General features: G+C 41.4%; 1 protein-coding gene across 3 annotated transcripts; it reads right to left on the reverse strand.

The window, feature by feature from the left end:
• Window positions 1-30,748: 30,748 nt before the first annotated feature.
• Window positions 30,749-35,763, reverse strand: LOC123728724 (uncharacterized). 3 transcript variants are annotated; one of them, XM_045701276.1, is made up of 4 exons: window positions 35,185-35,763; window positions 34,700-34,831; window positions 33,750-33,984; window positions 30,749-32,749 (listed from the first exon to the last, which is right to left on the reverse strand). In XM_045701276.1, the coding sequence occupies exons 2-4, from the start codon at window positions 34,770-34,772 to the stop codon at window positions 32,743-32,745; spliced, it is 315 nt and encodes a 104-aa protein (XP_045557232.1). In that variant the 5' UTR covers window positions 34,773-34,831; window positions 35,185-35,763; the 3' UTR covers window positions 30,749-32,742. The 3 variants fall into 3 exon arrangements, 2 of the variants coding, with proteins under 2 accessions (XP_045557232.1, XP_045557231.1); XR_006760460.1 differs by lacking the exon at window positions 33,750-33,984 and having other exon boundaries at window positions 35,185-35,762; XM_045701275.1 differs by lacking the exon at window positions 30,749-32,749 and having other exon boundaries at window positions 33,453-33,984.
• Between the last annotated feature and the right edge of the window lie 36,326 nt (window positions 35,764-72,089).

The raw sequence follows: 72,089 nt of genomic DNA on the forward strand, positions 1-72,089 counted from the left end.
TTCACCAATTTGGACTATTTTATGTATGTCCATTACATGGAATCAAAATAAAAATCAATTTAAATTATAGGTTGTAATGCACCATAATAGGAAAAACGCCAAGGGGATGAATACTTTTGCAAGGCACTGTATCCAATGGATTATAATAATTGGAAGTGCAAAAAATGTTCTCCCCCTTTTTTTATTTGCTCCATGTGTCAGGTGGCCAAGTAAACACAATGCTGTTTGGCTCATCTCAGTTAAGAAGAGGAATCATTTTGCAGCTGTTTTAAAGCTATGCTACCCGACCCTTGCCCGACGGGCCCTGACATTATACATCGGGTTAGGGCCGGGTAGGGCCTGTTTTTTCATCAACAACTAAGCAGCCCAGATGGAACCGTTGCTATGGATACTCAGACTCCATAAGTCTGAGCACAGTGCATGCAGAGTGAGCTATGTTCAGGGAGCGAGTGAAAGACAGAGAGGAGCAGCTAATGGATTTACTAATGGAGGAAGTTATTTCTGATTTCGGGCTTCGGGCAGGGCCTTAAATTTGCCAGAAGCATTCAGGCTTGGTTAGAGCAGAGCCTGAAAGTTGTGAGAATGGGTAGGACTCGGTCTTAAAATTAATGTCTGTGTAGGGCTCTAATCTGTTTCTGATTTAAAAAAGAAAGCCATGCTGGTGGGTGGTGACATTCAAACAAAACCCAGCACTGAAATGAAACATTGGCTGAAAATAATTTCTATGTCACATCACAGGAAAAACTCCACATTCACATGGGTTTGCACGATGTGGACAGTCAGATTTTTTCACTTCAAGACCAAATATATCACACTTTGACTAAAATTATGAGTTATCTGGCCATCGTATTTCAGCTCGAAAAAGTGGATTTCTACTGGTGTGGGTGTTTAACCTGTTGGGTCTAGGGGGCAGCATTTGCACGTCTGGATAAAAAAAATGTACCCGATTTAATCTGGTTACTAATCCTACCCAGTAACTAGAATATGCATATACTTATTATATATGGATAGAAAACACTCTAAAGTTTCCAAAACTGTTTGAATGGTGTCTGTGAGTATAACAGAACTCATTTGGCAGGCAAAACCCTGAGACATTTTCTGACAGGAAGTGGATACCTGATGTGTTGTATTGACTTTAAACCTCTCCCATTGAAAAACACAGGGGTTTAGGAATATTTTGGCACTTCCTATTGCTTCCACTAGATGTCACCAGCCTTTACAAAGTGTTTTGAGTCTTCTGGAGGGAGATCTGACCGAACAAGAGCCATGGAACGGTGATGTCCCATTAGACACCTGGCGCGCTACTTCATGTTGGGTACCCTCGTTCCAATACGTTATAAAAGGCTATGCATTCGTCCACCTTGAATATTATTCATGTTCTGGTTAAAAAAGGCCCTAATGATTTATGCTATACAACGTTTGACATGTTTGAACGAACGGAAATATATTTTTTCCCCTCGTTCATGACGAGAAGTCCGGCTGGCTTACATCATGTGCTAACGAGACGGAGATTTTTGGACATAAATGATGAGCTTTTTTGAACAAAACTACATTCGTTATGGACCTGTGATACCTGGAAGTGACATCTGATGAAGAGAATCAAAGGTAATGGATTATTTACATAGTATTTTCGATTTTAGATCTCCCCAACATGACGTCTAGTCTGTATCGCAACGCGTATTTTTCTGGGCACAGTGCTCAGATTATTGCAAAGTGTGATTTCCCAGTAAGGTTATTTTTAAATCTGGCAAGTTGATTGCGTTCAAAAGATGTAAATCTATAATTCTTTAAATGACAATATAATATTTTACCAATGTTTTCTAATTTTAATTATTTAATTTGTGACGCTGACTTGACTGCCGGTTATTGGAGGGAAACGATTTCCTCAACATCAATGCCATAGTAAAACGCTGTTTTTGTATATAAATATCAACTTGATAGAACTAAAAATGCATGCATTGTCTAACATAATGTCCTAGGAGTGTCATCTGATGGAGATTGTAAAAGGTTAGTGTATCATTTTAGCTGGTTTTATGGTTTTGGTGACCCTGTCTTTGACTTGACAAAACATTACACACAACTCTTGTAAATGTACTGTCCTAACATACTCTAAATTTATGCTTTCGCCGTAAAACCTTTTTGAAATCGTAAAACGTGGTTAGATTAAGGAGATGTTTATCTTTCAAATGGTGTAACATAGTTGTATTTTTGAAAAATTTGAATTTTGACATTTATTTGGATTCAAATTTGCCGCTCTTGAAATGCACCTGCTGTTGATGGAGTGCACCACAGGTGGCACGCTAGCGTCCCACCTAGCCCCAAGAGGTTAAAGGGCATTGTGACAGTATACACAGGATGTAGCGTTTAAATGAAGGATTATGGCCCTTTGCTTTGATAGAAAGAGCCACCTTATAGCCATTGGAACAATGGTTTGTTCTCCAGGAGCGATTTCAAAGGTGGCATCCAGCTGTTACTGTTGGATGCTGGTCAGAAGATGGATGCTAAATCAATTCCACCAAGAAATTCCACCCAGATTTGTCATGCTTACCTCTCTAGAAATCATACTGTGTGGGGCCATGTAGGCATGCACAAAGATACAAAAAACACAATCAAAAACACACACACACACACACACACACACACACACACACACACACACACACACACACACACACACACACACACACACACACACAGTCTTGTGTAACTAACCTTGTGGGGAAACACAATTCAGTCTCTTCAAAATCCTATTTTCTCTAACCTCTAACCCTTAACCCTAACCCTAACTCTTACCCTGACCCTAAGCCTAACCCTAACCTTAACCTTAACCCCAAAACCTAACCTTAACCCTAACCCCAAACCTAACCATAGCTCCTAACCCTAACCCTAAAAAATCCTAACACTAATTCTAACTTTAACCCTAAACTCACTGGAAATAGCATTTGACCTTGTGTAGACTAACAAAATCACATCATTTGGTCAAATTTTTGTTTGTTTACTATTCTTGTGGGGACTTCCCCACAAGTATAGTTAAACAAGTCCACACGAAGACACACACAAAAACAGACACACACAAACGTATTTCCCCCACAGGCACTACCTGTATGTTCATTGTCGATGTGCCAGAAAGGTACCCTATAATTTTGTTAGCTCGATGATATCTCCCACACCATTATTATGTGCAGCTTCACGCCTCAGACCTCCCTTTCAGAGGCTGGAGTAGGCCCATTTTCTGGAGTGAATTAGCCTAGATACCACATAGCGCACCCTGCCCTGTGGTGTCTGAAAAGCCTTAAACAGAGTTTATATTGTGGAGCCAAAAGTGACAAGCGTAGGTAGTTACAGTACATTAAGCAAGGGGCCATTGATGGCTAGTGTCATGTGAATTGGGAACAGTAGCCTTTCAAAAATGTGACGGCCTCTTGTCCAATTTCTGAGCTTTTCCTATATGGAGGTGTTTCCATGCTGTCAGTACTTGACTCTTGGAAGCTGGAAAGAGTGTCCTGGAATTGATATGGATGATGCAACACTGACCAAGTCATCCCTATGACTCAGATGCATGTTAGCTGCTAGGGTTTAATAGCAGGAACCAGGTTACGGAAATTTACAGAGATTTCCTAACCAAAACAAAATAACTGAGAAATCTGTAAATTTGAATAAATTATTTATATGAACAGCACAGTGGCGACCCATCAATCAGGGCAGGTGGGGCTCGAAAACTCAGGCCCCTTGGTTGTTGCCATAGAGTTACATTAGAAGTGCCTATCCAAGAAGGCTCAAGGTCATTGGCCACAAATAAAATGAAGTCAAATCACGTTATATTTACAGCAGCTTTGATTGGACAGATCATGTCAACATCATAATTTCAAAATCTTAGCTAGCAGTCATCATCATGAATCAACTCGACAATCTACTGGCATATCCTTTTCAAGCCTTGTCATATGAAGAGAAATAATGAAGAGGAAGTATAGATAAAACATATCTGTCACACCCTGATCTGGTTCACCTGTCCTTGTGATTGTCTCCATCCCCTCCAGGTGTTGCTTATATTCCCTGGTGTATATATCCTTGTGTTTCCTGTCTCTCTGTGCCAGTTCATCTTGTTTGCCAAGTCAACCAGCATTTTTCCTTGATCCTATTCTTCCCAGTCTCTGTGTGTTTCTAGTCCTCCTGGTTTCGACCCTTGCCTGTCCAGACTCCGAACCCACCTGCCTGACCACTCTGCCTGTTCTGACTACCAGCCTGCCTATCCCCTTGTACTGTTTTGGATTCGGATCTGTCTTATGAACTCTCGCCTGTCCCCGACCTGCCTTTGCCTACTCCCTTTTGTTATAATAAATATCGGAGCTCAACCATCTGCCTCCTTTGTCTGCATTTGGGTCTCACCTTGTGCCCTTATAATATCGGTGCTCATCGGCTATGGACATGAACATTACACAACAAGTTGGAAATCGCAAATTCAACAAGGAGTGGTTTGGAAGGAATCAGTGGATAACTGCAAGCATTGCAAAGCAATCATTAGCCTGCAGTGGAGTGGCTGGTTGGCCATCAGTGGAGTGGCTGTTTGGTCCCAAGTCTAACGTTAAGGGACTCTTTTCCGAGTTTAAAATGATACAAATTTCAACATTGGCCACGCTGTCAATGAAGCATGATTTGTGCCGCACTGAAAACAACTGTTAACTCGGACTGCAAAATCTGACTTTAGTGAGTTCAAGACAACTGGGAACTCGGGAAAAACGAGCTACGACTGGGAAAATATGTTTTGAACTTTCATCCAACTCGGAATTGTAAAACCGGATCTCGGGCCTCTTTCTAGATCTATGACCTGAAGATCACTGACGTCATCATGATTCAACCTTATTCATTTTTGAGGTCCCAGTTGTCTTAAAAGCACCATAAATCCAGAGAATGTCAGAATTTGATGACAAAATTTGTCCTTGAAGGACCACCGTGCCACCTTCCTGCATGTTCAAGTGAGTACAGCACAACAAAGTGAGACAAAAAATGTTGCGTATGCTGCTGCAGAAATTATGTAATATGTATACTGTAGCGAAGAAAGTAATACTAAGTGTATGTCGTGTAGTAAGCTGAAAGTAGCCCATGTGCCTCAGTATGCAAAAGTATTCATCCCCCTTGGTGTTTTTCCTATTTTGTTGCATTACAACCTGTAATATAAATAGATTTTTCTTTGGATTTCATGTAATGGACATACACAAAATAGTCCAAATTTGTGAAGAGAAATTTAAAAAATGTAGTTGTTTCAGAAAATTCTAAAAAAGAAAAAACAGAAAAGTTGTGTGTGCATATGTATTCACCCGCTTTGCTATGAAGCCCCTAAATAACATCTGGTGCAACCAATTACCTTCAGAAGTCACATAATTAGTTAAATAAAGTCCACCTGGGTGCAATCTAAGTGTCACATGATCTCAGTACATATACACCTGTTCTGAAAGGGCCCAGGGTCTGCAACACAAATAAGCAAGGGGCACCACCAAGCAAGCGGCACCATGAAGACCAAGCAGCAGCTCTCCAAACAGGTCAGGGGCAAAGTTGTGGAGAAGTACAGATCAGGGTTGGGTTATAAAAATAAAAAACCGTTGAACATCCCACGGAGCACCATTAAATCCATTATTAAAAATGGAAAGAATATGGCACCACAGCAAACCTGCCAAGAGAGTGCCGCCCACCAAAACTCACGGACCAGGCAAGGAGGGCATTAATCAGAGAGGCAACAAAGAGACCAAAGATAACCCTGAAGGAGCTGCAAAGCTCCATAGCGGAGATTGGAGTATCTGTACATAGGACCACTTTAAGCCATACACTCCACAGAACTGGGCTTTAGGGAAGAATAGCCAGAAAAAAGCCATTGCTTATTAAAGAAACAAATAAGCAAACACGTTTGGTGTTTGCCAAAAGGCATGTGGGAGAATACCCAAACATATGAAAAAAGGTATTCTGGTCAGATGAGTCTAAAATGTTTTTTTTTTTGGCCATCAAGGAAAACGCTATGTCTGTTGCAAACCCAACACCTCTCATCACCCCGAGAATACTATCCCCACAGTGAAGCATGGTGGTGGCAGCATCATGCTGGGGGGGGATGTTTATCATCGGCAGGGACTGGGAAACTGGTCAGAATTGAAGGAATGATGAATGGCACTAAAAACAGGGAAATTCTTGAGGGATTTGAGACTGGGACGGAGGTTCACCTTCCAGCAGGACAATGACCGTAAGCATACTGCTGAATCAACACTCGAGTGGTTTAATGGGAAACATTTAAATGTCTTGGAATGGCCTAGTCAAAGCCCAGACCTCAATCCAATTGAGAATCTGTGGTATGACTTAACCTGTTAGGGCTAGGGGGCAGTATTGACACGGCTGGATAAAAAAACATACCCGATTTAATCTGGTTACCACTCCTACCCAGTAACTAGAATATGCATATACTTATTACATATGGATAGAAAACACCCTAAATTTTCTAAAACTGTTTGAATTGTGTCTGTGAGTATAACAGAACTCATTTGGCAGGCAAAACCCTGAGACATTTTCTGACAGGAAGTGGATACCTGATGTGTTGTATTACCTTTAAACCTATCCCATTGAAAAACACAGGGGCTGAGGAATATTTTGGCACTTCCTATTGCTTCCACTAGATGTCCCCAGCCTTTACAAAGTGTTTTGAGTCTTCTGGAGGGAGATCTGACCGAACAAGAGCCATGGAACGATGATGGCCCATTAGACACCTGGCGCGAGTTCATGTTGGGTACCCTCGTTCCAATACGTTATAAAAGAGTATGCATTCGTCCACCTTGAATATTATTCATGTTCTGGTTAAAAAAGGCCCTAATGATTTATGTTATACAACGTTTGACATGTTTGAAGGAACGTAAATATATTTTTTCCCCTCGTTCATGACGAGAAGTCCGGCTGGCTTAGATCATGTGCTAACAAGACGGAGATTTTTGGACATAAATGATGAGCTTTTTTGAACAAAACTACATTCGTTATGGACCTGTGATACCTGGAAGTGACATCTGATGAAGAGAATCAAAGGTAATGGATTATTTACATAGTATTTTCGATTTTAGATCTCCCCAACATGACGTCTAGTCTGTATCGCAAGCGCGTATTTTTCTGGGCGCAGTGCTCAGATTATTGCAAAGTGTGATTTCCCAGTAAGGTTATTTTTAAATCTGGCAAGTTGATTGCGTTCAAGAGATGTAAATCTATAATTCTTTAAATGACAATATAATATTTTACCAATGTTTTCTAATTTTAATTATTTAATTAGTGGTGCTGACTTGACTGCCGGTTATTGGAGGGAAACGATTTCCTCAACATCAATGCCATAGTAAAACGCTGTTTTTGGATATAAATATGAACTTGATAGAACTAAAAATGCATGCATTGTCTAACATAATGTCCTAGGAGTGTCATCTGATGGAGATTGTAAAAGGTTAGTGCATCATTTTAGCTGGTTTTATGGTTTTGGTGACCCTGTCTTTGAATTGACAAAACATTACACACAACTCTTGTAAATGTACTGTCCTAACATACTCTAAATTTATGCTTTCGCCGTAAAACCTTTTTGAAATCGTAAAACGTGGTTAGATTAAGGAGATGTTTATCTTTCAAAGGGTGTAAAATAGTTGTATGTTTGAAAATTTTGACATTTATTTGGATTCAAATTTGCCGCTCTTGAAATGCACCTGCTGTTGATGGAGTGCACCACGGGTGGCACGCTAGCGTCCCACCTAGCCCATAGAGGTTAAAGAAAGCTGTACACCAGCGGAACCATCCTACTGTTTCATTTTTATTTTTATTAAAAACATTTATTTCACCTTTATTTAACCAGGTAGGCTGTTGAGAACAAGTTCTCATTTACAACTACGACCTGGCCAAGATAAAGCAAAGCAGTGCGACACAAACAACAACACAGAGTTACACATGGAATAATCAAACATACAGTCAATAACACAATGGGAAAAAAGCTATATACAGTATGTGCAAATAAGGTAAGAATATGGAGGTAAGGCAATAAGTAGGCCGTAGTGGCAAAGTAATTACAATTTAGCAATTAAACACTGGAGTGATAGATGTGCAAAGGATGAATATGCAAGTAGAGATACTGGGGTGCAAGGGAGCAAAAAAATAACTAACAATACGGGGATGAGGTAGTTGGATGGGCTATTTACAGATGGGCTATGTACATGTGCAATGATCTGTGAGCTGCTCTAACAGCTCATGCTTAGTGAGGGAGATATGAGTCTCCAGCTTCAGTGATTTTTGCAATTCGTTCCAGTCATTTGCAGCAGAGAACTGGATGGAAAGGCGGCCAAAGAGGAATTGGCTTTGGTGGTGACCAGTGAAATACACCTGCTGGAGCACGTGCTATGGGTGGGTGCTGCGATGGTGACCAGTGAGCTGAGATGAGGCGTGGCTTTACCTAGCAAAGACTTATAGATGACCTGGAGCCAGTGGGTTTGGTGACGAATATGAAGCGAGGGCCAGCCAACGAGAGCGTACAGGTCGCAGTGGTGGGTAGTATATGGGGCTTTTGTGACAAAACAGATGGCACTGTGATAGACTGCATCCAATTTGCTGAGTAGAGTGTTGGAGGCTATTTTGCAAATGACATTGCCGAAGTCAAGAATCAGTAGGATAGTCAGTTTTACGACGGTATGTTTGTCAGCATGAGTGAAGGATACTTTGTTGCGAAATAGGAAGCCGATTCTAGATTTAATTTTAGATTGGAGATGCTTAATGTGAGTCTGGAAGGAGAGTTTACAGTCTAACCAGACACCTAGGTATTTGTAGTTCTCCACATATTCTAAGTCAGAACCGTCCAGAGTAGTGATGCTGGACGGGCGGGCAGGTGCAGGCAGCGATCGGTTGAAGAGCATGCATTTAGTTTTACTTGCATTTCAGAGCAGTTGGAGGCCACGGAAGGAGAGTTGTATGGCATTGAAGCACGTCTGGAGGTTTGTTAACACATTGTCCAAGAAGGGCCAGATGTAACGGGTTTCGTCGGAAGGAGTGGACCAAAGCGCAGCATGGTAAGTGTTCATGATTTTTATTATCAAAAAACACTCAAACAAAATAATGTAAGGGAAAAACGAAAGCACACAGTTCTGTCAGGTACAGAATAACAAAACAGAAAACAACTACCCACAAACACAGGTGGGAAAAGGCTGCCTAAGTATGATTCCCAATCAGAGACAATGATAGACAGCTGCCTCTGAATGGGAACCCTATTCGGCCAAAACAAAGAAATAGATAACATAGAATGCCCACCCCACATCACAGGGCGTGACACCAGAAGTATACAGAATTGTGTCGTCTGCGTAGAGGTGGATCAGAGAATCACCAGCAGCAAGAGCGACGTCTTTGATGTATACAGAGAAAAGAGTCGGCCCGAGAATTGAAACCTGTGACACCCCCATATAGACTGCCAGAGGTCCGGACAACAGGCCCTCCGATTTGACACACTGAACTCTGTCTGAGAAGCAGTTGGTGAACAAGGCGAGGCAGTCATTTGAGAAACCAAGGCTGTTGATTCTGCCGATAAGAATGTGGTGATTGACAGAGTCGAAAGCCTTGGCCAGGTCGATGAATACGGCTGCATAGTATTGTCTTTTATCGATGGTGGTTATGATATCGTTTAGGACCTTGAGCGTGGCTAAGGTGCACCCATGACCAGCTCGGAAACCAGATTGCATAACAGAGAAGGTACGGTAGGATTCGAAATGGACGGTGATCTGTTTGTTAACTTGGCTTTTGAAGACCTTAGAAAGGCAGGGTAGGATAGATATATGTCTGTATCAGTTTGGGTCTAGAGTGTCTCCCCCTATGGCTAGGGGGCAGTATTTTCACGGACGGATAAAAAACGTACCCGATTTAATCTGATTAGTACTCCTGCCCAGAACCTAGAATATGCATATAATTATTAGCTTTGGATAGAAAACACTTCAAAGTTTCTAAAACTGTTTGAATGGTGTCTGTGAGTATAACAGAACTCATTTGGCAGGCCAAAACCTGAGAAGATTCTGTACAGGAAGTACCCTGTCTGACCATTTCTTGGCCTTGTTGATTATCTCTATCTATTACAGGGGATCTCTGCTCTTACGTGACACTTTCTACGGCTCACATGGACTCTCAGAAGGCGGCAAAATGCTGAATCGTGGCTTTGCAGGCTCTGGCTGAAACAAAGTAGCGCGTTTGGATAGTGGCTGGTTACAGTACTGTGAGACTCAGGCTCGTGCCCGCGTCGACCGAAAGCTTTGTTTTCTTTCCTCTGTTTAGCTAAACGGAGATTCCCGGTCGGAATATTATCGCTTTTTTACGAGAAAAATGGCATAAAAATGGATTTTAAACAGCGGTTGACATGCTTCGAAGTACGGTAATGGAATATTTAGAAATCTTTTGTCATGAATTGCGCCATGCTCGCGACCCTGATTTACCATTTCGGATAGTGTCTTGGAACGCACAAACAAAACGCCGCAATTTGGATATAACGATGGATTATTTTGGACCAAACCAACATTTGTTATTGAAGTAGAAGTCCTGGGAGTGCATTCTGACGAAGACAACAAAGGTAATGAAACTTTTGTAATAGTACATCGGAGTTTGATCAGGGCTAAACTTGGTCGGTGTCTAAATGGCTAGCCGTGATGGCTGGGCTATCTACTGAGAATATTGCAAAATGTGCTTTCACCGAAAAGCTATTTTAAAATCGGACATATCGAGTGCATAGAGGAGTTCTGTATCTATAATTCTTAAAATAATTGTTATGTTTTTTTGTGAACGTTTATCGTGAGTAATTTAGTAAATTCACCGGATGTTTGCGGGGGGTATGCTAGTTCTGAACGTCACATGCTAATGTAAAAAAGCTGGTTTTTGATATAAATATGAACTTGATTGAACAAAACATGCATCCATTGTATAACATAATGTCCTAGCGTTGTCATCTGATGAAGATCATCAAAGGTTAGTGCTGCATTTAGCTGTGGTTTTGTTTTTTGTGACATTATATGCTAGCTTGAAAAATGGGTGTCTGATTATTTCTGGCTGGGTACTCTGCTGACATAATGTAATGTTTTGCTTTCGTTGTAAAGCCTTTTTGAAATCGGACAGTGTGGTTAGATTAACGAGAGTCTTGTCTTTAAAATGCCGTAAAATAGTCATATGTTTGAAAAATGGAAGTTTTCGGATTTTAGAGGAATTTGTATTTCGCGCCACGCCCATCATTGGATATTGGAGCAGGTGTTCCGCTAGCGGAACGTCTAGATGTAAGACGTTAACGAGAGTCTTATCTTTAAAATGGTGTAAAATAGTTGATTGTTTGAGAAAATTGAATTGTGGTATTTTAGTTGGTTTTGTATTTCGCGCCGTGCGATGCCATTGGCTGTTGGCTAGGGGTTCTGCAGGCGGATCGGGGTTCCGCTAGAGGAACGTCTGTCCTCAACAGGATAACAAGCGGCCATGGTGAGAGACTCGTTTCTGGTAAGGTGGATTTTTATAAGTAGAAGCTCGAATTGTTTGGGCACAGACCTAGATAGGATGACAGAACTCTGCAGTCTATCTCTGCAGTAGATTGCAACTCCGCCCCCTTTGGCAGTTCTATCTTGTCGGAAAATGTTATAGTTAGGGATGGAAATTTCAGGATTTTTGATGGTCTTCCTAAGCCAGGATTCAGACACGGCTAGAACATCCGGGTTGGCAGAGTTTGCTAAAGAAGTGAATGAAACAAACTTAGGAAGGAGGCTTCTAATGTTAACATGCATGAAACCAAGGCTTTTACGTTTACAGAAGTCAACAAATGAGAGCGCCTGGGGAATGGGAGTGGAGCTAGGCGCTGCAGGGCCTGGATTAACCTCTACATCACCAGAAGAACAGAGGAGGAGTAGGATAAGGGTACGGCTAAAGACTATAAGAATTGCTCATCTAGTGCGTTCGGAACAGAGAGTTAAAGGAGCAGGTTTCTGGGTGTGGAAGAATAGATTCACGGCATAATGTACAGACAAGGGTATGGTAGGATGTGAATACAGTGGAAGTAAACCTAGGCATTGGGTAACGATGAGAGAGGTTTTGTCTCTAGAGACACCATTTAAACCAGGTGAGGTCACCGCATGTGTGGGAGGTGGAACAAAGGGCTAGCTAAGGCATATTGAGCAGGGCTGAAGGCTCTATAGTGAAATAAGACAATAATCCCTAACCAAAACAGCAATGGACGAGGCATATTGACATTAGGGAGAGGCATGCGTAGCCGAGTGATCATAGGGACCAGTGAGTGGCTAGGCCAGCTGGAGAAGGAGCTGGAGCAGTTTTGCCTTGAAGAAAATCTCAGTGGCTAGATGTGCATGCTTATAGAGACATACCCCAAGAGACTTGCAGCTGTAATTGCTGCAAAAGGAGGCTCTACAAAGTATTGCATCGTTATAGTGCAATTAATGTATTGTTTAGTGTTGTGTTGTGAATTGGCTTTGCTGGTATGCATCCCACATAATTTTTTTGTTTGCCCCACCAAGATTTATATGCTACATTTCACGACCCTGGAACAGCATGATGCGAAATGGATCTTTTAAATTCTCTAAGGCCATCTCTGCTCTGCTATTTGCATGATCAATCATCAACTCTCAGGGTGGGAACAGACAACAATCTCATATGGAGTGTAGTTCACAATGCATGTATAATTTCAACAGCTGGTCATTTTTTCTTGTGAAAGGTACATTTGCTGCAGCATAGCCTATCCTACAGTAATATTAAGACTAATTTAAATGTGCGTCTAATTTACACATCTCCATCTGGATTTCGCGGGTCACCTTATTTTTTTATTGTAAAGATTTTTGTTTTAAATTGCAGGTGCAGACTTTTAAAACAGCTCATCATTCGAATATTGTTGCTTTAACCTCATTGAGCATTCTGCGCTGTGCTCTTGCAGTCATCTTTGCAGTATAGCCATTCCTAGGGAGAGTAGCAGCAGTGCTGAATTTTCTCCATTTATAGACAATTTGTCTTACCGTGGACTGATGAACATCAACTCATTGATTGGACTCCAGGTTAGCTGACTCCTGACTCCAATTAGCTTTTGTGAGCCTGGGGGTTCACATAATTTTTCCAACCTACATTGTGAATATTTAAATTATGTATTCAATATAGATGATAAAAATACAATAATTTGTGTGTTATTAGTTTAAGCACACTGTGTTTGTCTATTGTTGTGACTTAGATGAAGGTCAGATCAAATTTCATGATCAATTTCAAAGTCAAAACCCTGAGACAAATCCTGACAGGAAACTGAAATCTGATGTGTGGATATCACTTCAAACATTTGCCATTGAAACACACAGGGGCTGCTTGTGAATCATTTAGCACTTCCTATGGCTTCCACTAGATGTCCCCAGTCTTTACAAAGTGGTTTGAGTCTCCTATGGTAGTAACTGACCCAAAGAGAGGCTGTGGCACTTGGTCACAGGGGATGGGCTATTACCATTGTGACGTCGGCGCCCATGACTACTCTCCCTTTTCGAAACGTTTTGAAAAACAATGCAACCATCCCAATGGAATATTATTGAAGCCCTGGTTGAAAAAGCCCCTAAAGAGTTATGTTATACAACGTTTGACATGTTTGAACGAACTTAAATCATTTTTTTTTGCTCATTCCTGACGACAAGTCAGACGCACACGGTACATTTTCACTAGCCTTCGGAGCGCGCTAACACTATTGGGACATAAATTATTCACTTTTTTGAACAAAACTACATTTGTTATGGACCTGGGATTCCTAGAAGTGCCTTCTGATAAAGATAATCAAAGGTAAGGTATTATTTACAATAGTATTTTTGATGGTTGATCGTTCCAAGTTGGCTCCAACATGTATAGCCTAGACTTTTTTTCTGGGAATACCACGTCGTTTATTGCAAAGTGGGATTTCCCAGTAAAGTTATTTTTAAATCTGGCAAACCGATGGCATTCAAGACATGTTAACATGAGAGAAAACACAGCACTAAGCACATACAAAGTTAACAGAACAATCTAAGATATGTATCTATCACAAAGCCAACCACTAATTTTAAATGAGCTACAACTTCAAATAAAAGCGTTACTAAAAAATAATACAAACATAGCAAGAATCACCAATTAAATAGTCCAACAGCAGATCAGTAAAAAGTCTGATGTAGGTGTATGATGTAGGCAAGCAAAGCTCCAGGGAGAGAGAGAGAGTGGCGGGGGCACCTGTACCAGACTGAGAGAGACAGACCAGGGCAGGCGGGGAACAGTGCAGAAGGTAACAGGAGGAAGACGAAGAGAGGCCCTCAACTAGGCAGACATCCAGGGCGACAATAACCGTCGGTTGAAAACAAAACCATGGCGCTTATACAATCACTAACCAGAACGCTAATAAACTCACTAAAATCCAGACCAGATTTATTTAGAATTCAAGGCACACTTAACCAGCATGGCTACCACAGCATTCTGCAGTGATACGCCATCCCATCTGGTTTGACCTTAGTTGGACTATTATTTGTTTTTCAACAGGACAATAACCCAAAACACACCTCCAGGCTGTGTAAGGGCTATTTGACCAAGGAGAGTGATGGAGTCATTGTTCTGGGAACTTTCAAATAACTAATTTGCTGGGATAGTGTTGGCTCAACTAGACAATTATTTTTACACTGCCCTGCTTAGAGGGGGTTAACTGACGGCTAGTGTTCTGTGCTAACTCCGGAGTTAGCAGTCGAGATGTGACAAGTTTGCAAGTTTACATTGCAATATATGTGTAGCCGAGGGTATTTTTACCTCCCTCTCCTCTTTCCATCCCTCTCTCTATCTCTCAGCTCAGCAGCACCAGCAACAAAAGCATCTCAATGTCTGAAAGATAGAAAATTAGAAGAGATTCATGAGAGAGGCTCAGTGCTGTTTGTATCCCACAGGCTCTGGATGGTGGGTTCTGCCCCAAAAAGAATATAATAAAAATAATAAAACAGGACAAAGAGGTACGAATCCGTGTCGCTAGCTAACAAAAAATAAACTACAAGGTTTATGCTATAGTTGTTTCTTTGACGAGGTGAATTGCTTCAATTCAACGGTAACTCATCTAAATAAAACTTTAAGTAAGCACCTTATGCTCATATTTAACTGTTTCTCTCATGTTTAGAAGGGCATTTGAGCCATAGCCATAGACATTAGTGCAAGCATTGTCTACATACTAATTTATTTACACCGCACACAGATGGTAAATCACATACAAGAGACCCTTTGGAAAAAGTTTACTGGAGCTTGTTTAATTTATTTACCCAAGAGAGCATACATCTATGGGCTTTTATGTTTTTCTGTCGTGCGTAGAAAACACTGCTCTCCACTCTGTGCTGGAGAGGCAATTACAGGATGCAATTCTTGATGGGGTGATGAAATCAATATGAATGGCTTTTATCAGTGACCTCTAGTATGCTTCTCTCAAGCACCCCCACCCCAACCCCCATCTTTTAAGACGAAAGACAGAAGAAAAAGTGAAGGAGAGATTGAGGGGAAGAAAGAGCAAAGGACAGTGTCACTGAAAGGGAGAAAGTACAAAAAGAGAATAGTGAAGAAAGAAGTGCATAGAGGAAAGGGAGGGAGATATTGAAAATGGAGAGATAGAAAAGAGAGTAGACAATAAGTGGAGAAATGAAAGGGAAGGAGCTTTTTGGAGGTATACAGACAGAGAAAAAGAGAAGAGAGGTGAGAGAGTTTAAGAGAGGAGAGCATAAGAGAGGGTAAAAAATAAGTATCTTGTGATTTATACGGTTATTATCTGCTGCACTCATGGGGGTGAATAGACCCTGTCATGCATGCACCCTGGAAGAGGTACTCTGTTCTTTTTGGGGAACGAAGACACTCCCTGGGGCCCAAACTTTTGCATTAACATTCTGTACTGTAATGGGCCCCCATTTGCTGCTTGTCACCATAAGATAGGTGGCTCTATCCATGCCAGTGCCTCCCAGCTGAGAAGGGCCTCTGCTCACTGTGCGCATGGCAACCTTTTTCCCACTCTCACTCTATCCCTCCCTCCCTTTTTCTGTCTGGTCTCTCTCTCATCTCTCCCTTTTGCTTTTTCGTCCTTTTTCTGTCTCTCTCTTTCTCAGCTCCAGTGCTTCAAGGATGACAAGGGCACTAAAAACAGAGACAGGGCTGGAACATTACTCAGACAATTGTGTCAATGCAGTCTCAACCTGAAAGCTACACTTATTGTTAATAGCAGTTCATTTCAATGCATTCATTCACATTTTATTCCATCTCTAACGTGTGTGGTCAGTGGTCAGAACGATGTCTACCCACCCCGGTCCGGGTCACAAACTTAGAGCTGCTCTTCCCTCTATCCAGGGTATGCTTCTGTGTGTAGCGGGGTTAATGAAGGAGCAGGAAGGGTCAGAGCTACCTCCCGCCCGCCAACTGCTGAGACATGACTCCGTTTTGGGCTAGCCACCGCTGAACATCATCCCCAGCAGCCCAGATGAGAGATCACAGCAGTCTCGGCAGCCGAGAATATTAATGGACTTAAAGTTGTTAGAGTGAAGGATACGGTCGGTCTGATTGCGGTTTATTTATATAAGATGTTTTTCCAGCGATTTGTCTATCATAAAACAGCTTGAGACTGTTAGTGTACACATATACATGCATGCACGTGTGCACACTCATGCAACTTAGTCTATAAAATACAGTTGCATAATTTTCAGCAAATTGACCACATGGCTCCTAATTGCCTCACTGTGCAAGCATCTCCCTCATCCAGTCCTCTCATTTCACACCTCTCTCTCTCTCTCGTTCCATCTTTCCCTGACCTCTTGGTACACTCTGTATATGTTAGCCAGGTGAAGAGTAGATGTCACTCAACACAGCCTTGTGGAATGCCACAGACTGATGACTCATCAATATCGGAGGCTGGGTAATGGTTTAGCAGATGTTCTGTAAAGCAATGATCACTGATAGATTGTGACATTGGAAGTGATAATGTACTATTTGACAGATTCACCCTTTTCATTTAATTTCACTATAGACCTCGTTGAATGGGGATGGCATGTAGAGTGTGTCTGTCTCTGATATTGTGAGATTATGTTTCCTAGAATTCAGTCTCGTTTGATCCTGCAAATATGTACATCTTCCATTTATCCATGATCCCCTCACAGTCTGTGTGGTTTGGAAATCAACGTTTGAGCAAACATAGTCTTTAATTTATGATCGCCCCCTTTGCCGAGCCTAGATCTGCAGATTAGCCATTGATCGATTGGTTGGTTGCTCTTTGAAGGTGACGCGAGGCAGGCACGGCTAAGCACTCATTGCCTGACTGCGTTGGAGTATAATGCTAGGTGACAGGCAGCCCCCCCCCCCCCGTGTTTTTCAGCGCAAGCCAAGGGGATCATGGGTAGGCTTAATATCTGATTTTAATTACCAGTTGAACACAGTGATCATGGCTCATTAGAGAGTCGCAGAAGCTGAGTGTGTGAGCTGGAGTGTGTACCACAACTATGGTGCGGGGAAAGTGAGATAGATATTTCTGTAGCTGGGAACTAAAAGACCCTGACTTAAACGTTTGAATAAAATGTAAGTGTAGATTCTGCATGACTGTTTGTTTGGTTGTTTATATTTGTTTTAATGTATAATTTGCATAATGCTGATTGTTTTATTTGCTGTATGTTCTTATTGTATCCATGACTAATGAGTAAACTTTGATCTTTACATTTTCAATACCATTAGTAGTAACTCTAATCCGACCAAATCTGACAATATGTACTCGGGTAGCCCCACACTAGACTGTTTGTTATGAATAATTTCCAAATACACCATTTGGAGGTTTAGCTGTACCAACCACCTCAGCTTGCTGCCATGCCACGTATGAATCTATTTGTATGAGATGTCCTCTATTTCACCCCTGCCTTTGCATGCCATTTTAGGACAGAGTGAGTCTGTCAAATGTCTGAATAGTCCTCTCTACCACAGGATAAGAAGATGAAGCCATTTTAACCCCTCTGGGAGTGGGAGCCACCACTGCCGCCGCATGCCCTCCTTTTCTCCTTCTCTCCCCTGCCATCCAGGAATTACCCAGGCTCCTCCACTCTCCACTTGTGTTGATTTCCTGGTGCTGTCAGTGTGGTGAAACTGCTGGGTGCGCTCAGTTGGGCAGCGGAGCACGCTTGGCAGTGTTGCAGCACACTCTGTGGTTCCACTGAAACCGGAGCCCCGCCAGTCCCCTCCTGCCCAGACTCCCATTCATGGTATAATGGGGGAGGCAGAGTGGCTCCAGTGCTTCCACTGGTAACACACCATTGCCCTTTTCTTTCTCCAGTCTCCAGTCACATTCTTTTTTTCTACTCTTTCTTGGTCATTGACTCGCTCCAAGAGTGACTGTGACTCTCTCTCTCTCTCTCTCTCTCTCTCTCTCCTTTTTACAGTCATAGCTGTCTATATATAGTGAGAATCCTTCAATCCCTTGGGTTTAGTTCAGGTTTCTTGCTCATTTTGTTGGGGAGTGGGTTTATTCTCTCTGTCCCTCTTCCTCTCTCAAGACCTACACAAGCCTTTCCAATTACTAATGGTTTTACAATGTAAAGCAAAGACACAAATAAAACATTATTTTGTGAATGTACGTTACAGTAAAGGCTGCTTGACAAGTTGCATATTTGCCTGGATATATGCTGGAGATTCAATATACTATATTGGTATAGTTTGTTGTTTCCCACTGGCATGCGAGGGACAATTAATATTTAATCACAGTAATGTGTTCTTGAAAATATAACACCCTAGCTACATGGGAAAGACGAGAGGTACAAAACCCCATGCTTTGCAAAGAGTGGGCGTCTACAAATAAACCCATGAGTGTTTTGGGATGAAAAGTATGAGCTCTTTAAAGTATATTAGGAGAAAGTTGAAATGGTAATACTCTTAAAAAGCCCCATTAAGCCTGGGATCTAGGAGAATTAGGCTGAGATTATCGGCTACAAAATGCGCCCTGAAAGCTTTGTGGTAAAAACGTAGTGGTAACATGGTCCGTGGCAAGATCCAACTAGATGTCACTCATCTTTCATAACATATTTGTCCCTATTTGATTTTCCCCACAACGCCATAATTTGATAGTTATTCTTATCCCGGTTTAAAGTGCTCCCCGGTGGATACTAGATATAGACCAAACTTGATCGTGATGCTCATGGATGGATATCTATCTAACTCGTTTTGGCTGATCGTGATACCTAGATATGATAGATTGAATTAAGTGATGATCATGTTTCTGCACTTTCATACCTCTTTTCACATAAGGGATCAATCAAAACAGTGAGGCTGTTCAATTTTGTCAGGGGGTATTCATGCCTAACATAACGTTACTGGACACCTACACTTTTTTTTAAATTGAAGTTGTCCTGTAATTAATCTTGATGTATGTTCAATTAAAAAGACAAGTTGAGAGTATAATTGAAAGTATTGCTTGCTCCTGGTGAGTGTCCCGGAGAAAGATGCAAGCCGTAATGTGCCGTGGCAGGAGGGATACATCAAGTCACTTAATCCGAAGTTGACCTCATCCACTTTAGGAAAAAGAGACACCATTACTTTTTTTCCCTTCTAAATGACATGGAGGGAAGGAAGGAAGACGCTGACAGACAGGAAGGTATATAGTGGTGGTAATATCTCGCTATTACCACTATGTAAATGCGGGGCAGGGTCATTATAATGACTCGTTAAGTATCAATCGACGGTTTTATAGTCAATTAGTATGTTTCTAAGGTTCTCCTCCTATGGACGCTGTATTTAGAATTTATTTCCATGGTGCTCAAAAATTGTTGTGAGAATAAATAAGGTTCCACAACCTTGATGTAGCTACAGTATAGCAGTTTTCGGGTGACAAGTTGTATATTAGGAATATTTGAAAGTGCTTTGTGTCTTTTCTAGTAAGTGCCTGTTCTACCAGCACATGATCAAAATGGACAACAGACTGAGCGTATGCCTAACATCCAAGTTCTTAACCACGGCTAAAGCATCAGCCCACAACAAAGTACTATCAGGTCTCAGTACCCTTTTCCTCCCCTCCCAAAGGAAAACAAAGAATGAAAAATACACCAAATAAACGAACTGTGCACAGTCAGCTCAATTGCTAATGGCGAGTCATGCTTGATTTCGGCGGGCAGCCATTTCAAACTTAACAACAACAGCGACATATGTGTTCAAGGAAGGGGAAACAAAGCAATTTCAGAAGTCTTTTGAGCCCAGCCTGTGATGGTCCAGTAGCCGTGTTTCGTGTTTGTTGTCGGCCGGGGAAAAAAAATAGTAAGGGAAACAGAGAGAATGAGAGAGGACGGAAGGCAACGGGAGCATGAGGAGTAGTTTCTGCTGCATGGGTGATCTGAGTCACGATTTGGCAGGCTGTGGCATTGTGTTCTGTGGCATATGGCTGCCCCGGTAGGATTACACCAACAAAATTACTGGCCTCATGATCCACCAGGAACACCAGCCCAGCTTGACCAGGTAGCATAGATAACATAGTTTAGCTACGTCGTATGGCTATCATTATGACTGAGTCAATTAGAATGGAATACATACTGTATCTTCAAGACTGGATTGAGGAGGAGGTTTAGCGTCCAGATGCACGAATTTAGCATCTAGATGCAGGACGTTAAATTACTCACACCTTGGGTTATTTTACCAAGATATCATGGTTTGAAAAAGTGGTCTTTCATGAACTATGCAGGTAGTGAATATTACTGCTCAATGATGTTTCTCCACCCAGGCATATTAGCTGTCGTCATTGTGTCAGCTACTGGGGATCCTAATAAAATTATAATTCACATTGATGACGCAAGAGGCATTCGCAGCCAGAAGATCACATTTCTGCTAATGAGAATTTAATCTATTGATTTACCCAGAATGGAGAATATCACATTATGCTGTTGATGATTTACAAGTACGCCAGAATACGTCATAAAGTCAATAACACTGCCAAGGAGACTTGCATGAGAAAATTAAGTAGCTACTCATACCGGAGAAGAAAACAATTATTTGCACTCAATTAGCATGGCTCCCACGCTCGGTGGAGAACCAACCTCAGTACAATACCAACATCTGACATCTATTCAACACGGGCCATGCCTGTCAGCCAGAGAACAAAAATGAGTCTAATTCACCACAGCGTCAATGGCTCACACTACTCCTTCGAAGAAAAAAAAATATATATATATATTATTTCAAAACGGTGCATCATGCGCATGGAATACAATGATAAACAACTACCTCGTATTTTTGTCATATGCCAATGCCCATGACTTGGCCTGCATATTGAACACAAACAGTACCAGGATGGATGCGGCGAAGCTAACTGCTAAACTAATGTTTTTGCTTATAGTTTGTCAACCTTGGTCTCTCCCCACCCTTTAGATCTCAATCTCCTGTTTGCTTAGCCATTAAAATTGATTTCTGACACATTGGCTGTTGACAGTGGCTGGGGAGAAGGAGGGTACTGTAGCAAGGCCTCTCTGTGTTAGTTTCTCTCTCTGTATTTCTCCCTTTTCTCTCCCTCTCCTTCTCTTTCCCTCTCTCTCTCTGACACGTCACGCTGGAGGTGGCTTGGAGTGAGGTAGCTAGGCCTCTCAGTTAGTCTTTCCTGTATCAAGGTACATTTGAGGTTTCTTACATTACCATGTTCTCGCAGATAGAGAAAATATGATTGGTCTTATTTACAGTTCTGTTGTGTAATTAAAATGGTGTTTAATTAACCCACCGGGCGATAAATGAAAATGCCAAATGTCTGCCAGCACAACAGTGTAACGCTTTTACTAGGTTGAGACCTTTTCCCCAAAGTGGGACATAAACTATTAGCTCTGTGCTCGTCTGGTTAATTTGGAACAGGCTATGAGGGAAGGGTGGCATAAGGATACGTCAAGAGTATCTATCTTGTGACAGTCTATTTTGCATGGGGACTGGCTGGAAGGCACTGTTTTCTGAGAAATGGTTTTGTTCAATTCTAAGGACTACTGCAATGCTAGAGCTTCAAAACCCCTATAAAATATTTTAGCAATACCCTATTCATTACAGTATTTTCTCTTCCTCATTTAATTAATTTATATGAAGTTTTCCACCAACTCAGGGCTACATACTGGCACCCTGCCTACCTCGCTGCAACCGATACAGTAAGAAAAGGCAATAAAGGGAGAAATACATTATGATTAAGTGCATGCTGACAATTTTTTCCTCTCTCTTTTCATAACATTCTGAGAAAAAATACTGCTGGGTCTGACTTGCGTTGTACATTAATAACATTTCCTCAAATTCTAGAAAATCACGGTATTACATGAAACGGCAAGTCCGATTCTAATGCTACCTTATGGAAAGTCCCTAAATAACTCGGGCTAATCCTATCTGATGAGTGCTTTGCGGATAACTTTCACGTTGTACTTCCAAATCCCTTATGCTGTTGTGCTAAGTGCTATGTGGGATATGTGTGACCCCGGTTGCTAGGCTAGCCTACTGTCCCAATGATCTTGATTGACAAAGATCCAAAAACTAAAAATCCTATGTATTAATCTGCTTAGACGACTGTCTTTTTCCATTCATGTGACGGTTGTAGTGGTTTGTTGTATTGGCTTTCCTACCATGTAACTCTTTAGTAATTTATATCACTCATATGCCATGTAATAGTACGTCACTAAAGCCAAATCCTGTTTTGTAGGATACTAGATATGGTAATAGAGCAGGTAACAGAAATTGTCAAGGTTGTTGACTTTATTACAGTGTTTGCGTGTGAAGGAATGTGAGTACCTTTGAGAATTTTTCAGTGGTACCCACAGATACCCAAAATACACACACAAACCCCTAAACACACACTGCAACACACACACTTCTAGTGTGAGCTGCAGGCCATGCCTCAAACTTATGTGCTCTCTGTCACCTGGGGCTGCATGGAGAACTGCCCCAAAACACAAAGGAAAATGATTTAAAGTGAAATTTCACCACTGGTCTATTTCACTATGCCTTCAGAAAGCATTCATACCCTTTGACTTATTCCACAGTTTATTATGTTACAGCCTGAATTCAAAATGGATGAAATATATATAAATATATATAAAATCAGCAAAAAATGAAACGTCCTGTCTCTGTCTCACTGAGTTTATTTTCAGCAAACTTAACAAGTGTAAATATTTGTATGAACATAACAAGATTCAACAACCGAGACATAAACGGAACAAGTTCCACAGACATGTGACTAACAGAATTTGAATAATGTGTCCCTGAACAAAGGGGGGGTCAAAATCAAAAGTAACAGTCAGTATCTGCCTCTCCTCCTCAAGGACTGCACCAGATTTGCCAGTTCTTGCTGTGAGATGTTACCCCACTCTCTGACATTTCTAGGGGGAACGGCCCTAGCCCTCACCCTCCCATCCAACAGGTCCCAGATGTGCTCAATAGGATAGAGATCCGGGCTCTTCGCTGGCCCTGGCAGAACTCTGACATTCCTGTCCTGCAGGAAATCACACACAGAATGAGCAGTATGGCTGGTGGCATTGTCATGCTGGAGGGTCATGTCAGGATGAGCCTGCAGGAAGGGTACCACATGAGGGAGGGGGATGTCTTCCCTGTAACGCACAGCGTTGAGATTGCCTGCAATGACAACAAGCTCAGTCCGATGATGCAGTGATACACCGCCCCAGACCATGACGGACCCTCCACCTCCAAATCGATCCCGCTCCAGAGTACAGGCCTCGGTGTAATGCTCATTCCTTCGACGATAAACACGAATCCAACCATCACCCCCGGTGAGACAAAACAGCAACTCGTCAGTGAAGAGCACTTTTTGCCAATCCTGTCTGGTCTCCCTGTAGCGCTGTCTTAGGCGTCTCACAGTAGGGACATTGCAATTTATTGCCCTGGCCACATCTGCAGTCGTCATGCCTCCTTGCAGCATGCCTAAGGCACATTCACGCAGATGAGCAGGGACTCTGGGCATCTTCCTTTTGGTGTTTTTCAGAGTCAGTAGAAAGGCCTCTTTAGTGTCCTAAGTTTTCATAACTGTGACCTTAATTTCCTACCGAACGTGTCTTAATGACCGTTCCACAGATGCATGTTCATTAATTGTTTATGGTTCATTGAACAACCATGGGAAACAGTGTTTAAAACCTTTACAATGAAGATCTGTGAAGTTATTTGGATTTTTATGAATTATCTTTGAAAGTTTATGTCATACATTGCCACAACTGTTCCTGCATACCGCTGTGCAAACTCACCTCGGTCTACAGAGCAAATAAACTTTGTCTTGAATACAAGCCATGTCTAGTTATTTGCTATATTGACAGACTAATCTAATGTTTTATTGAAACATGTTTACTTGACAACAAGTTAATGTTTAAATGATACACCAACTCCCTGCATTATTTGTATTAGCAGTAAGAATGTAGCTAGTTTATCCAAATACATTTCATGAATATAACAATAAATTGATCCAGAAGTTGAAGTCAACACTTTTTTGGTTTCTGATGCAGCCGGAATCATTTAGTCACTTGTCAATAAAAAATATTATATAAAACTCCATTACACTGAGTGTACAAAACATTAGGAACACCTAGGGTCATTGCGGTGATATTTTACAGAGACACCGGCAGTCATGACTCGTGACCGCAGTGAAATCCCACGTGACCGCTGAGTCATGGTAATCTCCTCTAATGGACTCTGGACATGCACTGGTAGTACCCAACTCACTAATGACCATCCGCTAATGGCCAGGGGCATAATTTATTACCCTTGCATACATTTTACACTAAACATCTGTGTGCCCCATTTCTGAAAAGTCTGTGCACAAACAAAAATATTGAGATTTATAAACTTGGCACATGCCATATATACAATATATACACAAAAGTATGTGGACACCCCTTCAAATTAGTGGATTTGGCTATTTCAGCCACACCTGTTACTGACAGGTGTATAAAATTGAGAACACAGCTATGCAACCTCCATAGACAAACAGTAGAATGGCATTACTGAAGAGCTCAGTGACTTTCAACGTGGCGCCGTCATAGGATGCCACCTTTCCAACAAGTCAGTTCGTCAAATTTCTGTCCTGCTAGAACTGCCCCGGTCAACTGTAAGTGCTGTTATTGTGAAGTGGAAACTTCTAATTGCAACAACGGCTCAGCTGCGAAGTGGTAGGCCACACGAGCTCACAGAACAGGACCGCTGAGCGCCGAGTGCCAAGTTTCCTCGGTTGCAACACTCACTACCGAGTTCCAAACTGCCTCTGCAAGCAATGTCAGCACAGGAACTGTTCGTCGGCGCTTCATGAAATGGGTTTCCATGGCCGAGCAGACGAACACAAGCTGGTGGAGGAGCAATAATGGTCTGTGGCTATTTTTCATGGTTCGGGCTAGGCCCCTTAGTTCCAATGAAGGGAAATCTTAACGCTACAGCATACAATGATGTTCTAGATGATTCGGTGCTTCCAACTTTGTGGCAATAGTTTGGAGAAGGTCCTTTCCTGTTTCAGCATGACAATGCCTCCATTAACAAAGTGAGGTCCATACAGAAATGGTTTGTCAAGATCAGTGTGGAAGAACTTGACTGGCCTTCACAGAGCCCTGACCTCAACCCCATCGAACATCTTTGGGATGAATTTGAAAGTCGACTGCCAGCCAGGTCAAATCGCCCAAAATTAGTGCCCAACCTCACTAATGCTGTTGTGGCTGAATGGAAGCAAGTCTCCACAGTAATGTTCCAACATCTAGTGGAAAGACTTCCCAAAAGAGTGGAGGCTGTTATAGCAGCAAAGGGGGACCAACTCCATATTAATGCACATGATTTTGGAATGAGATGTTCGACCAGCAGGTGTACACATACTTTTTGTCATGTAGTGTATATGCATGTTTCACGTTATAAATCAGACCTGTTGTAAAACTGTGCACCCTTTAACGAGCATTATAACTCCGCCTGAAAAATTCCCATCATTCACCTTATATATGGGCAATAATTATTTGCTGTATACTTTAGAAGTATTGTAATTAGGCCAAGACAATATCTAAAGACAATAGTAATGGTGAACTTGACAAATGTCTTTGGAGGTGTTGGCAGAATTGTTTAGATTGTAGTGACATTTGCTGTGGCCTCTCTGAAGACAAAAACAATTGCAAAGTGTTGTGGACCTGTCAAATCATTTGAATTCAATTATCTTTTGCATTTACTTTTTTCTGAACCTAAATATGCTGTACTGCCCCGAATTCTCAAACACTGTCTGCTCAGATTTTTTTTTTACTGCAGTAGGCTACACTTACAGTCAATGTTCCCTCTAAGCTGTGCATGTGCGCAGTATCCCCAGGACTGCTGTGCAGAGTGCAGAAGAATATCAGCCCATGGAGAGAAGCACTAGATTGAACTTCACTCAACTTTCCAGAGTTTTCCCTGTTACTTAACACTATCAATGTTTCCCTTTACTGTGGCAATTGTGATCGAATCAACTCAATATTACCCACTTTCAATGCAACATACTGAAACAAAAGGAACTATGCAATAGATTTTGTTGTAGCCAGAACACATCTGAGTAGGATTCTATACTCGACACAGACCAGTGCGGCATAAGCAGTCAGAGTTGCAGTAGGCCTATATGCAAATAGACCATTGCCATATATGGATCTGTGACATTTACTTTGAACTGGACTGTGTTTACAGCTGTGGTGATTAGTAGATGAGCTTGTTTTGAGATCAAAGCAAGAGCTGCATGTAGCCACATGTGCACATTTTTTTCACAGTGAGTTATTATCCCAGTTGTAGATCATTTGTAGTCAGCAATAGGGGAGTGATTGCCTCTTACAAGAGAACAAAATGTGTACCTTTCTAGACAACTTTGAAAAGCAAGTCAGGTAAAGAGCTTTGTTTTGTCTTAAAGGGGCAGTGTTGTATTTTGACAGGTTTGAATAATCTTAGTCGCCAATAGGCAGAGGGTCGTAAAATTTGTCTGATTTAATAATGGTATGGGGAAAACAATGCATTTTAATTATAAAGTGGTTTCTTGAATCAAACAACACAAAAACATTTTAGTGGTAGCCTACACACTTCAATGTTCACCTGTTAAATTCTACTTAAACCGCAGTCCCTTTTGGAGAGCAAAAACTTTAAATTATAATGGCCTATCTAATAGGCCCAATTAAATGAGAGATGCTAATGGATCATTTGTTGTATGTCTACTTCGGGAACTCATCATGGCCATAAAAGCAGAGGAATGTATTCTGCAATGGTTATGATCTACGGTACCAGTCAAAAGTTAGGACTCACTCATTCAAGGGTTTTTCTTTATTTTTACTATTTTCTACACTGTAGAATAATAGTGAAGACATCAAAACTATGAAATAGCACACATGGAATCAAGTAGCAACAAAAGAAGTGTTTAACAAATTAAAATATGTTATATTTTAGATTCTTCAAAGTAGTCACCCTTTGCCTTGATGACAGCTTTGTACACTCTTGGCATTCTCTCAATCAGCTAGATGAGGTAGTCACCTGGACTGCTTTTCCAACTATCTTGAAGTTCCCACATATGCTGAGCACTTGTTGGCTCCTTTTCCTTCACTCTGCAGTCCAACTCATCCCAAACCATCTCAATTGGGTTGAGGTCGGGTGATTGTGAAGGCCAGGTCATCTGATGCAGCACTCCATCACTCCCCTTCTTGGTCAAATAGCCCTTACATAGCCTGGAGGTGTGTTTTGGGTCATTGTCCTGTTGAAAAACAAATGATAGTCCCACTAAGCACAAATCAGGTGGGATGGCGTATCACTGCAGAATGCTGTGGTAGCCATTCTGGTCAAGTGTGCCTTGAATTCTAAATAAATCACAGACAGTACCACCAGCAAAGCACTATCGCACCTCCTCCATGTTTCACGGTGGGAACCACACATGTAGAGATTATCAGTTCACCTACTGTGTCTCACCAACACAAGGCTGTTGGATCCAAAAATCTCAAATTTGGACTCATCAGACCAAAGGACAGATTTTCACCGGTCTAATGTCCATTACTCGTGTTTCTTGGCTTTAGCAAGTCTCTTCTTATTATTGGTGTCCTTTAGTAGTGTTTTCTTTGCAGCAATTCAACCATGAATGCCTGATTCACCCAGACTCTTCTGAACAGTTGATGTTGAGATGTGTCTGTTACTTGAACTCTGTGAAGCATTTAAATTGGGCTGCAATCTGAGGTGCAGTTAATTGCCGATTTCTGAGGCTGGTAACTCTAATGAAGTTATCATTTGCAGCAGAGGTAACTCTGGGTCTTCCTTTCCTATGGCGGTCCTCATGAGAGCAAGTTTCATTATATTGTCTACTTGAGAAATGTAACATTACAGTATTCAGACATACTATACAAACATCAATGGAAAAGGTGAACCGTCTCTTCTACCATTAAACTGCGCTTTGGGTCAGATCACATAGAGCAAAATACTTTAGGCTAATGAGAGATGGGACAAATGGTAGCCTATCCTAACTTGTTGTCGGCCTATAGGCTATTTCCCGAGTATGAAACCCTCACAGTCAGAAAAGGTGAGGAATTTATTCTGCAATGATCATAGAAATTAAATAAATAACAGGAAATAGATGTCTATTTTTTTAACCATCTCAATTCATTTATATTTTTTTTATTTCACTTTATTTAACCAGGTAGGCCAGTTGAGAACAAGTTCTCATTTACAACTGCGACCTGACCAAGATAAAGCAAAGCAGTGTGACAAAAACAACAACACAGAGTTACACATGGGATAAACAAACATAGTCAATAACACAATAGAAACATCTGTATACAGTGTGTGCAAATTAAGTAAGGAGGTAAGGCAATAAATAGGCCATTGTGGCTGTCACGTCCTGACCAGCAGGTGGAGTAGGTGTACAAGTGTTGGTCAGGGCGTGGCAGAAGAAGTTGGGTTTTCTTTGTTCTGTCTAGGTTGGGTGTTTCTATGTAGAGGTAATTGGGGTGGACTTCCAATTGAAGGCAGCTGTGTGGTGTTGCCTTTGATTGGAAGTCCTATATTAGTTGGGTGTGTTTGTCTGTGTTTGTGGGGAATTGTTGTGAGCACTGCTTTTTTTTTTTTTTGTTTAGCCTGCTGCACTGTCATTTCGTGAGTACTGTTCATTGTTTTGTTTATTGGTTTTTTCAGTGATGCTTTACTCCTTTTTTTTAAATGAAAATATGAGCATCCATATTCCCGCTGCGCCTTGGTCGTCCTTTCAACAGCACCATGGATTATGTGACAGTGGCAAAGTAATTACAATTTAGCGGTTAACACTGGATAGATGTGCAGATGAGGATGTGCAAGTAGAAATACTGGTGTGCAAAAGAGCAGAAAAACAAAAACAAATATGGGATGAGGTAGGTATTTGGTTGGATGGGCTATTTACAGATGGGCTGTGTACAGCTGCAGCGATCGGTAAGCTGCTCTGAGAGCTGATGCTTAAAGTTAGTAAGGGAGATATGTCTCCAACTTCAGTGATATTTGCAATTCGTTCAAGTCATTGGCAGCAGAGAACTGGAAGGAAAGGCGACCAAAGGAGGTGGCTTTGGGGATGACCAGTGAAATATACCTGCTGGAGCGAGGACCAGCCAACGAGAGCATACAGGTCACAGTGGTGGGTAGTATATGGGGCTTTGGTGACAAAACAGATGGCATTGTGAAAGACTACATCCAATTTTCTGAGTTGAGTGTTAGAGGCTATTTTGTAAATGACATCGCGAAAGTCAAGGATCGGTAGGATAGTCAGTTTACGAAGGCATGTTCTCACTAACGCAAATGATTGCATCTTATTATATTTATACCTGTTTTTTTTGTTATGAATAAGGGTGTAATCATATATTCCCCAGTTGCACAAGGCTACTATTAGGCTTTTGCTTTCTTGCAATGCAATACTTCAACCACTAGAAACAGTGCGTACGCATGGTCTAAAGTCTGTGGGAGGATAAGCACAATGTCACATATTTTGTCCCTCTAACCACTCTGACATCTGTCATCAAAACAGTATCATGCTTTTAAAACTCAACTCACTCTCATTGATCAATTTGAAGAAAGAAGTTCAATAACAGGTTGGAAAACATGTTCATTGTGGATGTTGTTTCAAAGCCTAAAATAACGTAATGGAAAGTGCTTTCTAGGGTGATAAATTCAAAACACCCATATGCATAGGGATTTATATGAGCCCAAGACAGAAAAAAAAAAACGGAATTAAAATAATAATTGTGCCATTATAAGATACATAGCCTACTGCATTATACTCAATGCAGATTTTTTTTTAATGATTTAAATGTATTTGGTACGTAATTGGTCTTGCCTATACTCCTAAATTAAATGATTTTTATGAATCATCTTTGAGTGTGGACTGTATTATTACACACACTGGATGGGCTGGTTACCTTATGCTACTCTCCAAAGGTTCTATCCATGAGTTTGGGAAAGAACTTATAGGTAGGTCTAGGCAAGGGATGGGCAACTGGCGGCCCGAGTCCTCCCTTTTGTAGGCACACGGACCAATTTCACAAAAATTAAATTAAATTGGAGGTATGGATGTGGGTATGCAGCCCCATGAGCCACTGCGGCCCCTCATGATGAGTTCCGTTTTTGTGGCTCCCACCCCCATCAAAGTTGCCCATCCCTGGTCTAGGCCAGGGATTCACAAACTTGGAGAACATCCCGCGCCCCCCCTGCGCGCATAGACCACGTCTTTTTCTATGGGCACAAGCACTGTTCATGACACAAACTGTTCACAACCCTCTTGTTGGTGGAGAGAATTTTGCAATTTTATTTCAAGCAATTATACACAATTTGTCATGTGGTGCAAAGCACATTTTGCAGTTTAAAAGCAAATTTTCTTGCAATACTATACATTTTGCCATGTCTAATGTTTGTTGTGTATTTTGAGTGACAAAAAAATTTGTGCCTGGCCTCCCGAGTGGTGCAGCAGTCTAAGACACTGCATCACAGCACTAGAGGCATCACTACAGACCCGGGTTAGATCTCGGGCTGTATCCCAACCGGCTGTGATCGGGAGTCCAATAGGGCGGCGCAAAATTGGCCCAGCGTCATCCGGGTTTAGGGGAGGGTTTGGCCGGGAGGCGCTTTACTTGGCTCATTGCGCTCTAGTGACTCTTTGTGGCTGGCCGGGTGCCTGCAGGCAGACTTCGGTCGTCAGTTGAATGGCGTTTCCTCCAAAACATTGGTGCGGCTGGCTTCTTGATTAAGCAGGCGTGTGCAAAAAAGCGTGGTTCAGGGGAAGCAGGCGGGTGCTAAGAAGCGTGGTTTCGGGGGACGCATTACTCGAACTTCGCCTCCCGAGCCCGTTGGGGAGTTGCAGCAAGGAGACAAGATCAAAATTGGGGACAAAGAGGGGGGTAAAATACAAAAAATAAATAAACATAAATGAGTGACAAAAAAATTACAACAATATCTATGGGCTAAAAAACCTAGATAAGAAAACATTAGCTGACATGGGCTAGTTGATTTCTGAAGTTATAAATAGCTCTCTAAGGTATGCAATGACTGTAATGACAAGAGGAACTGATGATGCGCTACCCGATTTCGAATTTGCACCTTGTGCATTCTACTATTACAACTTTCAACAGAAAGTTTAAAGCCGGACTGTGTTCCATTATTATTTATTTTTTTCATTTGGGAGGTGGGGGACCCCCGTGCCGCCCTTGCTGACCCGTCGCAGCCCCCCTAGGGGGCATGTCCACAGTTTGGGAACCACTGGTCTAGGCAACGCTGTTGGTTCATTGATTGTGCAGAGCAGCTAACAGAGTTATTCTACAATTATAGTCCATTATTTTGAATAGCCTAGTAATAGGCAATTTTTTATATTTTCCTAATTAATAGGCTGACACATTACCTTTAGCTACACAATATCTCACCACAAGCCATATCCTTCATTAGATTTCATGCACCAGCTGTTGTTTACAAATATACATAGATCGCCGCTGTCCTATCCTGCCGATACAGCTTAAAACCCGCCAGCTGCATGTTATTCATGTCGTCGTTCAGCCACGACTCAGTTAAACATAAGATATTACATTTTTTTATATCCCGTTGGTAGGATATACGTGATCATAGTTTGTCTATTTTATTATCCAATGATTGAACGTTGGCTAATAGGACCGATGGTAAAGGCAGATTATGTGGATGAGGGTAAATCCCGTCTGAAGTAAATCCTTCGCGTCTGACTTGTTAAACATATGTATGAAACATATGTACAAGAGCTAGCAATATCTATACCACAATGCAGTTGTGAGCATACTAGGTATTCTATATTAATCAATCAAATTTATTTTTATATAGCCCTTCGTACATCAGCTGATATCTCAAAGTGCTGTACAGAAACCCAGCCTAAAACCCCAAACAGCAAGCAAAGCATGTGAAAGAAGCACGGTGGCTAGGAAAAACTCCCTAGGAAAAACTCCCTAGAAAGGCCAAAAACCTAGGAAGAAACCTAGAGAGGAACCAGGCTATGAGGGGTGGCCAGTCCTCTTCTGGCTGTGCAGGGTGGATATTATAACAGAACATGGTCAAGATGTTAAAATGTTCATAAATGACCAGCATGGTCAAATAATAATAATCATAGTAGTTGTCGAGGGTGCAACAAGCACGTCCGGTGAACAGGTCAGGGTTCCATAGCCGCAGGCAGAACAGTTGAAACTGGAGCAGCAGCACGGCCAGGTGGACTGGGGACAGCAAGGAGTCATCATACCAGGTAGTCCTGAGGCATGGTCCTAGGGCTCAGGTCCTCCGAGAGAAAGACAGAAAGAGAGAATTAGAGAGAGCATATTTAAATTCACACAGGACACCGGATAAGACAAGAGAAATACTCCAGATGTAACAGACTGACCCTAGCCCCCTGACACATAAACTACTGCAGCATAAATACTGGAGGCTGAGACAGGAGGGATCAGAAGACACTGTGGCCCCATCCGATGATACCCCCGGACAGGGCCAAACAGGCAGGATATAACCCCACCCACTTTGCCAAAGCACAGCCCCCACACCACTAGAGGGATGTCTCCAACCACCAACTTACCGTCCTAAGACAAGGCCGAGTATAATCCCACAACGATCTCCGCCATGGCACAACCCAAGGGGGGGCGCCAACCCAGACAGGAAGACCACGTCAGTGACTCAACCCACTCAAGTGACGCACCCCTCCCATGGACGGCATGGAAGAACACCAGTAAGCCAGTGACTCAGCCCCTGTAAAAGGGTTAGAGGCAGAGAATCCCAGTGGAAAGAGGGGAACCGGCAAGGCAGAGACAGCAAGGGCGGTTCGTTGCTCCAGCCTTTCCGTTCACCTTCACACTCCTGGGCCAGACTATACTTAATCATAGGACCTACTGAAGAGATAAGTCTTCAGTAAAGACTTAAAGGTTGAGACTGAGTCTGCGTCTCTCACATTGGTAGGCAGACCATTCCATAAAAATGGAGCTCTATAGGAGAAAGCCCTACCTCCAGCCGTTTGCTTAGAAATTCTAGGAACAATTAGGAGGCCTGCATCTTGTCACCGTAGCGTACGTGTAGGTATGTACGGCAGGACCAAATCGGAAAGATAGGTAGGAGCAAGCCCATGTAATGCTTTGTAGGTTAGCAGTAAAACCTTGAAATCAGCCCTTGCCTTAACAGGAAGCCAGTGTAGGGAGGCTAGCACTGGAGTAATATTATACTACAACATCAGTCTAACTGAATAGGGATGTTGTGTTGGTTTAATGTTCCAGAATGTTCTTCAGCTGGTGAACCTTGTCTTGTGTTGGGTCATGGCAGCGGGTTTAGCAGGCTTTGGCGCTGTGGCGATGTTGGCAGGGATGTTGAGTTTGGGGAGCTGTGACTCTGGCTCCTTGTATACAACTCTCTGGTCCTTTCTTTGCTCCACAGTCAGGTGGACAAGCCTCTCCCTGAAGTAGTGGGTTCTGGGCTCGTACACCTTCTTCACCACCCACCTCTTGCAGAAGATTTGTTTGTACTGCAAGTCTCCTGGAAAGACACGAAGACTGATCATGTGTATGTGTAAAACATGAAGGCTGATCACGAGGATGTGTGACCATACAAGAAACTATTGCATTGACGATACCAGTTTTGCAATATTTTTTTCCATGCCAAAAATTAAAACACGAAGCAGACCGTGCAGACTATTTGTTCCTTTAAAAACCTGCTGTATGTAAAACATTGTGTGCTTTAGCTTGGAAAATAAAAACATGTGACTCTGGGTGACAACATAAGGATGTTTGTTTCCAACAATAGGGCTGTTTTCCTAAAGAAGTTAAATCCGCTTGGTGTTTTGTTTCCTTGCCATGTCACTAACGAGTATCGCGATACTGGCATCATCCCGGCCCTACAAGAAAACATGTTCATCTGCAAACAAAAAAGGGTACAGTAGACTGGGGTGTGTGTTTTGTTACACTGAGTCAATAATGGGACATTGAGACGGGCTGTTAGCAACAATGTGAAAGGTTTGAGGGGGTCTTGACAGTATAGTTCTGTATTGTTGTGTATGAGCACCTACAGTTGTGCTGTTGAGTAGACCAGTACTGTCAACAATAGAGGAAACATAGAGTATACTATACTCTACTATACTCCTCCATGCCAAATATCTGCAAGGGTGTGAAAAGTTTGAGGAGCACTTGGCTTATAGACATTTTATTGTATTGGTGATTTTCTTTTCTCGAGGGTATTGTGCTTTCATAAATACCTTTGGCTGTCCCGGCTTTTTTTCGAGTCTGATTATGTTGAGCTTGAGCTTGTTCCCAGTTGAAAGCTTTCATCCAATGGGTCTACTATTAAAGATGGTGGAGAGGTTGTCATCATCAGCAGCAGGATTAGTCTGTAGGACACAGTAATTAGTCAGTGATTAGCCAATATTTGACTACTCTGTCCCCATCAATACACACTCAAAAAAGGTACTATATCCACCTCATGTCAATAGATCATGCATACTAACCTTCACACACAGTACCCACATCTAACAGACACTAGTCAGTCACCCACACCATCCCCTCCTTGCTAATACCTCCTTTTCTGCATGAACAATCAATTAATCTTCCATAATACAGAGAAAACTACAGTAGAAGTTGTAGCCTACTTGTAAATACAACAAGAAGGACCATGTTTATGCTTAGCTCCTGTATATGTGTTTGTTAATCATATAATCATGGGAGATTTAGAAAGATGACTTACACTAGTTCCTGGTGCTGAGCTTGATGTTGATGCTGCTGCAGATGTTGATTGAATCGGACTCTAAATAGAACTCCTAGCCACGTTTGCCTCTGCGGTAGTTAGTTAGCTAGCTAGCTAATGGTTAGATACGGTCCGGTAGGCTGCAGGTAATGTAACCTAACAAAGCTAACGTTAGCTTGCAAACTTAAAAATCACATCGCCAGGCTAATTACATTGATTTGTTCTGGAATGTCAGCAAGCATATTAAAGCTAGTGAGCTCGATTTTGGTTTACATAAACAGATGTAGTTCACTAGCTAGTTAGCTACGTTGCCTCAGCTCGATTTATTTTCTGCTGCACTGATGTTGGCCGATGGATGCCTTCCTCTTTGAAGTGAAGGGGTAAATCGATGGAATAGCATGACTTTTCAACGTTTAGTGACCTGGCATCCCCATCCGTTGAGACTTCAGTTCAGTTTCAAAATCCCCTGGTTGAAAGTGCTGGCTATAAACAGACTTTTTCATATTTCTCCAGATCAACTGGATACACCTTCACTGGGGCAATACTATGTCCTGAAATCGCTATGAATTCTGGATATTGCGGTTTGCTTACAACCAGGAAATGTAGATGGCCGGTTTCTACCGGTGAGATGCAGAAACTGTCTGTCGTATTTGCGTGCACAGTAGTGAGCAAATTATTGATTTTTATGAGAATTGTTAATAACATATTAGTGCCTTCTGAAAGTATTCATACCCCTTGACTTTTTCCACTTTTTGTTGTGATACAACCTGAATTTAAAATGGATTGAATTGAGATTTTTTTATATACTGGCCTACACACATTACCCATAATGTAAAAGTAGAATTATGTTTTGGTATTTTTTTTAAACAAATTAATAAAAATTAAAGGCTGAAATGTTTTGATTCAATAAGTATTCAACCCTTTTGCAGGTAGCCCAGTGGTTTGAGCATTGGGCCAGTAACCGAAAGGTTGCTGGATCAAATCCCTGAGCTGACAAGGTGAGTTCCACAGGTGAATGTTCATTAATTGTTTATGGTTCATTCAACAAGCATGGGAAACAGTGTTTAACCCCATTACAAAGTTATTTGGATTTTTACGAATTATCTTTGAAAGACAGGGTCCTGAAAAAGGGACATTTTTTTTTTTTTCTGAGTTTGCAAAGTATTGACTAAGGGGTGTGAATACTTATGTAAATTAGATATTTCTGCATTTCATTGTCAATAAATTAGCAAAAATGTCTAAAAACATGTTTTCAGTTTGTCATTATGGGGTATTGTGCGTAGTTGGTTGAGAAAGAAAAAACACAACAAATTGTGGAGTAAGTCAAGGGTATGAATACTTTGTGAATGCACTGTACATGATAAATATTACCACACTACAGAGCTGGTTGACTTTGACCTGTACAGCCAAAGCCCCTGGCTCTGCCCGAATGGGCATCGTCATGGACTGCAAACCCTGATGGGTGATTAATGCTTGAATAACACACTGGGTGAGAGGGGAAGGAAAGAGAAATTGGCATATCAACAATTCAGAGATTAAATACATGTACAAAAGTTTAGGGTCACTTAGAAATGTCCTTGTTTTTGAAAGAAATGCAAATTTTTTGGTCCGTTAAAATAACTTCAAATTGATCAGAAATGCAGTCTAGACATTGTTGTAAATGACTATTGTAGCTGGAAATGGCAGATTTTTTAATGGAATATCTACGTACAGAGGCCCGTTATCAGCAACCATCACTCCTGTGTTCCAATGTCACATTGTGTTAGCTAATCCACGTTTATGATTTTAAAAGGCTAATTGATCGTTAGAAAACCCTTTTGCAATTATGTTAGCACAGCTGAAAACATGTTGTTCTGATTAAAGAAGCAATAAAACTGGCCTTCTTTAGACTAGTTGAGTATCTGGAGCATCATTGTGGGCAAAAGAACACAGAAACTGGTCAGATGACTCTACCTAGTAGGCCAGCATCCAGAGTTGCCTCTTCACTGTTGACAATGAGACTGGTGTTTTGCGGGTACTATTTAATGAAGCTGCCAGTTGAGGACTTCTGAGGCGTCTGTTTCTCAAACTAGACACTCTAATGTACTTGTCTTCTTGCTCAGTTGTGCACCAGGGCCTCCCACTCCTCTTTCTATTCTGGTTAGAGCCAGTTTGCACTGTTCTGTGAGGGGAGTAGTACACAGCATTGTACCAGATCTTCAGTTTCTTGGCAATTTCTCGCATGGAATAGCTTTAACGGTAGTGTATTTCTTTTCATAGATTATTATTTGTGTTTTAGGTTTTTGACTAAAGTCCAAGTACTAATTGTCACAATTTTGTCACAAACAGAATTCTACCCACAGAATTATTTATCTCCTCCAATTATTTGTTTATTTGTTTACCTGTTGTGATAATGCTCTCTAATTGACTGGGACTACCTCATGTCATACCAGTTGGAAAACCCCTCTGCACTGGATCTGATTTAATTGAATATGATTTCCAATTTAAACTCCAGTATTCATAACGTGCTCTGAAAAACACACACTTGAAAGCCTAAAAGTGCAGGTCAAGATCACCCGTATGACAGGATCAATCAATTATAGGCTAGGTATTGTCAGTTACTTTCTACATTTTCCTTTTAAACCCATTACTGAAATGGGGCCTCTTGAAACATGTTGGATATGGCATTTGAAAATAAATAAATAACATGCTAAATGGCTCTCGGGTGCTCTTGAAACGTTTTAACACTGTTTCCATAATGCATTTGCAGGTTTGTTTATTATTCATATCATCATAAATCGACGATCATCAGTGTGTGCTTAAGTGCCTGGGCACGTCCATTTACCTTAATACGATTTGGGCTAGCTGCTCCATGATTGTTCAGGGCTCTGCGTCACTTTCTACAGCCCATTAGTGCATTAACCACTAGGCACTAGGTAGGTAACCAAGTTATTCCATTTCCGGATAAAGTTTCATCACAAAACTAGCTGTTGTATGTGTCTGTATGTTACTTCACAGTTTTTGTGTTACCTTGTTTTTAGAGATGATTTCCAATCTAGCTCTTATATGTTGTATATATTGGAAAAATAGATTATATTTCTATGGTTATAACTACCTACAATATTTTAAATAAAAACAAATGAGCCAGAAGGGTGATATATCATTTTGAATGTGGAGGAAGACTTACCTTGCCTATTTTTAATAGGCAGTGTTTGCCTGTGGTGTCTATTTGGAAGTGTTTTTTTTCTCCAGGCTCAGGTCCCATGTTGCTTTCGCTCTGCTGCTATTTGACTAAGGTTTTGTCCATCATACCTTTATTAGTTTAGATAGCAACTGATGTGCTGGAAATGAGTAAGAAACAGATACTGGAAAGGTCATGAGTCAAATTAAAATCTGAATCTATTTGTTTCTGTTAATGATATTGCTTGGTGTTTTTGAATTATTTATGGGTGAGCTGAGCTGTACCTTTCTGACTAGTTATTGACAGACTATCCAAGGACCCATATAGTGGTAACTGCCAACTTAATGGAAACACTTGAGTAAATGAGGGATGCAAAGTATATTGAAAGCAGGTGCATCCACACAGGTGTGGTTCCTGAGTCAAGTAATTAACATCATGCTTAGGGTCCTGTATAAAAATGCTGGGAAGGCCATTATTTTGGCTACCATGGCCATGCCCCCATAGGATGACAATGCCCCCATCCACAGGGCATGAGTGGTCACTGAATGGCTTCATGAACATGAAAATGATGTAAGCCATGGCCGTCACCAGATTTCAACCGAATTGAACACTCAGGGAGATTCTGGAAGGGTGCCTGAGTCAACGTTTTCCACCACCATCAACAAAACACCAAATGCTGGATTTTTTTGTGGAAGACTGGTTTTGCAACCATCCAATAGAGTTCCAGATACTTGTAGAATCTATTCCAAGGTGCATTGAAGCTGTTCTGGCTCACGGTGGCCCAACACCCTATTAAGACACTTTATGTTGGTTTTTCCATTATTTTGAAAATAAATACGAATGAATTACATAAAATAATAACATGAATCAATTCATTAGGCTCTAATATCTCCTTCGCATAGAGTTAATCAGGCTGTTGATTGTGGCCTGTGGAATGTTGTCCCATTCCTCTTCAATGGCTGCACGAAGTTTCTGGATATTGGCGGGACCTGTAACACGCTGTTGTACATGTCACTCCAGAGCATCTCAAACATGCTCAATGGGTGACATGTCTGGCCAGTATGCAGGCCATGGAAGAACTGGGACATTTTCAGCTTCCAGGAATTGTGTACAGATCCTTGCGACATGGGGCCGTGCATTATCATGCTGAAACATGAGGTGATGGCGGTGGATGAATGTCATGACAATGGGCCTCAGGATCTCGTCACGGTATCGCTGTGCATTCAATTTGCCATTGATAAAATGCAATTGTGTTCGTTGTCGGTATCATATACCTGCCCATACCATAACCCCACTGCCACCATGGAGTTCACAATGCTGACATCAGCAAACCGTTCACCCACACGACCCCATACACGCTGGCTGCCATCTGCTCGGTACAGTTGAAACCGGGTTTCATTCATGAAGAGCACACTTCTCCAGCAAGCGAGTGGCCATTGAAGGTGAGCATTTGCCCACCGAAGACAGTTACAACGCCGAACTGCAGTCAGGTCAAGACCCTGGTGAGGACGATGAGCATGCAGACGAGCGACTTTCTGAAATGGTTTCTGATAGTTTGTGCAGAAGATCTTCAGTTGTGTATACCAACAGTTTCATCAGTTGTGCGGGTGGCTGGTCTCAGATGATACCGCAGGTGAGAAAGCTGGATGTGGAGGTCCTGGGCTGGCGTGGTTACACGTGGTCTGGGGTTGTGAGGCCGGTTGGATGTACTTCCAAATTCTCTAAAATGAAGTTGGAGGTGGCTTTTGGTAGAGAAATTAACATTTAATTCTTTGGCAACAGCTCTAGTGGACATACCTGCAGTCAGCATGCCAATTGCACGATCCCTCAAAACTTGACATCTGTGACATTGTGTTGTGTGACAAAACTATACATTTTGCATTTCAGCTTCTTGATGTGCCACACCTGTCAGGTGGATGTATTATCTTGGGAAAGGAGAAATGTTCACTAGCAGGGATGTTAACAAATTTGTGTAAGAAATTTAAGAGAAATACGTTTTTTTTGAGTATGGAATATTTCTGGGATCTTTTTATTTCAGCTCATGAAACATGGGACCAACACTTTACATGTTGCACTTATATTTTTGTTCAGTGTAGTTCAGTCTTGTCAAAACTACATCTCTGCAGCAAAACCACCTATCTTGTCTGAAAAAATCCTATACATTCCCCCCCTTTTTTTTACACCATTCCCCCTGTTGATATAGGGCCCTCAAACTCAACTCTGAACCTCAAATCCAGTTCCACTGCATTTTTTTATTGTTCCCCTCTAATCAAGGTCTGATTTAGACCTTGGACAGCAGGTGTGTGCAATTAATTATCAGGTAGAACAGAAAACCAGCAAGTTCCGGACCTCGTAGGGTATGAGTTGAGTACCCCGGATATAGTGTACCATTAGGTGAAGAATAGGGAGATGTCAATTTGTGGAGTGTTTCTTTGGAAAGCGTCTCTTTTTTTTCATCATGGTCTGTCACTCCGCTCCACCAGTGTATTCCACACAGCAATAATAAAATGTATCCTTTTGCTTCCTCCGGCATTTCAAAACTAAATGAACACTTTATTCTCTCCTCCCTCAGATGAAATTAAACCAATATGGCTCTTCTGCAGGATCAGGGCCTGTACGATTCCCAGCCTCAGTAAAGTGGTAATCCAAACCACAGCAGCCTGGTAGCCTTACAGCTTCTCTTCATAAACTGAGCCTTTCAATTGTAAAAGAGTTCTTCTCTCTCTCTCTCTCTCTCTCTCTCTCTCTCTCTCTCTCTCTCTCTCAACTTTTGCTAGACACCATTCCTGAATGGATAAACACAGAACTGAATTTGTGCATCGTATTCCAAATGAGACAGGATGGCTGGTTGGAGGGTCAATCTCCTGGGATCTTATTTGCCTGTAATTGAATTCCAAGGGTCAGATCAAATGCATTGCTCTCCTCTGACAGCTCAAATAACCTCTTAGGGAGCAGGGGAGAAACCTAAGGAGATTCCCTTAGGGTGAAGGAAATATTAAATCTGATGGATCTAATATAGGGAGTGAATAAACATGTTTAGGTGTCTTTTTACCTCACCAAGGAGTTGTTAGGTCAGCTCGAATTGATGGATAGCATAATCGAGGATGACTTGAGATTCAACTCAAGATGCAGACTGCTAAAACCCTAGTGTCTGTGTGTGTGAGTGCATGTGTATGTGTGGTAATGTGTCCGTGAATGTATCTATGTGTAAGTGTTTGTACGCGAATGTGTGATGCTAAATGTTGTTGTGGGAGTTTGTTGAATCAATTTCCCTCCATTCATTAAGGGCTCCACTCTGTAGATACATTCTCTCCCATGCCTCTGTGTACGTTTGATCCCTTAAAACCCAGGGTACCGCATGATCCACCATCACCGCATCAGCCACCATCACCACCCGGCAATAGGAAATAGTACCTGGGATCAGCATCAAAATGGTGGGGGCCTTGACTTCCTGCTTGGGTGTGATGTGTAACTGTTGCCTCCCACATTAGCAAGGCCTGATCACATGGGTGAGTAGATTGGTTAAATAAAAAGCAGAGATGGGCTTTGTTGCACATTGCATCAGCGAGCTGCTCGAAGTTAATTAAACATATGAAAGCTCTGACGGTTGGTCTCAAGGTGTGTAACTAAGGCATTAAGTTTAAAAACACAATCTAATTTTAATGTTTAGAACAAGATCTCTTGTTTTCTCTATCGGCCTTGACAGACACTGAACAGGCTGTTCTTTCTTTTCTCTCACAGTCACAATTAATTCCCCCTTCAGATCTTGAAGTGTGTTCCTTCCATCGCCATGTATTTTCGAAAAACATACATTTTAACCGAAGAGACCTAGCTCGGCCCCAGATCGAATAGACGACGACGCACAACATCGAAATAGGGCTGGCAGCCTCCTTTTCTTGTTCACCCCTGAAAAGCCTCCCCCTTCTGCATTAATGGCCACATGCAAGTTTAAAAGCATTCCAATCAATGAGACTGAGCTCTATAATAGGGCCCTCCTTTCAGGAAGCAGAGCTGAAATATACATTTTCATTACACGGAGCAAATTGCGGCGTGCGCGCACTCACTCGGCCACCCTGTATTAAAATCAGAGTTGCATTGCCTGTATGAGAGAGGAGAAAGAAAAGAAAAGCTGTTGAGAGGTAGCTAGTGGGAGCCAGGAAGAGAATATACTTTTTTTCTCTAGCTTGTTTTTCTTCGGTGTGCTAATAGCTGTTTAAGGTTGTGCTTGCGGTGTGTGGAAGCCATGTGGCTTGGTGATGGTGATGATGATAGACCTAGGAGGGTGTCACAGCAGAAATGACGCCTCATCATAATTGGAGTCTGAGCCTGGTTAAGACCGGGGGACTACATGCAAGCAGGTTTATTATCCAAATTATCCCCTTCGAACCATCTCGTTTCTGCTTGGCGTAACAGGAGCACATTTCAAAACACTGCCAGTACAAGAAGACATGAACAAAACATGCATTATCACAGACTGGACATGTCTGTCTCTTTTTGGTTGGGTTTCTGAGATGAAGAGAGTAACGCTCATGAGGTTTTGAACATGATTGTTAGTTACACATATGTAAACAACACCGAGCCACAACAAGGCCACAAACAAGACTCTTCAAATGCAATGTCAGTTCAACCAAACATTCAGAGACCTCCGATTTCAAATAGGGTTTTTTTGAATCCCAAATCAGACTAAACTGTGTACTCAAACAGAGACATTTGAAAACATAAAAAGTGTTGCTCTGCAGGGAGTGGAGGAAGGCTGCCATCAAACTTCTCTACAATCACTCCAGAATAGTGCCAGGTTGCTTCTTTAATTAGATAGGTGTTAGGCGATGTGAAAGCTCAGAGTGAATGTGGTATAAAGAAGTCTTCTTAAAGCCAAGGAGTATAAGAATACCTGCTGTCACCAAGTGAGAGTGTGTATGTGTGTGTGTGTGTACGTGTGTACATGTGGTGTTTTAGGAGAGGTGGCGTACTGGTTAATTATTTGACTGAAAAGAAAATCAACCCTTCAATGTCTCCACACTCCATTGAGTATGTTTTTAATGGATTTTTTCCTCCTCTTTATCTCTCTTTGTGATCCAAAAATCTCCATTAAGCATAATTATATGTGGCTGAGTTTTCAATTTCTTTACTTCTAGCAACAATTATTAATGAATCCAATTTGTAGCACTTTCAATACACTTTAGATTGCCTTTGGTAATTAATTGTCATTTAGTGCAAAATAAATTACAACTGCAATTACCATTGTGCTGTTCAAATATATACTGTAAGTGGAAAAAACTACATGTACTTAAAGGCTTGTCTCATAGACTAGACATAACATAGAAAACAAAAATTCAGGGCACTCAAATTTGTATGATATGTTATGTTTGGTATCGTTACATAAGACAGAAGCCCACTGGGCAAAAACTAGTTGAATCAACGTTGTTTCCACATCATTTCAGCATTTCGGTAGGTTTATAACCTAAAAGTCTAGCAACCCAGAGGTTGTGTGTTCAAATCTCATCACGGTCAACTTTAGCATTTTAGCTAATTAGCAACTTTGCAACGACTTACTACTTTTTAGCTACTTTGCATTATACCTAACACTTCCCCTAACCTTAATTAACCCTTTAACCTAACTCTAACTTTAGCATCAGCCTCCTATCCACTTAGCTAATGTTAGCCACAACAAATTGGAATTCGTAACGTATCATACGCATTGTAAATTCATAAAATATTGTAAGAATTGCAATTTGTAACATATCATACAAATTGTAATTCATAACTTAACACACAAAATGGATGATGGACATCCACAAATGAATATATACTGTACCAAACGTAACATATCATACTAATTTGAGTGGCCCGGATTTTCGTTTACTATGTTAGGTCTACCCCTGAGTCCAGGATATGTTATGAACTAGAGTTTTTATTCAAGGTTACATTCCCCCCTCTCTTCACAAGTTTTGGTTCAAATAAAAATTATTCTGTGAATTTGTATTTGAACCGAGCATCAATGTATGCAACAGGCTTTCTCTGAGCATGTAACCATGAGTTCAATTTCAATTATATTCCAACACACGCATTAATATACATTACCTTAACAAGTCATATATAGTGGCAGGCCCACCAGGGGTATAAGATACATCAGAGAGGCACTATGTGTATATATATGATTTACATGCTGCAGTGCCATTTCACTGTTCAGTGTAGAGTGTAGAATAATCCAAAGTGATTTTCCAGCCAGTGACCTTGTGTGCTGATTTGAAATTATATTCTCTCCATAGGTAGATACTGCTAGCTTGTTATTAATCACGACCCAGGGTGCAGTTAAAATGTTACTTATTTAAAGAGGCTTAAATCACTGAAGTGCTGGCTTGTCATATTAAAATTCATTGGTACTGTACAATGTCACAGAATCATATTCTACTAGGAGGCCATAGACTTTTGTGATGCACTTAACTTCACTTAATCTCTTCACTTCAGTGCAAAACAAACATTAGCATTGCTGCTGCTATGGCCAAAGACATGCCAGTCTCATGATGCAGACATAGTAAATCCAATAACACACACACACACACACGTTTTAGTGACACCTCACTGAGCCAAAGAGAGAGCTTGGTAGGAGATACATATGCCACACCAGGTAACTTGCACCCCCTACTGTTGAGACTCAGCTGCATTGTGCCTGGCCAATTTCACAGTCCCCCCTTGGTTGTGTGTGTGTGTGTGCGCGTGTGTGTGAGTGTGTGTGTGTGTGTGTGTGTGTGTGAGCGCGGTGTGTGTGTGTGTGTGTGTGAGAGCATCAGGTGGGTATAGAGAGTCGTCTCTAAGCCTGTGGACAGTGGCTGCTCTGGTCAACCAACTGTTTCCATATAATTGTAGCAGTTTAAACACCATTGAGACGTATAATGGAATCTCTCTCTCTCTAGATGTCAGTTGTTTTTACAAAAAAAACTCACTTACTACTAAAACCACTGGAAAAACAATCCTACACACCTTTTTTCCCTAGAGAGAGAGAGAGAGACATAGCAATAGTTGTAATTACAATGGGAAATTGTTTTCAGGTGATGCCATTTCAATCTCGATAGAGCACCTCTGAGAAAATATTTTGACATTTCAGTATTGGAGTTGTTTCTGTTTTCTTCTGTTTGAAATGAGTAATCCAAATTAAACACACCATTAAAAAAAAGGAGTACCATTAGAGAACAGGCATTTTACAGAAATAAATACACTGAAAAAGGAGGGAGGACATAAACAATTAAAACAAATATTCTCATCATGTTACTTATCTAATAGAACAGAGAAGGTTTTCGTTAATGGAAGCCTCTCTCATGCAAATTCAGTTGAGTGTGGTGTACTAGGGCCATTATTGTTTTCTGTTTTTACTAATAACCTTCCGGTGACCTTGAATAAAGCCCGTGTGTCTTTGTACGCTGATGATTCACCAGTACATGTCGGCTGCAACAGTAAAATAAATAACTGACAACCTAAACTTAGCACTCCAGTCAGTTTTAAAATAGGTAACTAGCAAAAGGCTGGTGCAGCACAAAAGCATAATTTTTTGTTTCACTCGCTCAACGCTAAACATAATTTAGATGATTGAATATTGTGGCGATTGAGCAAATTGAGGAGACTAAACTGCTGGGTTTAACCCTAGATAACAAGCTGTCATGGTCAAAACGTATAGACTCCATGGTTGCTAAAATGGGAAGAGGTGTGTCCATGATAAGGCGTTTCTCTGCCTTCTTGACATCTCAGTTGACCAGACAGGTCCTACAGACACTAGTTTTGTCGAACCTGGACTAGTGCACAGCTGTGTAGTCATGTGCGGCGAAGAGGGACATAGGTAAATTGCAGTTGATCCAGAGCAAACCAGTAAATATCTCACTTAGATGTACACGGAGGGCAAGTGACAGTAAGATAAATGTCAATATCTCCTGGCTCAAAGTTGAGGAGAGATTGACTGCATCACTATTGTACAAGGTATTGATGTGTTGAAGGTACAAAACTGTCTGTTCAAGCTGTTGGCACACAGTTTGGACACTCATCGGTACAGCACAAGACATACAGCCAGAGGTCTCTTCACTGTCCATAGGTCCAGAACAAAGGCTGGAAAACGCACAGTATTAAATAGAGCCATGACTACATGCAACTCTCTGCCACCCCAGGTAACTCAAGCTAGCAATAAAACCAGATAAAAAAAACAGATAAAACAACACCTTACTGCACAAAGGGGACTGCAAAGAGACACTGCCATTTTATATATCTTGTATTGTAATTTGCACTGTATTATGTACGTATTAGACCTAGATATTGTGTGTATGTACTGATATGAATTTTATTTGTTATTTAACTAGGCAAGTCGGTTAAGAGCAAATTCTTATTTACAATGACGGCCTACACCGGCCTAACCTGGACGACACTGGGCCAAATGTGCACCGCCCAATGGGACTCCCAATCACGGCCGGTTGTGATACAGCCTGGATTAGATTGAGGGTGTCTGTAGTGCCGCCCGAGCACTGAGGTGCAGTGCCTTAGACCGCTACGCCACTCAGGAGCCTACAAATGTAGTCACAGTGTGACGTTTTAAATGAATGTAGTTCAGTCCTCGACTAATAATGTTCTTTACTACAGTGTATGTACTGTATTATGTCATGTTTCATGTGGACCCCAGGAAGAGTAGCTGCTGCTTTTACAGCGGCTAATGGGGATCCTAATAAATACCAATCATCATCATCATGACCACCATCATCTTTATTATTATCATCATTACCATTATCATCTGTCCATTGCTCAAAGTTCCACTTATCAGAGACTGAGGGTCCAACACACACAAGAAGCAGGGGATTAGTCAATGGCTACTCTTTCCTCCTAAAGGAACTGAATACATGTACCCTTTTACTCCCAGAACAGAGCAGGCCACCCCTCCTTTACAACCCGTCTGTTAAAAAGAGAGAGTGGCCACAGTAAATTAGCTAAAGGCCACTTGCATAACTCTCCGTTAGAAGCTGACCTTTCTGTGGGAACTCAGTGGCAACACGACTACGGCAGTATCCCAATTACATCCTATTCACTACGTTGAGCACTACTTTTGACCAGAGCTCTATTTTTGTTGGTCAAAATTAGTGGACAATAAAGGGAATAGGGTGCCATTTGAGATGCTGCCTACAGAATCACAGTATCAGTCAGGCTACTTGTAATGAACTTTTATGCCTCATGGGCAGGGTTGGGGAGTAACTGATTACATGTAATCAGTTGCATGTAATCTGATTACAAAAACAACAGTAACTGGAATCAGTTACATTACCAGTAAAAAATATTGTAATCAGATTACAGATACCTTTGAAAAACTAGATGATTACATATAGGATTTATTTTCAATTCAGAAAGTATGTTTGCAAAATAATACATTGAGAAAACCAGAAAGGTGTCAATGACATTCAATTCAGCATTGAAAAAGGTACAAGTTTAAGTTTGTTCCTTCTGAGCGAGTCTGACCACAAGTTAGAGACCACTATGATGACACACCGAATGCATTTGATGGATCCTTTTTTGTGTTCTTCTAATGCCTCTTATAATTTTTTGTTTCACCTTTATTTAACTAGGAACGTCAGTTAAAGAACAAATTCTTATTTCAATGACCGCCTATCCCGGCCAAACCCTATCCTGGACGATGCTGTGCCAATTGTGCGCCGCCCTAAGGGACACCCAATCATGGCAGGTTGTGATACAGCCTGGACTCAAACCAGGTGCAGTGACTTAGACAGGTAACTAGTAACTGTAACAGATTCAATTTAGAAAGTAACCTACCCAACCCTGCTCATGTGTTCCATCTGATGAAGTCTGATGAGTTACCTCTCAACCCAATAGTGGTAGACAGACAGACCAAAACAAATAGATAATTGGACAGAGTAACATACAGCGGATCGACTGTCTGGAATACAGACATACCCAAACAGACTGATGGGTGATGACAGACTAATAGATATTGGAGAAAGACAGACCATAGATAAATAAATGGATAGACAGCAAGATGATATCAACAGAGACTGACACACCCACTGGCACCACCTCTAACACACATTCACCACCCCCCTCCCCATACACACACTCAGACATGACAAAACACGCTGATATGCAATGTGTTTGTTAAGAATCCTGTGTGCCACCGTCACCCTCTCCCCATGCCAGCTCGCACCAGCTGCCACTGTAGCATCTCAAACAGTGACAGAGACAGGCTTGGGCACCCAGGAACACTGGACTAAAGAGGTGAGAATGCGCACTGATGCAGAACTCCCTGTTGCTTCCATTACCACCAGCCGCCTGTTGTGTGTGAGTGTGCATTATTTTCCAGACAGTTTACTCAAGTTGAAAATTAGGCACCGCCACCCCGGCGTCTCCCTCATTCAGCATTCCAGCGATTGACCACGTGAGCACTGGAAATTCGGCTAATCACAGGAAAAATGAATTCCTTGACAACCATGGAAAGGACGGATAGATATGATGATGTAGAGAGCAGTAAATTCCCATTTATATGTGTGTGTGGGTGCGTGCGAGCGACGTGTGTGTGTCTGCAAGTGTTTGTTTGTTTTGCTGTTAATCCACGTTTATCTGTGATTTATTTGCATGCTTTAATGATTGCTTTACATGGGTGTCTTTTGTCATGGTGGATTCAACAGACACCAAGCTGCTTGTAGTACCCATAATAATTACCAAGGTAATATAGCACACAAACACAGCTAGACCATGTAATATGGTATTTTGCATCTGTGATGCCCAACGCAAATAATGTCTCAATTTGCTTCCGTACGGATGTAGATTTCACATGGAACCAAGGACATGCAAAAAAAGATGATCTGTTCTACAGAGTAAAAAGCAATAGTGTATAATTGTGGCTTTAAAAATTGCAGCGTTAATTATTTCCCTGTCAGTTCATAAACAGTGCATATTAACCCTGGGTCCCCATTGAACAGGCAGTGTGATGTATTGATTGGCTGAGTGATTCATTCACCAATTCCTTTCATCTCCTTGAATGATTGATGACCAGGGAGGTATAGTGGAGGTGTAGCTACTGGCTACGTACGGTGAACAAAGGAAGTCCACATCAACCATTTTCCTGTCGCTCAATGTAATGTCACAACTCAAAGGCCAGACTGTGTTATTACTATGTGGAGCTGGAAGTGGGCAGGTTTCACAAATAGGCCTCAATCACCACAGTCAATCACTTATTATTTGGATAGAGACCAATTTATGACCAGGTAGCCCTACACTTTATGCATCATGGTTAAAGCAATGCGTGATGGAAAAGGAATTGCTACTGTAGTTAATATCAGCCACATATAGCTTTATCCCTCCCCTACTCACAGTAACTCACCCACTCCCACTTATTCCACTTCATGTACACCTAGCCTGACTTCAGCAAAGTGGCTATCATAGTGCATTTCAGAGTAACCCATGATGACAGGCATCTGTACTATAATTTATGTAATCCATAACTTACTGCTACCCAAAGGCTAACAGGTGATCATTGCTCTGTATCTTCCAAGATGCACAACCAACCTCCTCCTCCCCCCATTATCCTAGCCCTCTAGCTAACTGAATACCACACACATCTTAGTCTTAAGGAATGCGGCCTTCATCAGATAAATTATAGGTTATGTACGGTGCCTTGCAAAAGTATTCATCCCCCTTGGTGTGTTCCTATTTTGTTGCATTACAACCTGTAATTTAAATAGATGTTTATTTGGATATCATGTAACGGACATACACAAAATAGTCCAAATTGGTAAAGTGAAATAAAAAAAATTACTTGTTTAAAAAATAAAAAATAAAAAGTTGTGCGTGCATCTGTATTCACCCCGTTTGCTATGAAGCCCCTAAATAAGATCTGGTGCAACCAATTACCTTCAGAAGTCACATAATTAGTTAGATTGCACACAGGTGCACTTTATTTAAGTGTCGCGTGATCTTTCACATGATCTCAGTACATATACACTTGTTCTGAAAGGCCCAAGGGTCTGCAACACCACTTAGCAAGGGTCACCACCAAGCAAGCGGCACCAAGGAGCTCTCCAAACAGGTCAGGGACAAAGTTGTGGAGAAGTACAGATCAGGGTTGGGTTATAAAAAAATATCTGAAACTTTGAACATCCCACGGAGCACCATTAAATCCAGTATTAAAAAATGGAAAGAATATGGCACCACAACAAACCTGCCAAGAAAGGGTCGCCAACCAAAACTCATGGACCAGGCAAGGAGGGCATTAATCAGAGAGGCAACAAAGAGACCAAAGAAAACCCTGAAGGAGCTGCAAAGCTCCACAGCGGAGATTGGAGTATCTGTCGATAGGACCACTATAAGGCGTACACTCCACAAGGCTGGGCTTTACAGAAGAGTGGACAGAAAAAAGCCATTGCTTAAAGAAAAAAATAAGCAAAAATGTTTGGTGTTTGCCAAAAAGGCATGTGGGAGACTCCCCAAACATATGGAAGAAGGTACTCTGATCAGATGAGACTAAAATGTAGCTTTTTGGCCATCAAGGAAAATGCTATGTCTGGAGCAAACCCAACACCTCTCATCACCCCGAGAACATCATCCCCACAGGGAAGCATGGTGGTGGCAGCATCATGCTGTGGGGATGTTTTTCATCGGCAGGGACTGGGAAACTGGTCAGAATTGAAGGAATGATGGATGGCGCTAAATACAGGGAAATTGTTGATGGAAACCTGTTTCAGTCTTCCAGAGATTTGAGACTGGGACGGAGGTTCACCTTCCAGCAGGACAATGACCCTAAACATACTGCTAAAGCAACACTCGAGTGGTTTAAGGGAAACATTTAAATGTCTTAGAATGGCCTAGTCAAAGCCCAGACCTCAATCCATTTGAGAATCTGTGGTATGATTTAAAGATTACTGTACACCAGCGGAACCATCCAACTTGAAGGAGCTACAGCAGTTTTGCCTTGAAGAATGGGCAAAAATTCCAGTGGCTAGATGTGCTAAGCTTATAGAGACATACCCCAAGAGACTTGCAGCTGTAATTGCTGCAAAAGGTGGCTCTACAAAGTATAGACTTTTTTTGGGGGGGGGGGTGAATAATTATGCATGCTCAAGTTTTCAGTTTTTTTGTCTTATTTCTTATTATATTTTGCATCTTCAAAGTGATAGGCATGTTGTGTAAATCAAATAATTCAAACCACCCAAAAAATCTATTTTAATTCCAGGTTGTAAGATAACACAATAGGAAAAATGCCAAAGGGGATGAATACTTTCGCAAGCCACTGTACATATCACAATGGACAAGATAATTGGCATAACCCAACTAACATATACTTGTTCCTTAAATCTAAACACAACCACCTGTTAATTAAATTAATTCGTATTGATATGTCGGGATGAAAGAAGTGAAGCCAGGGGTGATATGTAGATAGAAGAAGAAGTGATCGAAGAAAAAATACATGAGAACATTGAAGGGAAAGATGGAGAGAGGGAGGACGGGGGGGTGTAGGTTAACCTCTGGGTTATTGTGGCTCAAGGCAACCTTTCATCTAAGCATTGGGATACAGTGCATGCAATGAGATGAGGGAAAATGTTCAGGCCGCCTTCCATTTAATATCTCTGATATGTCTCATTGTCCACAATGTACTGCATGTTGGCGGGAAGAAACTGCCGCAGTAAGAACCCAATACCAGAACACCACTAAATTAAGATTTATTTGAGCATGCAGAAGGGGATATATTCAAAGACTGACGAGCCACCTTCGGGATAAGAACTGTGGAATGTATTAATATTTTGGTATGTGACCACAACTCCAAATTTTATTATGATAGACATAACCAGTTAATACTGTCTATCCATTGGTTAGTTGTAGTTTCCTGAAGGGATATTATTGTCTTGAGGCATTGTGTGTTTGAAAATGAAACCCATTGAGTGTTTGCGATTAAAGAAAGGCTTGATAAATGATTGGATTGTCTTGCTAAGATTATTTCATTATTCTTTAAAATACGATAGCCGAGAGTATACATATTACAATGAATGCTCAAGAGCCTCAAGCATAACAATGGTGCTTGATGATGTATGGACATTAGATGCATTCAGAGGTTGGGGGGGGGCTTCACTCCCTCTGACACTGGCGAGTGATAGATGAAAATATCAGACTGCTGTAAATTGAACATTGTGTCCAGTGGACCATTCATAACGCTGTCCTCTCTTTGATGCTATCATCCAATTCATACCACATACAAATAGGCCTCATGCCGACAGACTCTACTGTGATGTGATGGAATGTGCTGAAATGTTTAAACGTCAACTACACAACAGAGGGGAAAGTGAAGTTTAACCTTTTTACAGTGAGAAAGAACCACAATGGGAATGACAATGACACATTTACAGCAAAATGAATCACAATGGGAAGGACAATAGCACATTTACAGTAAGAAGGAACTACAATGGGAAGGAAGATGGTACATTTACAGCAAAAAGGATTCAAAATGAGAAGGACGGTAGCACATTTTAAGTAAGAAGAAACCACAAACGTTAAGTCTACTATTTATGGGACTTTGAGCTGTTCTGGACCTGTTCCGATAGATTTTGTTTGTACAGAGTGCTCTGTGAACGTCACAACATCAATTGCTGTGCACTCTGTGAACCCTCTGATTGTCTCGCTTCACTTGCCCTTCACAACTCTCATCAGAGATGCAGTATGTGAAATCATTTAGTAGAATTTAAACAAGACCACTTTCTTTTGGTGACAGAGGGATTAAATTACTTTGTGCTTAAAGATAAATATGTAACGATTCAGCAAGCATTTGAATGGTGTATCTGCGTCACACAGAGGACGCTGGACAGAAAATGTACTATCAATTTATACAGTACCAGTCAAAAATGTGGACACACCTACTCATTCCAGGGTTTTTCTTTATTTTTACTATTTTCTATATTGAAGAATAATAGGGAAGTCATCAAACTATGCAATAACACATATGGAATCACGTAGAAACCAAGAGAGTGTAAAACAAAAAATATATATTTTATATTTCAGATTCTTCAAAGTAGCCACCCATGACAGCTTTGCACACTGGCATTCTCTCAATCAGATTCATGAGGTAGTCACCTGGAATGCATTTCAATTAACAGGTCTGCCTTGTTAAAAGTTAATTTGTGGAATTTCTTTCCTTCTTAATGCGTTTGAGCCAATCAGTTGTATTGTGACATGGTAGGGGTGGTATACAGAACATAGCCCTATTTGGCAAAATACCAACTCCATTTTATGACAAGAACAGCTCAAATAAACAAAGAGAAATGACAGTCCATCATTACTTTAAGACATTAAGGTCAGTCAATCCCGAAAATGTCAAGAACTTTGAACGTTTCTTCAAGTGCAGTCGCAAAAACCATCAAGAGCTATGATGAAACTGACTCTCATGAAGAACGCCACAGGAAAAGAAGACCCAGAGTTATCTCTGTTGCAGAGGATAAGTTCACTAGAGTTACCAGCCTCAGAAACTGCAGCCCAAATAAATGCTTCACAGAGTTCAAGTAACAGATACATCTCAACATCAACTGTTCAGAGGAGACTGCGTGAATCAGGCCTTCATGGTCAAATTGACCAAGAAACACGAGCAATGGACATTAGACTGATGGAAATCTGTCCTTTGGTCTGATGAGTCCAAATTTGATTTTTGGTTCCAACAGCCGTGTCTTTGTGAGACGCAGAGTAGGTGAACGGATGATCTCTGCATGTGTGGTTCCCACCGTGAAGCATGGAGGAGGAGGTGTGATGGGGTGGGATTGCTTTGCTGGTGACACTGTCAGTGATTTATTTCGAATTCAAGGCACACTTAACCAGCATGAATACCACAGCATTCTGCAGCGATATGCCATCCCAGCTGGTTTGCGCTTAGTGGGACTATCATTTGGTTTTCAACAGGACAATGACCCAGGCTCCAGGCTGTGTAAGGGCTATTTGACCAAGAAGGGGAGTGATGGAGTGCTGCATCAGATGACCTGGCCTCCACAATCACCCGACCTCAACCCAATTGAGATGGTTTGGGATGAGTTGGACCACATAGTGAAGGAAAAATAGCCAGCGAGTGCTCAGCATATGTGGGAATTCCTTCAAGACTATGTGAAAAGTATTCCAGGTGAAGCTGGTTGAGAGCTTGCCAAGAGTATACAAAGCTGTCGTCAAGGCAAATGGTGGCTACTTTGAAATATAAAATATAAAAGAAATGTTAATTTGTTTAACACTTTTTTGGTTGCTACTTGATTCCATATGTGTAATTTCATAGTTTTCATGTCTTCACTATTATTCTACAATGTCAAAAGCAGTAAAAATGAAGAAAAACCTTTGAATGAGTAGGTGTGCCCAAACTTTTGACTGGTACGTATGATCATATATATTTTAAAGCTATAAGAAAGGTGAAATATTATAGTATGTCATTTACAATTTGATTGTTACTATATTTAGAAAGCATTTCAATCCTATTTCCATATTAATATTTGTACTGTGAACTTGAGCTCGTGTCCTCAAAAGTGGCTATTAATTTTTTACCAAAATGGTGAGATTTGAATTCTTCTGGCAATATGTTACCCAATTCAAGAAACAAGGTGTATGTTGCAAGTCACGAATTCACAGGAAAGCCATTTGAGGCATATTACATCTCAAAATAAGGACAACAGTGGTATGACATTCCTGACACGGAGACGTGTTGTCATGACGTTGGCCTCTTTGAGTACAGGGAGGACAGTTGACCCCCTCCCCCCTTGCACCATCCCCCAACCTATCTTCCCCCACCCAGGCCCTGTGTGAAAGGGTTGTAAAAACTCTAAGAGGAGAATCTCTTGCCACATGGCCCATAGAGAGACACAGGAAATTCTTCCAACTCACAGAATTGGGGAACCGAATGACATTTGTGTTCTGGAGAAGGTATGGAAGATTGGTGAAGAATCCAGCTACGAACTGGTCCACTTGGTACAATTTTGTGATACTCAGAAGAGACAATATAGCCATATTACCATAAAATGGTTTATATAATAGACTCAGCCTTGAGACTTGCATACACATGGTTGTATAGAATGTATTAATAAGGATAAAGCTTTTGTAATACATTGAGATGCTATGTACTGATGTTAATGTGATAGAATTGTATTTCTGTACCAAGTCTAACTCAGTCATCGGCACGCCCCCAGGGACACAGACAGGACCAGGCGTCATGTGACATGTTCACTATAAAACCATAGCCTGATCTACTTTCTTCAGACCCCGGCCTCCACTCCATTGCGAGTTGGCCAATAGGTTTGACCATCCAAGTACTCTACTGAAAGTGAACTATACCACGTGGTTAACTTTTAGACTATTGATACTGACAGAATAAGAACAAGTCTTTGATATTAATTATTAGTCTGCAGCTAAGTAAATTATATCATTGAACGCGAAGACCAACGAAACATCCATTCTATGACGACATTAATGAATGTCGCTTTGAAAGATCCATTCTAACCGAGAGAGAGAGAGAGAGAGAGAGAGAAGAGCGGACAAAACTCTCCAACCGAACAACAAGGATCCCGACGACACACTGAGCGTAAATATATATTGATGGCAATTGTTCCCGAATGAGTGAGCGTTCAATTGTCAATTGTTAATATTAATGAACTCTGTGTACCTTCTCAGCTGCCCTTTATGACCCATTGTTTAACAAGACACCAGCCATGCCTGTTTAGACCACTAGGGCACATTACTCTACCAATTCTTTGTGATGATAATTACTGATTGTATACTTTCTGTGAATTAATTAGTTTAGTAAATAAATGATTTTAAGACAATTGATGTATGGATGACTCTTAGTAAAGACTGGGTTCGTGCAGATACAACAATTTACGACGTTTGGAATGAGACTGGACGCAAGGTAAAATACACCATTTAAACCAGAAGATAATCGGCCTATACTATAATAGAATATAATATATAATGTTATAATATAAGAAAGTTATATTAGGAAAGTTATAACTTTGTAATCTGACTATTTTCCTTGGTGCCCCGATCTCCTAGTTAATTACAATTAAACGATGAATCAGTTTGATCGCGTGATAATAATTACAGGGAGTTAATTGATAAACATGTCTTCAGTTTAATGGTACCCCAAAGACACGACATATATGGTGCCCCCGTGTGAGGACTCAAACTAAAACGCACGTTGGGTCATTTTGATAATACATATTTGGAGCCCCCGTGCGAGGAATCTAAGATAGAATTGGACTTTGCTGTGAAATTCTATATATCAATTGTGCAAACAGAATTGTACAAACAGCCTGCTATCTAAACAAAGTGATTGTGTATTTTCCATTGGGAGAAGCTATTTAGAGTAGCTCCAGTCTTATGTCGATAGCAGTGAGGGATAAATTCCAGATTTAGTCCGTTAGGCCAAACGGTACTATTTCTGTCGGTAAATATTAACTTCTAGAGTAAGGTTAGAAATTAGAAGTTAACTGTCCGGTAACCGAGCCGAATAATTTGCCTACCGCACTAAGACAGTGTGGGCAGACCGTATGCGTATCTGTATTTAAGTACCGTGTCGCTCCGGTCAACATAAACGCTAGCAGAATATGCTGAATGGGGTTAAGGTGAGACGTCACTAGAAAACCCACCCTTTCCATAGTGAAAGGATCCTATTTTGGTGCTTGGAAGGATACTCCTGAACCAAGTAGCAATAGCTTAGCATTACGGGCAAGCTAACAGAGAGGGAACATTTCCTCTCCCTGTGCCACGTTTTAATCTCTCCGCCTGGCGCGACGGAAGTCCCGACCTTTGTACTTCACCTGGTGGTGAAGAATTGCCAGTACATCTCTAGGGGAAATCCAAACGTGGAGCACGGTAACATATCCAGACAATCGCAATTGACTGGATATGACGTCTCATTCAATTTAACTAACAAGTGAAATTGCCAGATTTACCTTTTCAAGTGGATCTTTTAAATAATATCCAAACTTGATTGGGCGTCTACAATGAGACATGATTCACTTTTTCCAAACTTAACTTAGATGAAGCAATGCTCTCAGGTTAATTGAAAGTTAATTCCCAGATAGCCTATACAGGGTTGATATATCATAAATAGATTAATCAGTAAAATCTGCTTTAGCAAAGCACATTCAGTAAAACCCATTACTGACTGGAGTGAACCCCATGTGGCTTCGGCCTTAAGGGAAAGTATAGTGGTGAATGTACCCTAAATATTTAAACTACATTACTGTTATGATAACCCCGCAATCTGAATTGCTTGGGTATCATTGCCTCATTCAATTTATTTAGTTAAATTGTCGAACATACCTTTCTAGGTTCTTCCAACTAAATGAGACAACTTAAACTTTGCATATTAACCTTGATGAAGCAACCTCTCAGGTAATTCAAAGTTAATTCCCAGATAGCCTATACAGGTTTGATATATCATAAATAGATCAATCAGTAAAATCTGCTTTAGCAAAGCACAGTCACCAAACCCATTACTCACGGGAGTGAATCCCATGTGGCTTCAGCCCCAGGGAGGAGCGTACCCTAGTGGTGAAGGGTCCCAACATTTGACCTACGGTTTACACTTATGATATCCAATCAATGGAGATTGTATGGATTATCGTCTCATTCAATTTAATAAGTTAAATTGTCGAACATACCTTTCTAGGTTCTTCCAATTAAATGAGACAACTTAAACTTTGCATATTAACCTGGATGAAGCAACCTCTCAGGTAATTCAAGTTTAATACCCAGATAGCCTACCCAGGTAGGACTAATCATTGGCATTGATTAATTAAATTTGCTTTGGCAAATTCATTCACGTCCAACTTCCACAGTATTGTACAGTACTGATGGTTCATTAACGTCTATAAATAGATTAAATTCGTCTTTGCAGTTTTCCACATTCCAAAACCAAATTTTGTAAAATTAGGAAAAGAAAAATGTCCTTTCAAATGTTCTAATAATGTGCAAGCTATCAGTGGGGGTGGTCCCCACTCGCCCGCTAATTAGTGAACCTCCACCCGTAAATGGATTGATCTCTGACCTCAGCAGCGATAACAACCCTAATTATGCCGTTAGTGGAAAAGCAGACAACAATGTTTTCCAAAATCAACCATCGGGCGCAGGCCTCGTAAAGGTTCTCTCCAGTCTAGCTCTGATGTCTTGCCATCCGAGATTGTCATCTGTCCAATACCGCAGTGCACAGCTGAAGCACGAGCAGGTACCGGTAGACATAAAGGGACAGGTGGAGAGAACCGGGAAACCAATGACCAATGCAGACAAGGGAAAAATTCTGCTAGCTATGGAACTGCGTTCGAAAACTGAACAATTAAATGTAATTGCAAAAACGTATGACGATGAACAAGCACAAGCTCTTCAACAAAATCGTTTTCTACAGGAACAAAATCATATGCTACAGGAACAACTCGATTTAGCCAAAACTAAATACGATGATGTCCACGCCAAACTAGATAAATCTGAAGAGTTATCTACAAACAGGAGCGCTCAACTTGACAACATGCATACTGTTTTGTTGAATGTTACTCAAAATAACACGGTTCTCCTCAAAGCGCTGCAGACCAAAGACGATCAGTTAATGAACACAATGACAAAGTTGGATGACAAATCAGCAGAACTTATTGAAGTCGCTGACCAAATGAATGATGAGAGAACTCAGGTGATGAGGATGGAAATATTGATTTCTAAGCAAGCAGAGGAAATCTCATCACTGACTCTCTCGCTCCGTACTCAAGACCTCTATCTGCAAACCATGACAGATAAGTTTGAGACCGAAAGGAGCAGGTGTGACACTCACGTGTCCAAAATTGGTACTCTAAGCACTCAAGTGGACTCTGCAATGCAGCAGAATTCCACCCTTAGGTACCATCTGGAGGAAATCCAGAATGGTCACGCTCTACAGCGCGACTACCCATCCAAGCAACCAGAGCCCTGTACTCACAGGAGTGAAGACAATAGGTTTCAGACCTTGCCTCCCTCATGTGTCCCTCAGTCTTCTCCTCTTGGCCCTTCGGCACTGAGTAATATGGCGCCTCTTGGTCAACAACAACAAGGCTTGGCTTCTTCTCTTGGCCTTTTGGCCCCAATTTCTCCACAGGATGAAGCCAACCCTCTCCGCCCGCTTGGCGCGGAATACCTTGACAAACTCGTCAAGAATTTCCCCACCTTTGACCCCGTTCCAGGTCAGCCAAACGATACTGAGACGTTCCTAGCTGACATAGAGGACGCGTTGGATGGCTCCTCGAACGCTACGGGTTCTGACAGGGTTTACCTGTTGAAGCGAACGTCGAATAGACACGTGACGAGGTTCATTCGTCTACAACAGCAACACGTGCTAAATGACAATGCTAAACTTGCCACAGCGTTGAAATTAGTATTCAGTGGTTCTGCGACTCGCAAACACGATAGCTCACTGGCTAACACCGTCAAACAAGCTCGGAACGAACACCCAAAAGCTTTCTATCATAGGCTTCGTTCAGCTTACTTTGGCCTACTCACAGAAACAGGAATGGAAGAGCTGTTACCATTCAAACAAATGTTTCTGTCGAACATGTATCCCACCTTCATTACCTACTTGGGCCCTGCCACCCACGTTGGCTTGCCTATCTTACAACTCAGAGAGCTTGCAAGCACAGCTTTTGAGGCATCAAAAGTTCACAACACTAAGAGCCCTGACCACTCGGTTTTGAAGTTTAACCAGGAGCACTCACTCCAGTTAGAGGGTGCATTATCAGGTATTGGAGCGTCGAGAGATGACGCACAACAACAGTTTCTACCACGAAACCATGAATCCAATAACCTCCGCGGTCGAAATAACTGTAAAGTACGTAGCCATCAACATGGCTACCGCTACAATCGACCCGTTCGCTACGTTCCTGCACCCAACCCACAAACAGTGTCAGAGCACAAGGGTAACAAAGGGTTGAAGGACGATCAAAACGTTGTTCTCCAGAAGTCCCACTACGGGAAGAACTTAAGCGAGAACAATTTGAGAAAAGGGTAAAAGATAAGTCACAAGGACTAGACGGGGAATTACCGGACACCAGGTCCGCAGGAATTAACACCCATAGCATGGACGTTAAAGTTCAAATTTCTCCCGCTCTCATTCAAGACCCTATCCAGGGCCGGCTTGATCAAGAAACAAGCCCCCGGACTCTGTCTATAGACTCTGATACAAAAGTTGCGAAGATAAAGGTCAAACGCTTCGTTAAAGCCAAGCCCACTCAAAATCGGAAAAGTTAATCTGCTTCCACCTTGAACAGAAATGGCACATCACGTCGTTGCGAACGACTACTCCACTTTGTGGGGAATATGTCCACTAACCACGAATCTAAACGGCCATACATGGAAACAGTCCTGGAGGACTGCTTAATAACCTGTTAGGGCTAGGGGGCAGTATTGACACGGCTGGATAAAAAAACATACCCGATTTAATCTGGTTACCACTCCTACCCAGTAACTAGAATATGCATATACTTATTACATATGGATAGAAAACACCCTAAATTTTCTAAAACTGTTTGAATGGTGTCTGTGAGTATAACAGAACTCATTTGGCAGGCAAAACCCTGAGACATTTTCTGACAGGAAGTGGATACCTGATGTGTTGTATTACCTTTAAACCTATCCCATTGAAAAACACAGGGGCTGAGGAATATTTTGGCACTTCCTATTGCTTCCACTAGATGTCACCAGCCTTTACAAAGTGTTTTGAGTCTTCTGGAGGGAGATCTGACCGAACAAGAGCCATGGAACGATGATGGCCCATTAGACACCTGGCGCGCGAGTTCATGTTGGGTACCCTCGTTCCAATACGTTATAAAAGAGTATGCATTCGTCCACCTTGAATATTATTAATGTTCTGGTTAAAAAAGGCCCTAATGATTTATGCTATACAACGTTTGACATGTTTGAACGAACGTAAATATATTTTTTCCCCTCGTTCATGACGAGAAGTCCGGCTGGCTTAGATCATGTGCTAACAAGACGGAGATTTTTGGACATAAATGATGAGCTTTTTTGAACAAAACTACATTCGTTATGGACCTGTGATACCTGGAAGTGACATCTGATGAAGAGAATCAAAGGTAATGGATTATTTACATAGTATTTTCGATTTTAGATCTCCCCAACATGACGTCTAGTCTGTATCGCAACGCGTATTTTTCTGGGCGCAGTGCTCAGATTATTGCAAAGTGTGATTTCCCAGTAAGGTTATTTTTAAATCTGGCAAGTTGATTGCGTTCAAGAGATGTAAATCTATAATTCTTTAAATGACAATATAATATTTTACCAATGTTTTCTAATTTTAATTATTTAATTAGTGGTGCTGACTTGACTGCCGGTTATTGGAGGGAAACGATTTCCTCAACATCAATGCCATAGTAAAACGCTGTTTTTGGATATAAATATGAACTTGATAGAACTAAAAATGCATGCATTGTCTAACATAATGTCCTAGGAGTGTCATCTGATGGAGATTGTAAAAGGTTAGTGCATCATTTTAGCTGGTTTTATGGTTTTGGTGACCCTGTCTTTGAATTGACAAAACATTACACACAACTCTTGTAAATGTACTGTCCTAACATACTCTAAATTTATGCTTTCGCCGTAAAACCTTTTTGAAATCGTAAAACGTGGTTAGATTAAGGAGATGTTTATCTTTCAAAGGGTGTAAAATAGTTGTATGTTTGAAAAATTTGAATTTTGACATTTATTTGGATTCAAATTTGCCGCTCTTGAAATGCACCTGCTGTTGATGGAGTGCACCACGGGTGGCACGCTAGCGTCCCACCTAGCCCATAGAGGTTAACTTGTCATGCGCTAATGGATTCGGGTGCGACAATATCACTCATCTCTCAAACATTGTTTGATGATCTCAAAAGGGCTTTGAAGCCAACTAAACGTTGGTTAAAAGTGGAACGATGCGACACTAAACTTCGAGGGGTCACTCAGACTACCTCGCCTCTCACATTGAGAGTCATGCTGAAACTACACTTCCAGGACGTATCGCTCGTTCACCCTGTGTATGTTACCAGCCTCGAAACTGTAACCCTGCTACTTGGAGCAGACTTGATGGATCGGTTACTCCCATTGATGGATTGGAAAACCAACCAGGTATGGTCACAGGCCACAGTGCCTTCTCCACTGACCACACCGTCTCCCCCTAACGCTAGCTGCAACGCAGTCATTCACGAGGGGTATCTGTCGAAAGCACCCCTTGGGAAAAAGACGTTTAGAAACCTCTTGGTACAGAATCCGATCCACGGAGATAGTACGATATCTCGACACATTCCATCAGCCAACCTGATTGACCATTCTTTTCATGATTTCGAGCCAGCTGTCTCTGTGAATAATCAACTTCCCTCCTCCTTGCAGTTGTGCAATACGATAGTTGAAATGAACTTCTCTTGCCCTTTGGACACTTCCGCAAGCACTGCGGCCGTCTCAGCAAGAAAAACATTGAGGCGCAGAGTATACTCTGTTTCCGATAATACACCTTCCGCTTTGTTGGGGACTGTCACCCCTTACAATGACACTAATGGCGTCAGTCCAGCAACTGACCCGATGACTCCCACTGGTGAAACACTTTGCGATATCACAGACCGATATCCTCGTCTCAGTTCGCAGGTAATGAAGAGGTTGCCACACACGGACGCGGTGGTGACTGACATGCCTCGACAGCCACTGAGCGTTTTGAAGCACAAACACCAGGAGATTTGGTTGAAAGGTTACAGCCACTCTCATAAAAACGCGGCCGCTGACAACTCGTACATAGGGTCCGACCTTTTCATTTGCGCATCGGACACCAACAAAGGGGGGGAATAGTAGCCCAGACCCATGATGAGCCTCATCGAGGCCGGTGGGGGGGTCAAGACTACGGACAACACCGTACGAGGCCGCCAGAGCATAAAACAAATCTAGTTGTAAACTCTCCTATGAGAACAGTGAGGAGCAGACAGGCCCCTAGACGGGGATTATCTTAGAAGACATCTAAGATAGTACTGAGGTGTACCACACTGGCCGTAAAGGAAGTCCAGTGGACTTGTCCACCTCCAAAACAAATGGCAACAATAATCATTCTTTGCCATGTGTAGGTTCAACTACAATACAACTAGTCAAATGCTCCAATCATGTGTTCCGGTAGATAATATTTCAGAATAAATCGGTAGGATAACTGGTCCCCTCGAGTACCAGTACCAATACTAGCAACAGTCAGTCCCGCTACAATCAGTAAGATGGTTAGAGACCTAACCAATCAAATTACCATTGACAACAGCGACATAGGAGTCACTCAGAGTGCAACACGTGGAGGGGAATCTCCAGTGCACTCTTCCAATGGTTAACACATATGTCACTAATAAATAGGACCCTCCATTCAGGAGTAAAATTATTAGAAGTCATGAACCATGATCACACCACGTACAACTGGTCTAATACTTAGAGTACTTCCGTCGTGAGGTTAGCTCCTCCGTGGATAACATAGCTATGAAATAAACTTCATACCTATCGCCACTACAAAAGTGGAAGAAACAGTAACTTGTAGAAAAACTACTACAGACTCCCTTGACACCAATTCTGACTGACCTCCAGACATTGACCTGAAAATTACCTGACTTCGTCAGACTCATTCTGAACAAGTTGTAATCTGCCCGGATACTTGGTTTTCTTCCCTTGACATGCGCGCTTGTGTAAGCATAAGCTCACAAACACAACGGAACATCCAATTAGGATTTATGCTAGGACCACTTAAGGGCCCAAGCAATATACCAGCCTTAGTAAAGTTGAACATTTACTTCTAGGCCTTTGACTCTACAGCACTCACCAGTTTTCTTCCCAGAAGTCCATAGGTCATCCCTGTAGACTGCCCAAAACTAGTGCATTACAGCTGTAGACTTATCATATAGTTATCAACTTAGGATAGCGCCTAAGCAACACACCAAGTAGGAAAAACCCTAGATATGGCATTAGAGACAATGCCATGATAATAATTTTGCCAGAACATTGGACGTATATAGAATACAGTCCAATTAGATGATTTTTTGTGTGAGAACTATATTTTGTATATTTTTTTTGTTTATGCTTTCATTCCTTTTCGGTTCAGTTCCTTTGACACTTAGGAAGTGATAGAGCAATAAACAAAGTCCCCATACAACCATCACTTAGTGCCACAACGCCGCTCATTGGGGAATGAATGTAATTATATATATTTCATGAGTGTGTGTGCGTTGTTAACATCTGCCTAAGTTACTGCCCAGATCTTCCAGTCTGGACGACGGGTCCGGAACGGCGACCCCAAATTCGGACACCCACGGCCTATCCTTGTGGCGGCATGACCGCTGTCAGAGAGCCTACCAAGGTAAACCACCAGAGGGGGGGACCGCAACGGCGATCACCAACCAGGACATCCCCTGGCCCTCCCTGGGGTACTTTGCAGCTTCCAGGGAACCTACCAAGGTACACCACTAGAGGAGACCGCAACGGCGATCACCAACCGGACATCAACTGCCCATCCTTGTGGTGGACTGCTCCGCTTCCAGAGAGCCTATAACAGTTCAACCACCAGAGGGGACTCCAACGATGATCTAACAACGGGACATCACATGGTCATGATTTTATGTTGATTTGTAACTTGCAGGATAAACAAGATCCAAACCACCAGGGGGGGTATGTCATGACGTTGGCCTCTTTGAGTACAGGGAGGACAGTTGACCCCCTCCCCCCTTGCACCATCCCCCAACCTACCTTCCCCCACCAAGGCCCTGTGTGAAAGGGTTGTAAAAACTCTAAGAGGAGAATCTCTTGCCACATGGCCCATAGAGAGACACAGGAAATTCTTCCAACTCACAGAATTGGGGAACCGAATGACATTTGTGTTCTGGAGAAGGTATGGAAGATTGGTGAAGAATCCAGCTACGAACTGGTCCGCTTGGTACAATTTTGTGATACTCAGAAGAGACAATATAGCCATATTACCATAAAATGGTTTATATAATAGACTCAGCCTTGAGACTTGCATACACATGGTTGTATAGAATGTATTAATAAGGATAAAGCTTTTGTAATACATTGAGATGCTATGTACTGATGTTAATGTGATAGAATTGTATTTCTGTACCAAGTCTAACTCAGTCATCGGCACGCCCCCAGGGACACAGACAGGACCAGGTGTCATGTGACATGTTCACTATAAAACCATAGCCTGATCTACTTTCTTCAGACCCCGGCCTCCACTCCATTGTGAGTTGGCCAATAGGTTTGACCATCCAAGTACTCTACTGAAAGTGAACTATACCACGTGGTTAACTTTTAGACTATTGATACCGACAGAATAAGAACAAGTCTTTGATATTAATTATTAGTCTGCAGCTAAGTAAATTATATCATTGAACGCGAAGACCAACGAAACATCCATTCTATGACGACATTAATGAATGTCGCTTTGAAAGATCCATTCTAACCGAGAGAGAGAGCGAGAGAGAGAGAGAACGCGGACAAAACTCTCCAACCGAACGACGCTCCAACAAGGATCCCGACGACACACTGAGTGTAAATATATAGTGATTGCAATTGTTCCCGAATGAGTGAGCGTTCAATTGTCAAATGTTAATATTAATGAACTCTGTGTACCTTCTCAGCTGCCCTTTATGACCCATTGTTTAACAAGACACCAGCCATGCCTGTTTAGACCACTAGGGCACATTACTCTACCAATTCTTTGTGATGATAATTACTGTTTGTATACTTTCTGTGAATTAATTAGTTTAGTAAATAAATGATTTTAAGACAATTGATGTATGGATGACTCTTAGTAAAGACTGGGTTCGTGCAGATACAACAATTTACGACGTTTGGAATGAGACTGGACGCAAGGTAAAATACACCATTTAAACCAGAAGATAATCGGCCTATACTATAATAGAATAGAATATATAATGTTATAATATAGGAAAGTTATATTAGGAAAATTATAACTTTGTAATCTGACTATTTTCCTTGGTGCCCCGATCTCCTAGTTAATTACAATTAAACGATGAATCAGTTTGATCGCGTGATAATAATTACAGGGAGTTAATTGATAAACATGTCTTCAGTTTAATGGTACCCCAAAGACACGACAGTGTCTTTCATGCATGATGATGTATACAGGTAAGATAGTGTAGTGTTAGCTAGCTAAATTTTCAGATATTACACGTTTCTAATTTTGATAGAAAGTGGTTTAATTTCAAGTTACAATGTACTGTTAGCTAGCTAGCTAACATTATCTGGCTGGCTCCCTAGCTTACATTATTATTCGTATCTCAGAGCCGTATTGATGCAGGGTAGTAACAACATGATTTGGCACTGTGTTCATTGTTGTTTAACTAGATAACGTTACTTGGCTGGCTCATTAGCTAACGTTTCATGACGTGTGTGATCGTAAACCTTGTTTACCTAGCTAGGTTCATTGTTTACATGTCTTAAGCTAAAGTGTACTGTTAGCTAGCTAGCTAACGTTAGTTGGCTGGCTCCCTAGCTGACGTTATTATTCGTATCCCAAAGCTGTGTGCTTTCCAGTTAGAGCCTAATGTTAGCTAGCTAACATTGAACCTGGTTGGTTAGCTTCCAGCACTGTGGCATTGTTGGCACTGTGTTCATTGTTGTTTAACTAGCTAACGTTAGCTGGCTGGCTCGTTAGCTAACGTTACGTGACATGTGTACAACGCCAGTTGAATATGGCCGGTGTCAGTAAACGTCTGCAAAAAAATGTAATGAAATTGTTACCAGCAGAGCTGGTCAGGCTGTTTTCATGTTGTCCATTGGTAAACAAATCACTGGGCAGAGCGTAAAGTGTGCACTTGGGTGTAGACAAAGAGTGACAAATGGGTTTAGACAAAGAAGAGCTCTTAACTAGATACCAAAACATTCAAAGGCCATTTTCTCAAAAGTGAGTTTACAAGTTCATCAGCTTTCAAAATATAATTTCTTTCCCATTGTTCCTCAAATGCAGTGTATGATATACCATTTTGTCTCTACTTTTATCCAATGTAAAAAACACAATTTCAAATTTTGCTACATAAGACCGAATCCAGGTGGTGAGTCACATATAAGCATTTCTATGTATTGTTTATGGCCATCTAATGATAAATAATTACTTTTGAGTATTTCTATTTAGGCAGAAATCCACATTTTGACATTACATTTAACAACCACAATGGAAAGGACGATGGCACAATTACAGTAAGAAGGAACCATGATGGGAGGACAATGGCACATGAAAAGCTAATGATTTTAATCCTCAAAATCCAGATTTATGATACAGATATGTTAACGCATGCCATTCAAAACAATCAGATAAACAAATATATGTTTATCAATTAAACAGGTGCGATATTTCTATCCTTCAGTGTTCATCTCACATGTCTCATCAGGAGTTGAGGTCTGGACATCCTAAAATAATACAGCTCTCCACTCTTCAACTCCCAGAATAAATAAATATATAGAGAAAGAGATATATAGAGAAAGAGAGAGAGATTCTCTCTCTCTCTTTCTCTCTCTCTCTCTTTCTCTTTCTCTCCCCAAAGGCGACCTTGGGGGAGGTTTGATTGAGGTGTTCAAAAGGAGGATTGATATAATCAAGTGGGGACAGATTACTTCACATTCCACACACACATTCCTCTGACCCGGGGATATGTATGTAAATGAAGCAGCAGCAGCACCACAACTTTAGGAAGAGAGAGATAGAAAGAGGGGGCGTAAGGACAGAGAGTGAGGAGGTAAAGATTGAAAAGTACACCTCTCTCTAAAATACACCTCTCTCTCTTTGAAATTTGATCAAACCAATTGATGTTGCAAAGAGTAGAAGTACTGTTAGAGTTGGTTTATCTTTTTGTGTGTGTTTTGTTCAAGTCAACGTTCATAATTCATTTTGAGGATCCATACCATGTTTGAGACAAAGTATTGGAATGTGAAAATACAATAAAACTGACTAAATCTAGGTATGTTTGTTCAATTTCCCCTTATCACACTGAGTCTAAATTGCCTGGATCTATTGATTCCTGCTCCTATCCATAGCTGTGAAAGTGAAATAAGTGGAACAAAACTATTTGATACACTTTCTATTGTTTTGTTACATAAACGCTCCTATGTGTACATTCTTTCTTTTCATCTTTCTACCCATCTTGAAAGACGAGCCGCCCGAGTTAGTTGGCACGACTGTCTGGATTGCATTCATCAGTTCTGAAAGCTTTGCAATTATTACCCGTCCTCAGTCAAAAAGTCAACCTGCCAGTGTCGACGACTCGCAGATGAATAACTTTTGTCTCCAGTTCTTCAGGATTATTATCCAGGAGATGGGTGTCGTGGTGTTTCCCTATTCAACGTGTTTTCTCTTTGGTTTATTTTCTGAGGAAATCTGCTGCTGTCAGAGAGGGGAGCAAGGCTGAATACAGGAGTACTCCCTTGATGAGAAGGTTAATGATGAAAAGGAGGAGATATCTAATATTGCGCCTCTCCTAGAAGCAGAGTTATTGAATGTTGTTGATGAATGAAGGGAAAACTCCTCTCTCACACTCAACACCCAAGATGAAAAAGGGAAAAAATGTAAAGAAAATAATGAAGTAATGACAGAGGAATCAATGAAAAGTGTTTTAAATTGCTAATTTACTATTTTTAAAAACGGATAGGGGCTATAAACAGGAGTCTTCAAAGGAGCATGAGACTATGAATTGACGAAAGTGTTTAACATTAATCTAAATTAATAACTTTGAAGGAATCCTCTTGATCAAAACGATTTGTCAAATCACCTGAATCAAATGACCATATCTGTGCCTTGAATTCCCATTACTCGTCTATCTCGCTATGACCGTGCTCTCTCTTGACCGTATTTAGCGGTCAGCCGGTAGAAACCCCAGACAAAGGTCCCATTAATCCTGGTTACCGAGTCTCCTTGTGACCACACTATAACCAAGACCGCTTCCCAAGGCCACCAACTCCTTATTGTGAGAGAAATAAAAAGGAAGCTTGGCGTCCTGGTCTGGGCTAGGCTGAAGGGATACACCAACTGAAGTATAAAGCAGATGTTTTGGTTTTGAATATTACCTCTCCGAGGATGTATCATAGACTGCAGAGACCCTGGACAGAGACGAATAGAAAGGAAAAAAGAAAAGAAAATGGAGAGAGAAAGCGAGAACATGATTGTATCTTCACTCTGAATGAAAAGAGGGCCAGGACAGGGCTGATAGGACCCACTAAGGTGTGGGTGGTGGGGGATATAGGGGAGACATCCAACATGATAAGAGGAATTTTCTTTGGATAAAGAAAATTATGCAATACAAATATCGAATAAATATTAATCAAACACAAAGCTCTTATTGTACCCTGCATGGTTGTGACATATGGAAATAGACACTTTACGTCTGTTCCCAGCAAGATTGCAATAAAAAGGCAACATGATTGTGTACAATACAGACGGAATCCATATGCATATCGTCATTTTCCCTGAATGCAAGGTAGCATGGCACCAGAAGACATCTCTGAGATGTTGTTGTAACATTTTGTTTCATGCTATCAGTTACACTTCAATCTTGTGTTCTCTTCCAAGCTGAAAAGCACTCTATTGCTGTCTTTTATCCACTACCCCAAGAGAGATTCCCCAACAACAACCATTTCACATGTACTTAAATGGCAGTGGAACACTAAACAGACAGACATGACTGGAACATGTAGAACTCTCCCCCTCCTCCCCTATCTCTCTCATATTTTTCCCCCTTGGAAATATGCCGTTATTCCAAATCCGAATGTCACATCAGTTACTCTTTGCACAGGTCTAAGAGAATGCAATTAAAAAATATATATATACTAAATAAAATGTATTTCTCTTCAAGTTGCAGCTGTCGTATGCGATCTACTTCTACATTCCACATCATCAGTTTCTCCTATTTAACAATTTGTGCACAGAGGACATAAAAAGCCTGTAGACTGAGAGGAAAGCACCGGGCGCTTATTCAAACACTGCATATTAAGGAAAGGGAGAAGAGAGGAGACCTATGTGCCGTCACACAATCATCGTACTCCACCATAAATTTTTATCCAATTTTAATCATCCCCCAATGTGTTCGTGGCCATCCCCACTCATTTGTCAGCCCAACCGTTTGTGACACATTACATGAAGACATGAAAAGAGAATGAAAAGGCACACATATCCATACAGATACAATACCTGTGTAGATAAAACATGAGCTACAAAGGATATGGTCAAAAATAATTTGACTTGATAGGTATGAGTCACCTTTTGAGGTCAAGACATTCGAGTTTTCTCTGAATAATATTTTCCATTTAGCAGATGCTTTCATCCAAAATGACATTTTCCATATGGGTGGTCCGGGGAATTGAACCCACTGTCCTGGCATGGCAAGTGCCACGCCTTACCAACTGAGCTACACAAATGGAACATTGTCTTTTTCTTTCCTCTAGTGAATGCCGTCTCTTAAGGTATACCTAAGAAATAATAAACCTACTGATTAGGACCAGGTCAGTGAACACAGGATGATCCCTTCCTTTGTCAGGTTGTGCAACTGGGACTGGGCTGTCAGCGCTAAGGCCAGGAACAGGAAAAGGAGTACATGTGGCCCTGATTCCATCACACTAACCGTCAGTGTAAGAGAGAATGAGGATGTTACGTCAACACAATGATCCAAAAACAGTACACGGGCCATATGAAACAGTCAGTTATTCCTTAGTCTGAGTGAAGGGGGAGAATGATTCAAACTGATCTCAGTGAAGAGGTATGAGAGAAGCAAGCTAAGAGGTAGTGGAGTTGAACTCAAACCAAAACGAAGTAAGTGATACAAGGGTGTCATTTGAGTTTAGGATGGACACTAGCTTGAACACTGTCACCTACTAGCTTGAGTTTGGGCAGAGGAGTTTTGATTGAAAGATGACTCATTATTATAGATGTGTAACGTGTCGTACCATTCGAGGAGGAAGGCCTCTTGATTGTGATTAAGATGCCAGCCTAGGGTGTGGGCGTATACCAAGTGCAGGTCCTTCACTGGGATTGGACGAAATTAGATGTGTGGGCCGACTTGTGCAGAGGCAGGAAAGTAGAGATATTAGATGCTTTCCTAATAGATTAGCTTTATTTTTTTCATCAAATGGTATAAACTTGACAAACGTTCACTTAAGAGAAATAAGAGAAAAATAAGAGATAAGCTTTGCCAGCACTTTCCTTATAGGATCTGTTACGTCTATCCCACACAGCAGAATATACAGCACTGATCTGTCAAATGCTACAGCGATAACTTTGCCCAGGAATTTTGCCCTTATCGGGGTCAGGAAAACTCCTGGAAGTCACCTGCATTTGCCAACTTGAGATTCAGGAAGATTGCTATGTTAACCTGGGCCTACTCCACTTGGTCTTTATATCTTTAGATGCCAAAGTATGCTGAAAGGCTCTTTTGTATCTTCTGATTAACTACAAGTCCTATTCACCTTGTTCCTAATGAGGCCTGATTGACAGCATTGTTGTCATATTTCCAATGCGAGACTCCAATTTCAAGACACCTAGGCACACAATTTCAGATCTAATTGTCATCTCCCGTCATGATGAATCTCGGAAGTTTATCAGGAAGCCTCAAAAGTTTTAGGCGCTCCTAGTTCAGTTTAATTTATTCAGGCCTTGACAAAGGCAACACTTTTTCTGGCAAGTTGTTTTTTATCCGGTGGATCATACTTAAAGTTCAGTCTTGATTTGTCC

This window comes from Salmo salar, chromosome ssa18 (genome assembly GCF_905237065.1).
Source record: "Salmo salar chromosome ssa18, Ssal_v3.1, whole genome shotgun sequence".
Lineage (NCBI taxonomy): Eukaryota > Metazoa > Chordata > Actinopteri > Salmoniformes > Salmonidae > Salmo > Salmo salar.

What these genes read in the sequence shown, in the direction of transcription:
- LOC123728724 (XM_045701275.1), bottom strand. Translation starts at nt 34,772, where the DNA reads ATGAAAGCTTTCAACTGGGAACAAGCTCAAGCTCAACATAATCAGACT. An exon ending in AAAAGCCGGGACAGCCAAAG is followed by an intron (nt 33,985 to 34,699) that starts GTATTTATGAAA and finishes GTGTCTTTCCAG; the next exon opens with GAGACTTGCAGTACAAACAA.